General features: G+C 42.6%; 3 protein-coding genes across 7 annotated transcripts; 2 read left to right on the forward strand and 1 right to left on the reverse strand.

Annotated features, from left to right (window-relative positions):
• Window positions 1–4227: 4227 nt before the first annotated feature.
• metap1d (methionyl aminopeptidase type 1D (mitochondrial)) lies at window positions 4228–38848 on the forward strand. 5 transcript variants are annotated; one of them, XM_049026210.1, is made up of 12 exons: window positions 4238–4284; window positions 11685–11859; window positions 15070–15182; window positions 22465–22646; window positions 26227–26376; window positions 26949–27097; window positions 27920–27962; window positions 29849–30012; window positions 35034–35131; window positions 36261–36308; window positions 37157–37235; window positions 38669–38848. In XM_049026210.1, the coding sequence occupies exons 3-12, from the start codon at window positions 15149–15151 to the stop codon at window positions 38745–38747; spliced, it is 1026 nt and encodes a 341-aa protein (XP_048882167.1). In that variant the 5' UTR covers window positions 4238–4284; window positions 11685–11859; window positions 15070–15148; the 3' UTR covers window positions 38748–38848. The 5 variants fall into 5 exon arrangements, 4 of the variants coding, with proteins under 4 accessions (XP_048882159.1, XP_048882183.1, XP_048882167.1 ...); XM_049026218.1 differs by having other exon boundaries at window positions 4267–4284; window positions 11713–11859; XM_049026226.1 differs by lacking the exon at window positions 11685–11859 and having other exon boundaries at window positions 4231–4284.
• A 2369-nt stretch (window positions 38849–41217) lies between these two features.
• On the forward strand, window positions 41218–44169 carry dlx1a (distal-less homeobox 1a). Its single transcript, XM_049026269.1, has 3 exons — window positions 41218–42230; window positions 42504–42703; window positions 43215–44169. The coding sequence occupies exons 1-3, from the start codon at window positions 41918–41920 to the stop codon at window positions 43458–43460; spliced, it is 759 nt and encodes a 252-aa protein (XP_048882226.1). The 5' UTR covers window positions 41218–41917; the 3' UTR covers window positions 43461–44169.
• A 5762-nt stretch (window positions 44170–49931) lies between these two features.
• On the reverse strand, window positions 49932–52242 carry LOC125749209 (homeobox protein Dlx2a-like). The gene is made up of 3 exons (XM_049026242.1): window positions 51711–52242; window positions 51385–51569; window positions 49932–50950 (listed from the first exon to the last, which is right to left on the reverse strand). Exons 1-3 carry the CDS (start codon window positions 52027–52029, stop codon window positions 50630–50632), a joined length of 825 nt encoding a protein of 274 aa, XP_048882199.1. The 5' UTR covers window positions 52030–52242; the 3' UTR covers window positions 49932–50629.
• Between the last annotated feature and the right edge of the window lie 6554 nt (window positions 52243–58796).

Below are 58796 nucleotides of genomic sequence, written 5' to 3' on the forward strand. Positions count from 1 at the left end.
GATATTTTATGGGTTCCACTGAAATAAAGGTAGCTGAGTGTGAGAAAGACCTTAGTGTGTATGTTGATGCTTCCAAGTCCCACTCTCACATATTTGGAGAAGCAATTAAAAAGGCCAATAGGATGTTGGGTTACATCTCAAGGTGTGTGGAGTTTAAGTCAAGGAAGGTGATGATAAGATTACATAATTCCTTGGTAAGACCCCACCTAGAATATTGTGTGCAGGTTTGGTCACCTTACCTTAAGAAGGACATTGCTGCCTTGGAAAAGGTGCAACGTAGGGCCACGAGAATGATTCCTGGTCTTAGAGAAATGTCATGAGGAGAGGTTAGCTGAGCTGAATCTGTTTAGCCTCGAGCAAAGGAGACTAAGGGGGGACATGATCCAGGTATATAAGATTCTAACTGGTCTGGATGCTGTTCTAGCAAATAGTTACTCCAATATTAGTTCAAGTACTAGAAATCGTGGCCATAGGTGGAAATTAGCAGAACATTTTAAAAAGGATTTGAGAAAACACTTCTTTACACGGTATGTAGTTACAGTATGGAATAGTCTTCCTGCAAGCTAAAACCTTGGGTTCCTTTAAATCAGTGGCCTGTACTATGAAGTGGGTTTACTGGGTTATTTAGGTAACTTGTCCGATTTAAGGTACCACAGTTTAAATGGACTTCATATTCGTTCACATACATTTTGCCCAAACTACCTTAAATCCGACAACTCTGAGCTATTAGCTAAGTTCTCCCCAAACGAGCTTGATGGGACGAATGGCCTCCTCTCGTTTGTAACTTGTAATGTTCTTATGCAAAAGCAGTCCCCATAATCAATGAAACCGCATTACTTGCTAAGTTTTATTTAATAGTTGTGATGTGCCACATGCCCATACAACACAACCAGCTGCTCAAGTCAGTGTCACCTGTACAGTTTCCATTATAAGTCTGTCTGCCCTAGAGCTGGGCGGTATAACCAAAAATTTATATCATGGTATTTTTTCAAAGTTATATCGGTTTCGCGTTATACGACAGTATTTTTTAAAAGTATGACTGGGAGTTTACCGCATTTTACAGGACACATTTTTGTTTTACGTTTTTGTATTGTTCCCGCATTAACTATATTATTTTATTAGCCATTGCGCCTATCCGCAACCTTAATGATAACATACGGCTAACGTGTTTGTTGGCTAACTGCTTATAGATAAACTGCTAATGTTAAGGTGTGCGCCGAACAAGTTAACATTTTTGATCTGTTTAATAATTTAGTGTTGCTGGAACGAGGGCTTTACTGACCTCGCGAAATTTCTCATAAAGACCAAGATGTCGCTGTTGTAGATGCTTCGCCAAATTTGGCGTGCTACTGTACTTGACTTCGCCGCCACAACTTTGTATCACTTTTTTGCATAGAGGCTTATCGACATCCTTAGTCTTTCCATGCTCGTCTGCAAAATACTTACAAACGGCACTTTTGCGCTGTTTTTTTATTATTATTATTATTATTACTAAAGCAGCTTGCGAAGTGCCTTCAACTGCAGCACAAGTTCGGTCAACTCGGTGTGTGTGTTATTCTTAAGCAGCGCGAACGCGTTCAGCGGCTATGGAGGGGAGGGGCTGCGCGAGTGTGTGAGTGCGCGCGTGCCTGCGCTTTAGCGGTGCCGCATGAAGTATGGCGAATGAGGCGAAAACCGCACTGTTGGTATCAATAATGATGAAAATGAGTGTCTAATCAGATACTAATTTTTAATATCTATTAGTATCTGAGAATCGATTTTTGACAACCCCAGCGTCTCATTATTTTAAAGTCCAGCGTCAGCTGTATCTTCCGTTTCTGATCTTTCGCGGTACATTCATAGCTGTGCTGCAGTGAAAAAGATCCCCCCTTAAACAGTTTCCAGCTGCGCCACTTTCCGAACGTTGTGTAGGCTATTTAAACCGGTATTGCGGTATAAGAAAATTTCATTTCATAACAATAAAAAAATGGTTTTTGGCATGAACCGGTATACCGCCCAGCACTAGTCTGCCCTCACACTCAATGTGCGGTTTTGTTGATTCGATGTCACTACTGAGCGCACTTTCTTGTGTCTTCCATCCAGTTTAATCCTGACCTGCCCTTCCAAGTTCCAGCCCTGCCTCTTTCCCATCTCCATCGGTCCATCCCTGTGCTACTAACGCCTGTCTCCTGTGTTTGGGTAGGACAGATACCCCCAGCTACCGACTGTTTTGAATCCGTTGCCCCGTCTCCAAGATCAGCCTTCTGCTATAATCTCTGTTTGCCTGTCACCCAAATAAAACCCCAGTTATCCACATTTGGGTCTCAGATTGTCTCACTACAAAAAGTAAAAAATGTGCTTTAGCTTAACTTACCGGTGGTCTCAATCCACCTTACTATCGCAAAACTTGTGATATATAAGATATTAATCACAACAAATTAAAATTAATTAAAAGCACAAATTAATATTTTTTTTCCAAATTAAAAACATACACCTGATAATCGCAGCTTTGTTCTTCATTTACAAAAAACACTGTCGTAATTAATAATTTTGGGAAATACAGAATAGAAATACGTGTTACAAATTAAATACCAATTATGCCAATTAAGTCAGGGAAAGTGGCAGGAATTAAAACCAAACCAGGAAGTTTTGAGACAACAGTGCAGTAAAATGTTGGAGAGAAGCGGCTGAGAAAATTAAGTGCCTTCACCTCTGAAGAGGAGATGGGTCACATAGAGCTGCACAAGAGCTCTCCTCAAAAACAAGTACTACCCTAGCAGCACAGAGGATCCCCTGTGTGATGTCATAAGGGAACTTCAAAGCTAATACAAGTGTCATTCTAGTGGGGAGAACCTTGTTTTCCAGTTAAATCTTCCATATGCCTCCTGAAAAAAGTGTGGGGTTCCTTTGTTGGATGCTGTCCTTCTTAACAACTTCATTCCTTTGCATAACTTTTTGTCATGTTGTAAGTTTGTCAGAGGTGGAAAGTTCAGGTCCAGAAAATACAAATCCAGACCAAGGTTTTGTTTCAACTAACCAGTTGAGTACTCTGTGACTGTGTCTCTTTTCTAAACAGGTTGGTTGAAACAAAACCTTGATCTGGATTTATACTTTCTGGACCTGAACTTTCCGCCTCTGAAGTTTGTACACCTTGTCTACCTTGGCCAGGTCTGTCTTGTAAAAAAGATTAAATCTAAAAAAGATTTAATCTTTCTGGTAAAATAAAGGTAAATATGCTTCTCAGTTTGGGTTGGGAGTGGAAAACCTTCATCACTGGTATTTAAAGTCATTAAATTGTCAGTTTGTAGACATTTTGGATATATTCACCCTTGTCTGGCTATACAATGTGCATCCTGCAAAAGCTGCCGTGACAATGATTAAACATTTTATTTGTGTTTATTGTAAAGGCTCATTACCAGCGCTTCCAGTTTTAAACCAGGTAAAATCTTAAGGCTACATTTCTCCTAATTATGTAAGGGTCTTCTCTACCGAGACAAATATAAGTAAAATAAATTAACATCTATGTTTCCTTAGATTTTCTCCGGATCAGGAAAGTGGATGGTCATACAGCATTAATTTACAGAGCACAGCAAATCAATTTTCTTCCTCAAAATTCATTTCTGTATCCCAGAAACACACCGTCAGAATTTCATTATCTCAAAATTCTACTGTAGCATACATATTGAAGGTTAGTAGAATATAAACCGATATAATTCATATTTACCTCGTCACTGAGGTGGCAAAGAATCTTCTTGAAACGCAGTGTTAAAAAGGATTAATTGTTAAAAAGTGCTTTGATCTTTTCAAGAAGCAGAATAATTTTTATACTAATGTAAAAGGTGCCCACTTCCTAGAATGTTTATTGCATAAAGCTAACGTTCCTTTATTATTCCAAAACAATACAAGTTCAATATGACAATCACGCAAATACACCCATCTTTAAACGAATCCCCACCAACTCCGTTTCCAAAGAAATATAGGCGGATTTATATCAACCTTTCTTTAAAATACCAGGCATGGAAGTAATTAAATTTATTTGTGCAGGTACAAGCAGACATGATAATTCTGACAAATGTATTCAAATGGTGTTTAATAACACCAATAAAAGAGAATAACATCTGAATTATTTTACTTCTGAATCTGCTGCTGTGTTATCGTTCTTATTATAAATTACGTAATTTTTACATATTGACCCCCCCCCCCCCCCTTTAAAAAAAAACAAGCGCAGCTCAGGGCGGGCCATGTGATTCTCCGGTATAAACAATATGGCGGCGCCCTGTGCTGTGAAACGTGCCACAAGAGCAGGTAGCGGGCTTCTCATTCCTGATCGTTTTATAACTAACTTAATACTCATAAAAGATTAGTTTTCTAAGTGACATCTCTTCAATGTACATAGTTCCCTTTCAGTTTATTTAAGATGAATCGTCAAACATTCCGACCTTGATACTAAACAACTTGTTAGCTAGCCGCTCAATTCAAATACTAGACATACTCGTCTTTGCAAGATGGCTTTTACCAGACTAATAAAGCAGTTTTCGCGACAGGACCGTTATATACAAGCGTGCTTTCAAAATGAACTACATATTTCTGTTTAAAACAACGCTTTTAAGACGCAATGCCCTTGAAAGCAAATAGCCGTAAAATTGTATCCTGCGAATTAAACAAATACAAGCAAAGTAAACATTAAAAACTGATTTATTTGGCACACCTTTCTGTTTCGGAGCTGCCGGTTAATTCGTATGTTTCTTACCTAGCTGAAGACGTTAGCTTAAATACTTCGTAATCGTATATAATTATAAAATAGTATACGGATTAATCTGACGTAATGTTATGAATTCAATATTACTAGGTGTTGGTTCGGAGAGCTTACAAACAGGCACCTCTGTTTTTATATTAAACAACTTAAGGTTGCCCCATAGAGATATAATATGATGTTTGCCAAATGTAGTATGTATTATTGTAAATACGGTAATACTTTTTAACAAATACAATGACCTGTAAATGCAACCATCCATTGTAAATTAGTGTAACGATTAAAGTATTTTGTGGTTTTTAAGGAAAACACTCTGTTATGATCTGGGAAACTTTTACTGTTAGTAGCATGTATTTACAGCTTTTGCATCATGTTAAATTTCCTTTTTCCTCGGAGAATTGACCCCAAAGCCTGGGTTTAAATGAGGTAACAGGATATATAAAGCATATGGGTAAATGCTTATTTTGCTGTTATCTGGAATATGCCAAGAAGTGAAATATAATCTGTAATGGATTGCATGTTAATTTACTTAGTGAACAAGTCCAGTAATTTAAGTCTGATGGCATTAAGAGAGTCCCTGTTGAACTGTAAGGGAGAGTTCTGTGAGTATGAGTAATGCATAATGTCTAAATAGCCATTTCAACCGCATCCTATCGGGGGTCTTTTTTAAGGTACTTTTGGCAGTGCATGCCATACAGGGGGTACCTTGCCATACCAGAGGGTATCCATGGATGGGCTTCAGGTTGCCGTGACTCAGATTACAGGAGCGTGTCCCGGCCTGTGGCAGCTGTCTGTGGTGGACCTCGCATGGCCAGAGTGGTGGTCTCTTGCTCTAGAGGCAGACTGATACCCTGCCCCTCCCAAGAGAGTCAGATGTCTGAATGGTTGCGTTCCAGACGCCGGCGTCGTGCCCGAGTGGAATCGATGTGTGACGGACACCCTTGTGGGCTCCCCCTTGTGGCTGATGCTGCACTCCTGAATGCCACGGGTGCTGAGTGGAGGCTAATGAGCAGCGTTTTGCCTTCCAATTTAAAAGCTCTCCATCGTGCCGAAGTCCCATCAGAGCACGCATTTTCATAGTCATCTTTGTCCTGGTGCGTGACAGTTGCTGCGTGTATCAATTTACAAAGGGTCCTGGGGTTAATTTTAATACTTCCTCCCCTGCCAAATGTACAGTAAAGAGTTAGCTGGCTCTGTTTTGCATTAATCAGGCTCATTCCTGTGGTTTTCATTACAGAACGGTTTGGGGTCACATCCTGCGGTTCTGGATTGTGAGAAATGTTCTCTGTGGCAAATGCAAATGAAGGATGTATCTCGGTACCTTTTGCTATTATTTGAATTATGCTTTGACCTGATGAAGACCTTGCATGATGCGATCTTTACTGTTGACCACAAGGGGGGAGGGCAGGTGGAGGGGTGAGTGTTAGTGTATATGAAGTGCTTAGTGACCTTGTGGAGGGCTGCTGATTGGTCACATGGGTTACCTGACCTGCTGGATGCTCTCGGCCTATTTCCCACCATGGAGCACCACCCTCCTGGCAATATCTGTGATGCTGCAAGGTGTGCATGTCTACGTGTGCCTGTCAGTGGAAAGTGAGCGGGCTTGGGGCGGGAGGGGTTCTGTGGCCCCCCTCGATGTAGAATATTGCTGTGCTGCAGTATTTAGCCTAAGTCCTTTAGAGTCAATATCAATGAACGAACAGAGAATCTATGCTATGCAGCAGGAAGTGGTTCTTCATGCCATTTGTTGCCATTTTTGCATGAAACGTAAAGACCAGCAATTGTCAGCATCTGCCTGTGATTTCCACTGCATCAGTATCACTGAATTTTGAAGTTTTAATTGAAATTGATTATAGAGCCCCTCAGTATAATGTGCACAGTGCTGGTTGCCCCCCACTTCCCCCCACAACAGCCAGCCTGGTCACTCATCTGTGGCGATCCCAGCCCACTGCTGGGGATGACAGACTTTGACTCCAGCTACCGAGGGAGGTCTGCTGGGGGCATTTTTTGCTTTCGTGGAGATGGACATGTCCTGGCTTTTCTGCCAGCTCAGGGACCGTCACATTCATGGGGGGGCTGGCTGAATGGTAGGCATTCTTCTCCTCTAGTTTTGGGTGGCGGGGCTTTTGGGGGATCTGTCATTTTTGTGTGTGTGTTCAGTTGTTATGACTCTATTATTTTCCTCCTAATTGAATCTGATGACAAATGCATGGCTACGTTACACTCTTTATGTGGCTTCATATGTATTTACAGATATATATCACAAATAAAAATAGCAGAACGCAGCATGGGAAGTAGGGAGATGATTTTATAGCAGTCCTTATACTGAAATAGAAGGTTTTTGATGTCAGCAAGCAGGAACGACGGCCCAGGTTTTGTCTCGCCTTTCTGGCATGGACTCCTTGCCAGTCTGCTGCCTGGTGGCGCCAGTCCATCCCGCTGCACGGACGGCCGCGGAAAACAGAGTAAGCGGTGATACGGGGGCTACCCAGGAAGTGAAAGGGGCTCATTTTGGGGACACCAGTAGACCGCCCCCCCAAATCACATCGCCTTACTGTGTTACCATGGTGCTTTTTGTGTTACCATAATTGTCTTATACCCCCCAACTCCAGCCCCATTCTCCCCCATAAAGCCCTTTTCAAAAAATGTTTGATGCCACAGTAGATAAGGGTGAAGATGAAGAAACTTGATATTGGTTGATGACCAGTGAGCTGCTGTTTGTCATCAGCGTGTTTTGTGTCACCTGACCTTAAAGAGGCAGCTGGTTGGGTTTCTGTACATTTATCAGCCTTTTGGTCTCCTTCTTCCAACAGCTTATGGTGCCAGCTCACTTTGACTGCTGAATCAGAATCAGATTTATTGGCCATGTATGTTAAGTCACACAAAGAGTTTGGTTCTGGCTGATGGTGTCTCTGATGTCTGAAGACTGACTATATTCAGACAATGAACATACAATTTGCAGACAATGCACAAGCCACATACAGATTAATACACCATAAGTGATGTACATAAAGTGCCAGCAGCAATAATGATCATTACGTGTGGGAATGTTTTTGTAGATGTGAGGCAGGGTGTAAAGATGAGTAGCTGCTGCTCAGCAGATGATACTGGTCACCTGTTTATGAGTGTGATGGCATGAGGAAAGAAACCGCTCATGTGTTGAGTGGTTTTGCTGTACAGGGTTCTGTAGCTTCTGCTGGAGAGGAGGTGCTGGAGAAGGGTGTGTCCAGGGTGTGAGGTAATGATTTTCCCTGCCCGTTTCCTGGTTCTTGAAGTGTAGAAGTCCTGGAGGGTAGGCAGAGGAACGCCAGTGATTTTTTTCTCTGCTATCCTTGCTGTTCATTACAGTCTGTTCCTGTCCTGTTCAATGGCTGCTCTAAACCAGACCATGGTGGACGTGCACAGGACACATTTGATGACCGTGGTGTAGAACTGTTTGGTGTAGAGCGGTAGAACAGAGCTGTACCTCCTCAGTTGCTGCAGAAAGTACATCCTCTGTTAGGCCTTTTTGAGGGTGGAGCTGATATTGGTCTCCCACTTCAGGTCAGGAAATGATGGTTCCCAGAAACCTGAAGGTCTCCATGGTTGACCCAGGGCTGCTGGACATTGTGAGGGGAGGCAGTGCTGATGGGTATCTCCTGAAGCCCACTGTCATTTCCACAATCTGGAGCGTGTTCAGCTCTAAATTGTTCTGACTGCACCAATGCACCAGCCTTTCAACCTCCTGCCGATATGTAGATTTATTGCCATCTTACATGATGTATGACCATAGTGTCGCCTGCAAACTTCAAGATTTTAACAGCAGAGTCTTTGATGTAGAGGGAGAAGAGCAGTGGGAGGAGAACACATCATTGAGAGCACCAGTACTTCTGTCCTCGCCCACTGTTTCCTGCCTGTCAGGAGGCTGGTGATCCCCTGGCAGATGGCAGGGGATACAGTGAGCGAGCTGGGAAAGTTTGGTGGAGAGGATGTCTAGAATGATGGTTTTGAACGCCGAACTGAAGTCAACAGACTGGATCCTTGCATATGTCCCTGGCAAGTCTAGGTGTTGTAGGACGTAATACAGTCCCATGTTTATTGCATCATACACTGGCCTGTGTGCTTGGTAGGCAAACTGCCAGGGTCCAGCAGGTGCCCTGTGATGATCTTCAGGTGGGGTAACACCAGTAATTTCAAAGGATTTTGTGAGCACAGACATCAGAGTCATTCAGTCCTGCGTTTGAGGGTTTCTTGGGGACCAGGATGAAGGTGGAAGGTTTGAATCAGGAAGGGACTTTGCAGAGCTCCAGATATCTTTTGAAGATCTGCGTGAAGATTGGAGCCAATTGGTCTGCACAGGCTTTGACAGGAGGGTGAGGCACCTGTCTGGACCTGGTGCTGACCTGGTCTTCTGTCTCTGGGAGAGCCATCTCGCATATTGGGGGTGCAGCCTGGTATCGGGGGGTGGAATAATGCCTCCATTTCTTCTGTGACCGTGCATGTCTATTGCAGCGATTAGCTCACCACTGTGTTAGTCATAAAGTATGATACTGTACTGTACTGTGCTGTAAAACAAACAAACAAACAAACAAGCAGTTCTAAAAACGACATGGACCAATTTTGGCAGGAATCCCCTTAATGTCAAAATCAGGCTGGGATGGGTGTTTCTTACACTTCTGTTGTCAGTCAGGCACCTAGTTAACTGGTCACTTGTTGTAACATTTGTGAGACTCCTCCAACCAGATCTTGGGCCTTCTCATGCTCCACCAGTGAGTTTGTGGTACAAAAACAAGGCAGGGATATGAGACTATGATGCTGAAATACTAAGGAAACCAAACGATATTGTTGGAAGCTTCTGGGCAGAATTACAGTCTTGTATAAATGAACCCTGATCCCATAGAATTGCCGAGTCTTGTAAAGATATTATGCATTATCGTAATTATCACAAACAACAATATGAAATGTATAGCAAATGGAAGTACTCTTTGTCTAAAAAGTTCAGCGAGGCAGTTGGGGTAGTTAGGACAGCATGATGAAGTCTCGTGATTTGTTTGCCCAAACCCCCCCCCCCCCCCCCCCCCCCCACATATTATATTTGCCACCTGGCATTAATTGGTAGCGTCTCGCTCTATCTGCTGGTGCTTCAAACAAGCCTCTTCCTTTATTTCACAGTCACCTTAGTGCATGATTGTATCAAATGAACTGAAAAACAGGATTCTTTTAATGTTGGCTGTTGTTAAATAGGGATTAAACTTTAATTTAATGCTTAATACTTGTCTCTGGAAAACCTAAATATGCCAACAGGCACTCATTAAATCTGCAGGCTTTGAAAAGAACCTTATCTTGGCAAAAAGTGAAATATTTCCAGTTTGTTTACATTTTAATATCTTTTTTAATCCCTTGTTTACAGTGTTTGAAGTGACTTTAAGGAATGCAACCGAAATCTATGCTTCCCAACCGAATGCCTGTGGTCTGTAATGACAGTGACGGGAACTCCTTGGGGTTTGTGGTTAAGGTTGACCCCGCATGAGGTGCTTGTCCCCATGTCACATGACAGACACAATTGGGAAGGAAAAAGTCACATTTGTTAGGCTTCAGACAGACACTGCCTGAATGTAGAGGAACTGTGTCGTTTCTCCTGAAACAGCAGTAGCAGGATCAGTTTGGTTAAACGCCGTCTGGGTTCCTGTGGCAGCCCCTGGCTAGGGAGGGTACAGTGTCAGGTTTAGAGAGCGTCTGGTGCACTGGCTGGAGCATTCTGTGGTCTTGTCAGGGAGACGATCACTGCTCTCGGGTAGCTACCTGGCTTATACTGCTGAAGTGCTGTTGACTTATAAAGCCAAATCAGAATTGCAGAGCACCTGCAGTATTTATCTATGTGTACAGTGCTTTTTTCCAGTCTGGTCCTCAGGGACCCACCGAGGGAGCAAATATGTGGACTGTCTGTAGGTTCCCGATGGCTGGGTCGGGATACACTGGTTTACAGTTGTCTTCTCCAACATTAATTTCTTTAATGGTTTAATGAACATGACAACTGTTTAAAAAAAAAGTGAGTTTCGACATTTTTAGTTGCTGGTAAAAAATGCTCAATAAAATCCAGTTTTTCAGGAATTGCTTTGCAGATGACATTTCCTGTAAATCCGTTTCTAAAACAAAAACCCGAATGTCATGCTGGAATTTGTGACCCCTTAAGTGACGTTCATGGTGAAATGGTTTTAACAGATAAAATAGTTATACTGAATTAACAGTTAGAGGGAAACGCACCAAAATTCAGCGCCCTGGGATGCGATGGGAACTGAGACAGAGCCAAACTGCAGTGGTTTTCTCCAACCTCATAAATGACCATGGGAAAGAGCGAGGGGTGTGATCGCATTTGACATGTCGTTTGCAGTGCTTTTGGACAGGAATTTTTCTTCCCTCCGTCTGACTCCTCTGAGTGGCATTTTTATGGCCCTTCTTCTTTATCCGAGCTTTGTAAGTAAACAGGAATGCCACAAGTGCAGAGAGAGGACGTGCTGAAGTTTGCCAGATATCACACACTGGTCGGGGGCCCAGAATTCCCAGGGTGTCGAATATGAGTCAGGCCCAAACTGTCACACTAGTCTTGGATGGGCCCTCTATTCTATAACCCAAAATATTACCGTGGGGCGTGCTAAGAAATGTGTTTCCATGGGAATCGAGCCGGGAGCAGAATGCCTCGTCAGCCTTCTAGGACTGATCTGTTTGCTGAGTGAAGGAAGCTCATTTAGGAACATCTCACCGGTGTTCCCTGGAAGTAGGTTCATGAGATTTGGATTGGACAGAGAAACTCATCAACTGCTCAGCTCCAGCAAACTGTAAAATGTGGTTCTAGTGTTCAGTCAGTAAACATTATGCCGGTTTAAAGAAGAAGCGTCGTGTTCTGTTTCTAAGGTTTATGTGAACCTTGTAAAAATGCAGCTCGGATCAGCCTGAACACAACATTTTATTGTAGGCCTGAGGGTAAATGGTCTCCCTTGAAGGAACTCGCCACCGCCCCCCCTGAAGGACGCCCATCCATGGCTCCACCACTGGCCTGTGTGTCTGATGTATGGGGCTCACGCAGTGCCAGTTAGAAGGAAGAGGAACACAGTAGCACCCCCCTAAAAGACCAGCTGGGCGTCGTGAAGGTAAAGCACGTTACCACGTGACACCTGCAGAAACGGGTGTTTGAGGTTATGCTGGGAATAAGTGGAGGATGGAAACAGCAGCGGTGAAGGGACAGTAGCAATAGTTTAAGCTCCCTGGTCCATGATTGCTGTGGTGCAAGTTTAACCATGAGCCCAGGAGGGGATGCATTCCCAAGAAAGCCGCATGGCAACAGAGAAGACAGCCGTAAATGACTGGACTCCTCGTGAAAAGCGACGTTCTGTGATGCAATTCCTTATTGCTGTTCCATTTTGGAATTATTTACAACCCAAGGATAGAAAATACAGAGAATTCACAGAAGCTACAGATCAGCCATTAAGCAGAGCTAAGGTGTAGTTATCTCTCAGGGAACGTGTATAAGAGTTGTGGAAGAATCAAGCATGGTGACATGTTTAGGTACAGACCTAAGGTACTTTTCCACCGCACTGGGTACCGTACTTTTGGTACTTCGACGTGTTGGTTTTCCACTGGCGTAAAAACTGGTATCAAGCCTGACTGACATCACAAAGCGAGGAAAAATGGCTGTAGTATACTATAGGGCTGGGCATTGTGAGATATGAATACCAACATTGCATATAATTCTTACATTGCTAGTCAGCTGCATTAAGATCAGAATTTTTCAGAACTTCAGTTCTATACAGACATTATAGCTCAGGGGGGTTTAAGTTTCGCTAAAACATTTTTACTCTGTCATAGGGGAAAAAAATGAATGATTGTTCCTTTTCAACATTATCTAATATATGTTTAAAAATCAAAGTAAAGTTTACCTCTGCTTCTTTTGTGTGAGTGGTGCATGCAAAATATATAATTTTCTTATATTTTATGCCAAGGCATTTCACTCAGTGTTTAATGACCTGAATATGTCTGACATGCAAACATAATCATTTACATCCTCACTGTTTAAATCACTCCTAGATGGGTTTTCCGAGATGTTTATACTGAACTCTTTTTTTGCTTTATACATACCCCAGTATTTATTACAACAAAATCCCATTGCAATATCTGAAAATTTCCAATACCGTGCTGTCCTAGTATATTATACAAAATACTCAAACCATTCAGATTTTGTTGTGTGGTCTGCCGACCAGATCACAATTACAAAGCTTGACTTCTTCATTTGTCTATGCATCCATTATTCATACTTATTACTTAGTTTATTGTTATTTACTGAGTTTATTACTTTTTTCAGGTCAGCAGTTGTGGTTGTGTTTAGAGCCGGGCTGTTTGACAAAGAAAGCGTTTGCAGGTCACACCACCACAGGTCACCAAAAAAGTGGTGGTTTGGCACTTTAGGTGGTGGAACTTTTGGTACTGGCACTTGATCAGAAGTCAATGGAAAAGGTAAAGTACGGAAAATACCCTACCAAACGTTTGGTACTTGGCGCAGAAGAAAAACACCCGTAGCCGTGGGGTGATACCAAGCAGGGCAGGAAGTGAAAGGAGAACTCAGCTCCCCGCCCCCCCAACACAGGGCCTGTGGCTTTTTTGGCTGACTGACTGGCTCCAGTCCTATTTCTAGCTCTGAGACAGGGTTAGGTCATGCCCCGCCCTGACCTGGGCTCTGCGTGCTCAGTGTTGTTATTATTAGCATGTTGCCCCCCCCCATCCCCTGGCGGAAGAGCCCGGCAGGTTCTGGAGTGGCTCTGGAGCTGGTGAACAGCTGTGTGATGTGTGAGAAGCCCCCCCCCCCCCCAGCCTGCTCCTCATGCCGGGCAGAGCAGCACACAGCCCCGCATTCGTACTCATGCCCTGTCTTGGCTGGCAACCCCAGGGGCGGCCAGAACACCACTGCAGCTTGGGTCCTTTCCTAGACGATAGATGGATTTTCCAGTCTTTAGCTTCCTGATACTGTTAGTTGTCTGTGTGGGAATAAACTTGCTGCACATCTGCATTGTTGTAAGCTGAGATTGTCAAAGGGGCCCCAGGTGAATGGTTTTCCCTGTTCTTTAGGCTTCACTAACACTAATGCTTCGCAGTAACATTAATGCTAACACCGTTATAGTATCATCAAATGTAAAATTAACACTGTAACTAAGGTCATCTTAGTTACTGTCATTATCACAATCTGTAACATTCTAACACTAACAGTATTGTTTACACTAACACTATCACCAATTTTAGAAGTCAATAAGCAGCCATTTCTAATATTAACAGGAACCCTAACATTGTTGCACTAGGCACCTTCACATTGAAGTTCAAGGAACCTGGTCCCTGTTCACAAGACGTTTGTAGCTCCTGGCCACTTTCGTGTTGTGCTTTCACACCACACAACAGAACCTTTATGCTAAAAAAGCATGGGAGATGCTAAAAGCTTGTAAATTAAACTTTAAACATAATTGGAAACTACAGTGCCACTCCAAAACAATGGAGAATGAACAAGGTGTCTTGTTAGTTATTTGTTGGTTAATGGGGGAAGTCTTTTATTTAAATTTTACTTATATGACCTGCGACATATTCTTATTAAATCTGGCCAGCAGATCAATCTTTTGGTTTCACAGAATAAAAAACAGTGTAATGTATTCCGCTAATAAGTGCTGGCAAATTTCGTCACTGGCATCGGCTATATTAGATAAAATTATATTGGTTAGCGAACAGATTTTCTGGTGACAGAATATGGAGACGCAAGTAAAAAATGTACTCATTGATGTATTCAATGTAACTGAGTTACAAAGACTGTTCCATCTGCTCAATTTTTACTCCAGTAATTGTTTCTTTTTCCCTGCATGTCCTTGTAACTTCCAAGTTAGCACCTATGCTTGTGATCAAGCAAGCTATCACTGTAAGTGCCTCCCCAGTAGTTTGTGTTCGAATGAAGAGTACTTAGTCTGGAGTTGGGACTACAAAAGTTTCATAACTGCCTCCAAGGACCTACAACAGGGCCAAATTCCTGCAGTGAATGCAACAAAAATCCCAGGTTCTGGACAAAAGTTTTCAGGAACCAGAAAGCTCCTGCAGTGTGCAAACGCCCACTATCAACAATTCTAATATTAACATTAATGCTAACACTACAACACCATCTTCAGTCATAAAAGCAACATTAATAACATAGCTGCCATTTCCACTACCTACAGCAATGCTCACACTGCAACACTGTTGCCAATTCACTGGCCCCTTCCCCCTTTTTAGGAACTACAAATCACAAAAGACTGCCTGAAAATCATCCATCCATCTATTTTCTGCCACTTATCCAGGATCGGGTCACGGGGGCAGCAGTCTAAGCAGGGATGCCCAGACCTCCCTCTCACCAGCCACCTCCTCCAGCTCCTCCGAATGGATACCAAGGAATTCCTAGGCCAGCCGAGAGGTATAATCTCTTCAGCTTATCCTGGTCTACCCCGGACTCTCCTCCTGGTTGGACATGCCCAAAACACTTCCCCAGGGAAGCATCCAGGAGGCATCTTACATAGATGCCCGAACCACCTCAACTAGCTCCTTTCGATGCAGAGGAGAAGTGACTGTAGTTTGAGCCGCTCCTGAAAGTCCGAGCTCCTCACCCTATCTCTGAGGCTGAGCCCCACCACCCTATGGAGGAAACTCATTTCAGCCGATTGTATCCACAATCTCATTCTTTTGGTCACTATGCAGAGCTCATGACCATCAATGAATAAGAAAAATCCTTTTCTTTACGCATGTCAAGCAGTCACGCTCGGCATGCAAACATTTGACCTATCAGATCTAGCTGTCATGCGAAATGTCTTCCACTGTACAAATTCTTTCCTCGAGTGACGTGTTAATCTGAATTCGAACATGAATTTGAACGTGACATGTATATATAAATAAAATGTGTGATACATTATTAACGTTTTGTCACACTTCTACTTCACGCTGTTCAGAATTACCATCCATCCATCCATTTTCCAAACCGCTTATCCTACTGGGTCGCGGGGGGTGCGGAGCCTATCCCGGAGGCAATGGGCATGAGGCAGGGAACAACCCAGGATGGGGGGCCAGCCCATCGCAGGGCACACTCACACACCATTCACTCACACACGCACTCCTACGGGCAATTTAGCAAGTCCAATTAGCCTCAGCATGTTTTTGGACTGTGGGGGGGAAACCGGAGTACCCAGAGGAAACCCCACGACGACATGGGGAGAACATGCAAACTCCACACACATGTGACCCAGGCGGAGACTCAGACCCGGGTCCCAGAGGTGTGAGGGAACAGTGCTAACCACTGCACCACCATGCCGCGTTCAGAATTACCCTTCTTGTTTTTTTTTTTTTACATTTACGTCCATTACGTCAGTCAGATTGCAAGCAGAAATGCTTGATTTGTATATTATATGAGCATGCAGTTCATTTGCATTGACCGTTTATGGTTATTTGTAGGCGGCAGATAGGCAAGATCTCAGGCTGGTGCATGCACATTTGCAAGATGGTTCCGATTTATCGAGGGGAAATTGCGTATGTATGTGCATACATTAGGTTTGATAAATCTCAATTTTTCTCTTTGTGCGTATGCATGTTGTAGCATATTTTCACTATGGAAATTTAAGCAGCGTTTGATAAAGAAGGGCCCAGATCCCTGAACTTAGATGGGAAAGCATCTTATAATGCTATCTAATCATTTGTATCAGCAAGATTAACACAAACATAATTGTATGTTCTAATGCTAACAGCAACACTAACATTTTTACTAGTTCTAACTATAAACTAAAACCAATACCAACTTTAACATTATCGCCAACACTATTACACTAAATTTAGCAGCAACATTATTGCTAATGCACTGAATTATTGCAGCACTGGATTTAAGTGAATGTTTGTAAATGTTTTCCACTTTCATCCTTTTAGTAACTTGCATGTCAGTGTAAATAATAAATATCAGTTAAGTACCATTATTCTTGTGTAGCTCTGCAATCCATGCGAGATACAGAAATAGTACCGTATTACACGGAAGTAAACCAACACTATAAAATTATGTCATTAATCTGTGGCTCAATGACATTAATGCTAAAATGCTCCTAGCTGTAAAAACACTGCCCTCTTTACACTAAGATGGTCGATACAGAGGGGGTGTCAGAAACCAGCATAAATTAAAATCCTCCTCAAATCTGATGCCCTATTTTGTAATCCTTGTCCAAAAAAATAACCTGCAGAAATCTGCAAGGGTCTGCATGTGCAGTGGCATTGCCTGCCCCCTTCCCCCCACCCAGCCCCGATCTACGTTCTTGGAGGTTCTCGTGGGGGTCAGTGAGGACCTTCTCAGCTATGCAAATGGCTCTGGAAATTGCCTGTGCCCTTTGCCGGTCCATGTAATTGCAGGGATATTGCGGCGTTTCGCTTGGCAGCTGGAGTGGTTAACCCCTGATTGCTGGAGGCCCTGGATGCACTGTTCAGCCAGCCAATACCTCCTTAGATCTGCTTTTTTTATTTAGGATTGTTCTCTTTTTAATGCAGGGCACTTCATAAAGCAATTAATATGAGTGAATGTATAAGAGGGGATATCGTTAAATTATGAGAGGTATCTCAAGGCAGGTGAAAAGCAAAGCTTGGATGGAAAGCCCAACTTGGGTTTTGAGAAGGTACACCTTTGGCCAGAGGAAATAAAACCTGGCTGGGTGGCGTTTTTTTTAACGAAATAGGTCATTTGAATAGTCAGCAGTTCTGTACAACTCTTGGATCATTACGTTGTATAGATGTTTCCCAAATTGGAAGTGCCATAGTGCTGTCCTTGTCACGCACAGGCACACGCTGGTCCAGGAAACATTCCACTGCCTGAGAGCTGTGCAGTGGGATGAATCAATTCTGCATTGTAACCCATCAGAAGGAGAAAAATGCATAATTGTGCGCTTATTCTATATTCTGTAGGTTCTGTGAGATTTTTTGCATTATACTTGGTGCTTAGATTTATAGTTGGCTCTGTATAGAAATGACTCTCCTCACTAGTTAGATACATTTACCCAGGATAACATGCACCGTTTGCTTTTTACAGGACTTCTCACAAAAAGTGGTTCATGTTGGGCATCGGATATATTTGACTGTAAACTAACATTCAGTACTTGGAGCCGGCAAATTGAATGCAGAAGAAATGGACAGGTTTAAAGATCTGAATGACTTTGGCAAGAGCTAAATCATTATGGTCAATTGACTGGCTCAGAGCATCTCCAAAGCGACAAGGCTCATGGTCAGCCATGGTGAGAACCTGCTGAGAATGGTCTGGGGAGGGAACAACCATGAAACAGCGACAGGGTGCTGGGTAGCCAGGACTCATCAATAAGAGATGTGAACGAAGGCTGTTCCCCCAACGGAAGGGCTACTGTGGCACAACTGGGAGGTAGTTTTGAAGATAATCATGGTAGTCATATGTCACAACACAGAGTGCATGGAGCCCAGACTGTCAGCTCAGTGAAACGACCTGTGGTACGGGGGGGCGTCTGTCCTAGACCTGCCATGGCATCTTTAGAAACATTACAGTTAAGTGGCGGCATGTTATGCTTCAAGTTCCCCCATGTATTTCAAGAAAACTGTTAAAATCTATATAGTACTCAGACTTAATAAAGAAGTAATTCCTAATTTCAGTCAGATGCTCCAGTCAAAGAGATTATTCCGGTTTGAGTTTGAGGGGGTTTCCCTCCTTAAAAAATATATACTAGCATTTATCATAAGTACTCTTTATGGCACCATTTTGTGGAAGTGAATCACTTCCTGATCATAAGAGATTTCACAGAAGTCACAAAGAGCTGTTGATGCTGGTCAGGCTGGAACAGGCTCGGAAATCCATCTCTAAAGACTTTGGCAATCGGGACTCGCTCGCTCTAGCAGACTTCGTGCAAACAGCCAAAAATCAACGCCATTATTACTCTTCCTCAGACATTAAATGAAAGTCACCCCAAATGCAGGCACCCAATACAGCAGGGTTCTGTGGTATTGATTAAGGCAGTTCTGTAAATGAGAATGGGCTGAAGGATCTGTAAACTGAAGCATGGGATTGATCTGTGGGCATAGGAAATGTTTCACTGAAGTCATTACTGATGAGGGGGGCTGTAACTTTGGGTGCTTTATTCAGTCAGTGATGGACCACTGTTGTTGTCACTGCCACTGAAAACACACACATCCGGTTTGAGTGAAATGCTAGAATTTATGTCTGCTGCTGTTTTATTGGTGTTTCTTTGGTTGTACATAGTACTTGTGTGATCGTGGATTAATAAATTGGATTAATTTCCACTTTGGAATTTTTGTCTCTATCTTGGACTATAACACCGGTCTGACGTGAGCCTCTTGCCACGTCTCTATGCCACCCTGACTGCTCTCCATGTAAGTTTTCCACTTTCTTATTCCTCTGGTCATTTGATTAATGTGTTGTTGTTGAGTGAAGAAGTTTTTTGCTATTTTCTTTGCACACCACTAATTTCTGGGTGTGTTTGTCAGTCGGTTTCTAACATGGTTTGTCGACCTGCCTGAGTACAGTCTCTTTATGGGCATTAAAAAAGTGTAGTCTGCTTTGCAGTCTTTTGGATTTTTGTTTGTCTGCACTATTTACATTATAGTTCACAGAATAGACCGATTGTAGACTTGCTCATCGACAACTGCATTCCTGTAGCCTCAGTGTCCACTCGCTGTCTCTCTTGAAGATCATGCGACTGCATTGGTGGGGCAACCAGGGACGAATTACGGACTGGGCCAGCGGGGCCGCTGGCCAGGGGCCCTTGGGGTGCAGGGGGCCCGTGGGGCCCCTAGCCCAAAACAATGTGCAACGCTTATCAGCAATGTATTTTCGTTTGTCTATTTTAGAGGGCCTACATTCTTTGATCCTCTGCCTACAAGGGCCCCTGACCCTATAGGGAGGGCGTTTGGCTGCCAAGGGCCCTTGAATTGTGGTGGTGGTGGTGGTGGTGGTGGGGGGGGGCCCTTGCGAACGTTTTGCCCAGGGACCCACACAACCCATAATCCGTCCCTGGGGGCAACCCATAACCACCTTTATCCAACCTTTTTTGTATTTTCTTTGTCTTATCCGTGACTGTCTCAGTGGTATCACCCTGTTAACCTTAATTGGAGAAGGCTATTTAAAGCGGTGTTTCGTTTTTTGCGTAACGAGAGACAGGGTGGAAACAAACTATGCAGCTTGATGTGAGGTTGTGACTGCCAACTCTTCTGTGACTCCTTTTGGACTTGGGACCTGTGTCCATTCATTCCACCACTGTATCAGTCAGGCAAGAGGTGTACCAAAGTGGTTCTTCACATAGACTAATCTAAAAACTTTCTTTTCTGTCAAAGATCTTGGAGAAAATTGTTTTCCTAGCTCTCCAGTTATCTTCAGCGTTATAGCATTATTGATAAATTTCAACCTGATTCCAGGTCATAGCACTGTACCAAAACAGCTTTATTCAAGGTGACAAATGAGCTTGCTGCTGTCTGTTCTCAGTGGATCATCTACAGTTTTAATTCAACTTGAGCTGAGGGCAGCTTTCCATTCTGTTGACCACAACATCCCTCTTGATATCTTCATATACACCACTTAGTTGTGTTGCAGATCTCCAGAGAACAGCGTTAAAATTGCTTAGCTCCTGAAAAGAAGGTATTACTGTCAGCCAGTATAGGTAAATACATTTCACTAGCAGCTCCTCTTGGGTATGGGGTACCACAAGGATCTGTTTTAGGCCCTCTCCTCTTCACTCTATGCTTTTGTGAATGTTACATGTACAATATCATCACTGTGCCACTGACACACGACTCTGTCTGCCTTTAAAACTTTGTGCTTGCTGCTCTCTGATTGGCCCTTTCTGTCTTGACAATATTAAGAAGTGGATTACAATGAATTTTCTCCAGCTTAGTTTTGTTTTGGTCATTCAAGCTCTATTAACGATGTCAGGGAACAGTTAGGACTTCTTTCAGACAATTTCCAGTCACGTTGCTAAAATCTTGGTGTCATTTTTCATTCATTATTGAAGTTTGAGAAACAAATAAATACTGTTGTGTAGGGGAGCTTCTTTTGGTTAAAGTCAATAGCCAGGCTTAAACCATGCCATTCACCCAAAGACTTGGAGACAGTAACTTTTATCTCTTCCCAAATAGATTATTGCAATTTTCTGTATCTATGCTTACCACAAACGTTTTTTATCCTGGCTGCAGCTTGTTCAATTTCCTTTATGCTGCATTACATTGACTGCCTGTTAAATTCAGAACGGAGTTTAAAGTTTTATTATTTGTTTTTAAGGCAAGTATATATTACAGTTACACTCTGGGTCTTAGGTCAGCCAGTAAGAAATTACTGTTCATTCTTGAAGCACGTTTGAAATCTAACGGTGACCCTGCCTTTGCTCCTCCTAGGTTGTATGATGCCCTTTCATTGTATGTGAGATAGTCCCCAACCATCCATAGTTTTAAACCGTGTTTAAAAGCCTACTTTTATTCCCTTTGTTTCGGTTTCATTTAAATTTTATCTTGGCACAACATTAGTTGCTTTTAACTGTGCTATATAAATATAAACTGTTGCATAATAAGGTGTGGTTGTCTATCACTTATTTATCATTTCTTACTGGAACTTGGATGAAGCCTCAGGTTACGCTTTGAGTCAAACTGAAGCAGAAATGGACACCTCCAGCTTTCCCTCATTATTGTGAGTTGCATTCAATGTCTCCTTACAGGATTGACTGACTGAATGAAAGCACAGTCAGGTCAGAGACAGGTGCAGACTGTCCTGCAGAGAAAACATGGACCTAGCCCTGAATTATGTGTAAAATTTATCGTACTCCTCACACTCATGCTAGGTAGTTTTGGTTTCTCTCACTATGAGAGATGATGGTGGCTTCCTGTATGTTGCTTTCATTGATGGGGGTGTGCCATAACTTCCTCCTTCCGTCCACCTCACCTAACATGATAGAGCTCTGAGCGCCCCTGAATGCTGACATCTGGCAGCCGGCTGTGGGTGACCATGTGGCAGGGCTAGTGAAGACTTTATGTTTGCATTCCTCAAAATAGCTGATGCTCTCTAGCTCACGGTGTTTCTCACTAATATTCCGCCAGAATGATGAGGCAATGAAACGCAGATCCTGCAATGCGATTGGGCTGCTTTACCAAGAAGCTGGCGTTTGGGGGTGGGGGTGCGATAGAGTGGAAACCTGTGGTGAAAGAGTTAATTCACGGGGCCGGAAGGGGGGTCTGCACAGTGTCTGGATGTCCCTGCTCCATTTGGTCTCTAGGGGCCTTAGCTGCCCCTGTGAGATCACAGGTCCCCACCCCCAATCCCTGAGGTCACTCTCCCCATATCCCCACCGTTGATTACTCGCCCCCCCCTACACCCCACCCCAGCACCAGCAACCCGCAGCTGCACTTAATTTTAAACATGAGGGGAGATGGTCCCTCAGCAGGGAGAGCCCTGTTCTTACCTCACCTCCCTCTCCTGCTTGATATGGTGCCCCCAACTGATGTGGGCACCTTCTGTAAGGCAAGGCAGGAACGTTAGACCCACAAACATCTTGCAAACTAAGTGCTAACTTTTTTTTTTGTCTCATTCCTGTTGCCATTGCATTAAGTTATTATGCAGCAAGATAAAAATTCTGTGTAAGACTAAAGATATTAGCAGATGAGGCTTGTAAAATAAAAAATTAAATGGGTGTGTTTGCTCGCTCTTCCCATTCTAGGATGTGTGGCACTGGCTCAGAGAAGTCCCTGGTCCAATGTGCGAGGTCAATGGCTTGCCCGTTGCCCCCCGTGTTGGGGGGTGCAGTACCAGTCGCGGCGCCCCTTCTTTTGGAGGAAGAAGCCGAGCTCCCACAGCGTGGTACAGTCAGCAGAGGTGAAACCCCCCTACGCTGTCCCCAAGGTGAGGACAAGCAGCACACTCTCACACTCCCTGCCTACTTTTTCAAACTTTGCAGACGAATTTGCAGAGAGGGAAAATCACCCTAAAATTGAAGCAGCACTACATAGTGATAGTAAAAAAGGGCACTTTTGCCACTTGATCCTACTAGCATAACTCAAAAAGTATTTCAAGGATCTTTAAAATATTGTACATAACACTTGAACTTCTGAATGTGATAAGTCAAAAGTATTTGATGGATCTTATTGCTGTTTCACAGAAACATTATATATATATATCAAAGAGAAGGGCAGCGTCACACTTGATTTTGTTACCGCAGTAACTCAAAAAAGTAAACGTTTCTCAACTTTTGTATGCACATTGTATGGGACCGGACCTTTTCCCATTTTGAGATAAATCATATCAAAATTAAAGCAACACCGCTTAGTGGCAGTATAGGGAAGGAAGGGTGACCTCAGAAGTCATTTGACCGTGGAAACACAATAACTCAAAAAGTATTTTATGTTCATATTGTGAATTTGATCTTATTACCACTTCACAAAAAACACATGTATGAACATTTAAACCTGATTTCATCTCTGAGACTAATCCCCCCCAAAATTGAGGCAGCAATGCTAGGTGACAGCAAAGGAAGGAAAGGGTGGCTGCAGAATACTCTTGATCTTGTGAACGTAGTACAAGTATTCCTTGGATCTTTTTCAGATGTCTTTGGAACATTGTACAGGTCAGTGTTTCTCAAACTGTGCAGTGCCAAATAATTGGGAGGCTTATCGCAGGATTATTTGCCAAGTATCCTAAAAAAACAATTATATATTTTTTTCTATTGCAGTCAGTCAACATGTATCGGTAGCAGTATGTTATGCGGTGAAATTTATCACAGAGGAATTTAATAATATCACTTTTACACCTAGTAGCTCATTTAAGAACAGCCACAGCTGCAGATTTGGTGAACCTGTCTACCTTGAGACAAATCACACAAAGTTGGGTTTTCAATAAAGATTTTTGGAAAGGTAGGGAGAATGTGTAGGGTAGGCTTGTGTGGTATTACAATTTCTCCTGGCAAATTTTGTCGTTGGGGACCCCCTGTTTAATTTCAAAATATTGGAATAGAATTACTTTGAAAATATCATCAAAGGATAGTGTGGTGGGGGGTGGTGCCGGGATCATCTAGGGATACGTTGTTGAGGTTCCAGCAGCATCTAATTTATTTAGCAGATACTTTTGTCCAAATCAGCTTACCAGTGAGGCAGACAGTACATCACAGCAAACAGGTGACAAGGATCCAACTTAAGTACAATTTCAGATACCAATGACCATAAATACATTCATGATAGTTCTCTATATATAGTGTTCTTATACAGACACCAATGTTACTTTTCTCAGAATTCTTACAAAACAGTATGACGCAAATTACAGTAGAGTTCATCCTTTTTTTAAGGATCAGATTTACAAATGATGAAAAGACAGATTGAGGTGCCACTTTGTTTTTCATTGACTTGTCATTTCTGTGTTATGCTGTTTTTGTTGCACAAGTGCAACAAGAAAGCACAGGTGAAGTGTCATTGCATCACAGAGGAGTCAGAGTGTGGCGCTTTACCAAAGGGTTGTCGTTTGCTGCCAGGCCAGGCTCCAAGTCATACCCAGTGGGGCTAAGGACGCCGCAGCGAGTGGCGGCAACAGATCCCGAAATTGTCAAATTTGTCGATGCTCTGCCAGAAATCTCTGGAGTGGATCAGGCAGCTTTAAATCATGTCCCCTATCTGGGAAGAAGAAACACCAATGATCGGGATGCCATGAAAAACAGGCTCTTTCCCACCACACAGCTTTTGCAGAAGATGATGCAAACCTGCTATTGCTCTTGCAAACATAACATATCAGCCGTCAGTTTTTTACGTCTCCCAAATTACAGTGGCAGCTCAGCTGTAGACAGTACCTTCTGCAAGTACCCAGAACCTTCTTATGATCTAACTTTTTTGAAGTTTGTAACAATTATAATTTAAAGTCCTGAAATGTGAATCACAGGAAATGGAAATTGTGAATGAGGAGTATATGGAGAGGGGCGTTTATTGCATAAGTATCTTGACTTGTCAGCTCCTCTTTGATGTTCAGAGCACCTTTGGCATCGGTTGCAGAAGCAGGTCTCGGCTTGGTTCTTCTTTTGGCTGTTGCTCGTTGGAAATTTGCTTGGAACTTTTTCCCCCAATTTATTTATGGGCACCGATTCAAGTCTTGCTAAATAAGAATCAAGTTTGAATTTTGGATTTGGGTTTCAGGTTAGTTTTGACCTGAGGCCATCAAGGACAAACAGGTTTACATTCTTCAGGGTAACCATGGCGCCATGCTTTGGTCCAGATGAACGTTCAAAGCTCTGTATTAAGTCTGGTTTTTGGTTTTGCTTGTCCATGCTGAGGAGATGGTTTCCGGGATTTTCAAGGCTGTGCAGGAGTCTCATTTCATTCTTTTTTGTAAAATCTAGAACTGGAATGCTGGATTATAGTTGTTTTATTATTCGCTTTTTTTACTTCGGAATTAAATAAAATGATTCCATACGTCCATCTTCCATAACTCTTTATCCAGCACAGGCTTAGGGTGAGTCTGCAGCCTATCAATGGAAGCACTGGGTGCCCAGCAGGGGCCCCCTCTGTGAAATGCTAGTACTAGAAGTATTATTTTAGCATTTTCTGCAAAATTTCTGTACTGTGTAATTATTCACATTCAAATACTTGTGCAGTTCCAGATTTAGTTCAACCCTGACCTATCAGGCAGGTTCTTCATCTTGTTGGGTCTAAACTCATCATAATGGGTGAAACTCTCTGCAAAGGTTCTGGATTAGACCTGTCTCACCTCAGCAGCTTAGGCCATTCTTCTGCAGGATCACTCCTTGTTGTGGACACCGTGAGGTATTTTGAGTAATAGCTTGTACCTTTGGTATATGCATGCATACTCCCACCTCCCTAAGGAAACATAACCCATAGCTCTTTTCCTTCACATGTTGAACAGTTTCTTGGTTTGCAGGCATGTCATGATACCACCACCAGGGGAAAACACCCCACCCTTTTTTGCCTAATGGCATTAATGACTGAGTTTTTTGGATTTCATCCTGGTGACTTTGCTTCATTTAAAATTCACTCCCTGTCCAGGGACACTTACACTGGGCTGGGATTTATTCAAAGAAATAAGTATCTTGTCACAGTGTCACAAGTATAAGTGTCACAGTGGCAGAAATATATAATATATGCATTGTGGTGCACATATTGACTGTGTTACATCTATTGTTTTGTATTTGCGTTAATATGTCATTATATTTGAAGAGTTTATGAGAAAAAGCAGTTTTTGTAGCCTGACATGGCAGTTTCCCATAGTGTTGGGGCTGGATGGCATTACAGCGGGGCGAATCTTCTCAGCATTACAGGCACTTGGTGGGGTGGAAGGGGTGTCTGAGGTAGACTCGAGTATGGCTCAGGGTCCGCTCTGACTCCCCCCTACCCCACAGGCCCTCACCTATACTGTAAATGTCCCCATTGTCAGGCCGGACGAGCCTTCCTGTTCATGTACTCGCGTCCCCTTTCTCTCCCCCCACCAGCACATCGTGAGGCCAGACTACGTGACGACAGGCTCCGTACCAGACTGGGGAGACTACATTGAAATTAAAGATGATGATCAAATCGAGGGGCTGCGGAGGGCCTGTCAACTGGCACGACACGTCCTGCTGCTGGCTGGGGGCAGCTTACGGGTGCGTGGCTGCCATCTCCAAGTGGGTGTGTGTGTGTGTGTGTGTGTGTGTTTGAGTACATGCTTGCCTGTGCATGCACTCACGTCCATGCTTGCAGCTTTTGTTATTGGTTGGGCTGCCTGCACATGTGTGCCTTCCTGCCTGGTATCAGTTAACCTGCCTACAGTTGCGGACTGGCGTCGTGTACGGGTCTGTCTGTCTGACGCTGAGGATAAAGTGGCCCATCGCAATGGGCGCGTGCTGTGCTGCACTGGCCCTCTGTGGCCTGCCGCCATACTTCACCGTGATTTATTGAGTACAGATTTAGTGAGTGCAGAGTGTGCGCAGAAAACACCAAAGTTGGCCCCGGATCCAGAGATTCCTGCCTGCCATAGGAGCAACAAAGTTATTTTCAGCATCAAATGCGTCATTGTGTGAGAGTTCACCTGAACAGACCATGCCACGGACCTGCCTATACTGTGCCAGGTCTGCCTGGGGCCCTTGGTGACATTATTCACCACATCTTAATGGTCTCTCTCTCTCTCTCTCTCTCTCTCTCTCTCTCTCTCTCTCTATTTCTCTCTCTCTTGCAGGTCGGCATGACAACTGATGAAATTGACTTCATTGTTCATACAGAAGTGATCAGAAACAATGCCTATCCGTCTCCCTTGCATTATAGAGGATTTCCAAAATCAGTCTGCACCTCTGTGAACAATGTGGTATGTCACGGTATACCTGACAGGTATTCATAACGTTATTTATTTATTTATTCATTCATTCATTCATTCATTCACCCCCCTCCCCATTCTGCAACCTGGAACTCCCAGGCTGGGGGGTTTCCTTCTGCAAATACGATGGCACAGTTATGAGTGGAATATGTTTACTACGGTGTCTGGTGGTGAGATTGTGGGAGGAATGTTCCATTCAGACAGGGCAGACCCGCAGTTAATTTAAAATTCTGCTGTTAACACACTTAGATGGGCACAGAAAGTTAGTGCCCCCGACCTCACTAGTGAGAAAAATGAATATCGCAGAGTAATCAGCACAGTTTTGTGATGTGCCTTTGCATTCGACACAGATGTGTGGTTGTGTTCACATCATGCATGAACGTGGTTGAAGGAGAGTCTGCAAAGCTAGGCATCCCATGGAGTCTGCATGGTCAGAGTACGAGTTCAGTTTATCAGAAACTCTTGGGTATCTTGCTGCTGCTTAATGTTATTTTGATAAAAGGAATCTAATCTGTTTGCATCTGAATTGTATGAAAGAGCTGCATTTATTATGAAGTGATTCAGGATTTTCTGTGTGATTAGAGAATCAGAAATACCTCTGTTTGTTTCCTGCTCTCAGAGCAGGCCACCATTTTGGCCGCCCTTTATATTTTATTTGATTTCAGTGAATATACAAATCTGACGATAATCTCCTCGGTCTCAGAGGATGGTTAAAAAGGAATTTGTTCAGATTGCTGCTAATTCGAAGCTGCCTGCTGCATTCTGTGTTTGTATTCCGCACGGCTTCTCACGAGAACCTCCCTCTTTCTGTGTTTTACATGACCCCGGCGTTTCAGCCGGCCCCTTCAAGATGGAGATATCATCAACATCGACGTTACAGTGAGTATTTTCTCGTTCAGCGCGCACACAAACATACATGCACAGTTCATGTATTCCTGTCATTGTGGGGACTTTCCATTCATTTCTGTGGGCATAACCCACAGACTTTTGGCTATTTTTGTTTTGTTTTTTACAGTCACAATTTTTTAAGGAAATTGAGGTTTATATTGTGGGGACCTGAAAAAGTTCCCCATAATCTAAAAAGTAACAAGTTCTGCCATTTGGTCCCCACAGTATGGTGAATACATGCATGCGCGCGCACACACATACACACACACACACACACACACACTCTCGGGTATACCTATCCTTATGGGGACCGCTCATTCACTTCTATGGGAAAAATGCTAATGCTAACTATGACAACCTTAACCCCCACTCTGCCCTAACCATAACCATAAGTAACAAAGCAAAATACAAGAGCTTTTGCATTTTTAGTTTTTTCATAGCAGTCACTGATTTTTAATACAGTTTTATAAAAATCGGATATTTATCACGTTATGGGGACATTGTGTCCCCATAAGGATAGGTATACCTGCTCGCGCACACAGACACACACACACACACACACACACACACACAATGGCCCGTGTGGTATACCTGCACTATTCACACACGTGTCCATTGTGGGGGGGTTAGCTACCCAACCCCCATTCCTCCTTCCTCACTCCTTCCAAATCTGCTGCCATTGTGGCTGGGAACCCCCCCCCTCCCCTCCTTGGTGGCGCTGTGTCGCGGCAAAGGCCCAGGTAATGGCCTTCGACCGGCCCCTCGTTCCCTCCTTCCTTCCCTCACTTCAGATTGATCTTCCTCCTCCTGCCCATTATCTCCCCCATTACGGCCTCAATTATGGCCGTCGCGATTCCACACCGCGCTTCTCGGGATCTTTAAAGTCCTTGATGGCCGTGGCCCCCCTCTACGCCCTTCGCGCGTGACTCCCTGTGTCTGTGAAACTCTGCGAGGTGCTTTGTTGGAGTAAGCGTCAGGTTGTATGCCACAGAGGGACACGATGGACAACCAGTCCCTTTGGGACTCTCGCGTGGGCTGATTAATGCTAAATAAAGCACCCGTCCACGCAGCTCTCCCAGCGGGATGCTAATGTGCAGAGGGCACGTGCGGATCCTTACGTTCTTTTAGTCTTTGTAGTGCAGCACACCATCCTGAGTGCTCCGTTATCCTCCTTCACAGACAGAAGCTCACCCTGCAGGTTTGAGAATTTGCCGTGTATATACTGTTATAGTCAAGATTCAGCTGCAGCAATTTAATCCTTTAACTGCTTCCTGTCCCTGACGTAGCCCGACTCATGCTCTTGCTTCCTAGGAGGGGCTCATGATTCGCCGTGGATACGCTGTCATTGAAATGGTTTCCTTGGAGAAGGTTTCAGTATCCAACACTGTGCCCACGGTGCACGCAAGCTTTGACTTGCTATGTTCAGCTGAAAACAAGTTGCTTTGTTATAACATGTATGTAGTGCATGGATGTATCGCTCTATCATGCATTTTTCATTAATTCTGCTCATGATGTAAAACCCTTCAGTGCTGCTGTTTATGGAGAAGCTGTCATTGAACCCAGTCATTAATTTCATGTGTTTGGTTAAGATTGTCAGCCATTGTCTGTACTGCATTTAGAGCTGTATTAAAAGGTTTTTTATATCATTTTTTTTACTGATATTGCTTCCAGTGAATTGTTTTCTGGAGAAGCACCATGTCAGAAGTTTAGGAAAAAAAACTATCAAGTCGAAAAACAAACATCTGTGTTACTTTATTGGAGTTTCCATTCAAATTGACGTAACATTTATTTTAGTCGTTACTATTTATCTGCTCAGGGTAGCCTCATTGTGGTGAGATCGCCTTAGTCTTTTTGCATGTTCCCACTGCCTTTGCTAGGTGTACCTGGATGGTTACCATGGAGACACCTCGGAGACGTTCCTGGTGGGTGCGGTGGACGAGGGGGGGAGGCAGCTGGTCGAGGCAGCCCGGTGGTGCCGGGATGAGGCCATCGCCACCTGCAGGCCGGGTGCCCCTCTCTGCGTTATAGGCAACACCATCAGGTGGGGGTGACAGCCAGTTGACATTTAAACCTGATATACACGTTCGGCGCTTCCCAGCAGTGATGTCACTCACCTCACCTGGAGGAAATGTCTCCTTGATTACAGTTCAGGTGTCGGCAGTCTGAAAAATAAATTCCAGCCTTTGCTTTCACGATCTGGCCACGTCTCTCAAAGTGATCAGTGATTCCACGAGACTCTAATCAACCCTTAAAGGAAGTAGCATAACTGTTGGCTGGGTTTGTAAGATATTGGGTGTGAAAACAGGTATTAGTTTATTTTTTTACAGAGTGGAGAAAAGCACTGCACTGGAAATAATAGCCAGTGAAGGAGCCCCACACACTATAATTTCTCCCTTTTCGCCGCACTGTGTGTCAGGGTTACATTCAAGGATCACTGCATCTCTGCAAGTGACTTTGATAAGATTTTTTTCCTTCTCTCCCCTTTAACAAAGGACAACATAAAAATGTGGGAATCAATTTTTACCTCAGAAGCCGAGACGGCAAGCATCGAACCCACCCACCCGCTTGGCATGAAAGCGGAAAATGCGGATTGCGAGCGGACCGAACTTTAATGTACCTTTGTGTACGTGCATGCGAGGCAATTACCGCTGAAGCGCATTGATTTCTTTTCTGCAGCGATTGAAATTATAGGCTAGCTGCTCTGTGCGCGGGGGAATCTTGTCTGTCTCGGCTACGGGAAGGAAGTGTTGGATCCAACCCCTACTGGGAAACAAAAAGCAGTAATGAATCTCTCACTGTCTCCCTTGTCCGCCGGCATAATGGAGCTGAAATTTCAGTGCTGGCTGCGCTTTGCAAATGGAGAAGCTTGATAGACAGGAGTGCCTCATATTTGTGAACACCCGCAGTTTAATACACTCCACACTATCGCTGCTCTTGTTCTGTCTAACAATTTGCCCTGCAGTGTAAAGAAAATGGAAGGTACTGGATTACTTTATCATTCTTATTTTATTTTGTTTCCCTCAGACGTTCTTTTGGGCTCTATTAATGGTCATTCTCTCTTTTTTTTGATTCTCAGAAAGCTTGGCTTTTTCGCATTCAGTATGACGCCTGATTATTGTCGATCTCTCTGCTGCTGTCACTTTCCAATCGACTCAGACTTCCTTTACACTTATTTGTCTCCCTCCGCTCCCTATTTTTTATACTTTTTGGGTGACAACTTTTTTGTGTCCGTCACATGACCGTGTGACACTCTATGTATTTAGTTCCTGTTATTTTTTTATGATTTTAACGTGGCTATAAATGTCCTTTTTTTGTTCTTCATTGTTCTGCGGCCCCTACTTTGCCCTCCCCTTTTTGCGTCCGTTCCCCGCACCCTCCTCAGAAAGACCTATGAATGGAGGGAAAATTATCACAATTACTGCTATAATTGAGTCGTCTTTGTTGCGGGTGCAGCCTCGCTAGCCTTTTTCCATCAGGAAAAATGGCTTCATTATGTGTTTTTTTTTTAACCCCCACATTCCCTGTCACGGGGCTCCAGCGAGGGCCTTTGCTCGGCTTACTGTGGATCGTTAAGGTCACAGCAGGAACAATTATCCCAGCTATGGAAAGAGCATCCAGGCATTCTGTCTGCCCCATCGCCAAGCCTGACTGCACTGTCCAGCCTGGCTCCAGCTCACAAAGAACTCAAAAAAAACCTTCAATATCCCACAAACAGATGAGAGAGGGAGGAGGAGAGTGAGAGGAGAGAGGGAGCGGGAGTTGTACCAACATGACAATTTTCCATCATTAAAACTAATGACAGGCACGTAGCTGGGGGGGGGGATGGAGGGGATCCAGGGGGGCATGTAATAGAGGGAGAGAGCAGCAAGGTGTCAGCTGAGTGCTGACCCCCTCCTCATTTTATGGTCCCTTACCAAATAGACTAGCATCCCATTCAGGGTGTCCCAATCCCTGTGTCCCCTGATGGACTGGCATCCCATTCAGGGTGTCCCCTCTCTGTGTCCCTTGGTGGACTGACATCCCCGTTCAGGGCGTCCCCTTCCAGTGTCCCCTGATGGACTGGCATCCCTGTTCAGGGTGTCCTCTTCCCTGTCTCCCCTGATGGATTGGCATCCCCATTCAGGATGTCCCCTCCCTGTGTCTCGTGATGAACTGGCATCCCCGTTCAGGGCGTCTCCTCCCAGTGTCCCCTGGTGGACTGGCATCCCAGTTCAGGGAGTCCCCACTCTGTGTCCCCTGGTGGACTGGCATCCTGTTCAGGATGTCCCCTCCCTATGTCCCCTGATAAACTGGCATCCCCATTCAGGGCGTCCCCTCCCAGTGTCCCCTGATGGACTTGGCATCCCAGTTCAGGGTGTCCCCACTCTGTGTCCCCTGATGAACTGGCATCCCCGTTCAGGGTATCCCCTCCCTGTGTCCCCTGGTGGACTGGCATCCCAGTTCAGGGTATCCCCTCCCTGTGTCCCCTGATGGACTTGGCATCCCAGTTCAGGGTATCCCCTCCCTGTGTCCCCTGATGGACTTGGCATCCCAGTTCAGGGTATCCCCTCCCTGTGTCCCCTGATGGACTTGGCATCCCCGTTCAGGGTATCCCCTCCCTGTGTCTCCTGATGAACTGGCATCCCAGTTCAGGGTGTCCCCTGAGGGACTGGCATCCCATTCAGGGTGTCCCCTCCCTGTGTCTCCTGATGAACTGGCATCCCAGTTCAGGGTGTCCCCTGAGGGACTGGCATCCCATTCAGGGTGTCCCCTCCCTGTGTCCCCTGATGAACTGGCATCCCCGATCAGGGTATCCCCTCCCTGTGTCACGTGATGAACTGGCATCCCCGTTCAGGGTATCCCCTCCCTGTGTCACGTGATGGACTGGCATCGCCGTTCAGGGTGTCCTCTTCCCTGTCTCCCCTGATGGATTGGCATCCCCATTCAGGGTGTCCCCTCCCTGTGTCCCCTGATGGACTGGCATCCCAGTTCAGGGTGTCCCCTGAGGGACTGGCATCCCATTCAGGGTGTCCCCTCCCTGTGTCTCCTGATGAACTGGCATCCCCGATCAGGGCGTCCGCTCCCATTGTCCCCTGATGGACTGGCATCCCAGTTCAGGGTGTCCCCTGAGGGACTGGCATCCCATTCAGGGTGTCCCAATCCCTGTGTCCCCTGATGGACTGGCATCCCATTCAGGGTATCCCCTCTCTGTGTCCCTTGGTGGACTGACATCCCCGTTCAGGGCGTCCCCTCCCAGTGTCCCCTGATGGACTGGCATCCCTGTTCAGGGTGTCCCCTCCCTGTGTCTCCTGATGAACTGGCATCCCCGATCAGGGCGTCCGCTCCCAGTGTCCCCTGATGGACTGGCATCCCAGTTCAGGGTGTCCCCTGAGGGACTGGCATCCCATTCAGGGTGTCCCAATCCCTGTGTCCCCTGATGGACTGGCATCCCATTCAGGGTATCCCCTCTCTGTGTCCCTTGGTGGACTGACATCCCCATTCAGGGTGTCCCCTCCCTGTGTCTCCTGATGAACTGGCATCCCCGATCAGGGCGTCCCCTCCCAGTGTCCCCTGATGGACTGGCATCCCAGTTCAGGGTGTCCCCTGAGGGACTGGCATCCCGTTCAGGGTGTCCCCTCTCTGTGTCCCCTGATGGACTGGCATCCCAGTTCAGGGTGTCCCCTCTCTGTGTCCCCTGATGAAATGGCATCCCCGTTCAGGGTGTCCCCTCTCTGTGTCCCCTGATGGACTGGCATCCCAGTTCAGGGTGTCCCCACACTGTGTCCCCTGATGGACTGGCATCCCTGTTCAGGGTATCCCCTCCCTGTGTCACGTGATGAACTGGCATCCCCGTTCAGGGTATCCCCTCCCTGTGTCCCCTGATGAACTGGCATCCCTGTTCAGGGTGTCCTCTTCCCTGTCTCCCCTGATGGATTGGCATCCCCATTCATGGTGTCCCCTCCCTGTGTCACCTGAAGGACTGGCATCCCCGTTCCGGGTGACCCCACCCTGTGCCTTGTGCCTCCTGGGATAGGCTTCTGGCTCACCGTGACCAAGATGGACTGATGAAAGCAGAACATATTAAATCTGTCTACATTAATTTAATATTCAGTTTTGAAATAAAGTCAAGCATACATTATAATGCTTTGAAGGCCTTGCTCAGTTCCCTTGGTGCTGATAGTACACATTTACTGCCAGACTGGCACAGACAGAAAGTAGGGGGGGTGGAGACCCTCAATCTGCACCTAGTTCCCCCATTAGCCATGGAGACGTTAAGTGACGGGAGTTTATTGTGACACCTTTTTGGCGACACTACTCTCCCAGGTAATCGGGTCGTTTTGGGACCAATTTCTGGCAGGTGGTCTGCTTTCAGCTGCGTCCCCCACCCCCCACCCCCCCGCTGCTGCCTGCGGGAGGCGTGCTTGATTGTAACAGCTGCGCCTTACCCTGTTTACTCCAGCCAGGCCCTTTCCATGCTCGTGGGACGGCCTTTTCTGACAGGAGCTCAAAGCTCAGATTTGTAAGCCATGTTTCTGAATTTTTCTCTTTTTTCCCCCCCATCAATAAAACGGCACCCCCTCGTCTTTTGACAAGTTGCTGTATTTTTACTTATGTTCATGTTCTTGGGGGTCGATGTCAAATGTGGGCTTTGGGAATCGTACCAACAAGACGCTTAATACAGCATGATCTATAGATCATTTAATCTTTAAGTTATACCCGGTCATCCCATGCCAGGGGGTAATGATGGGAATTCCCATGATGCTCTCAGAGTGGTCTGCCCCATCATCCTCAAACACTGGGGTGCGGGAGCTAGCCTGCACGTGCTCATTACGGTTACCCCTGGAAGCAGCTGTATGACATTTCCTAATGACCCTGACCTGGGATATACAACTGTATAATAAAATCTATTCTGTTTTTCTGTTGGAAGAAAAACGCGTTGGAGAAATCTTATTTATTGAAATATTGCTTGTGATATTTTCAAGCGAGACGACAAATTGACAGAGTAGCTGTGATATGGAAGAGCGCTTTGCATCATTTCTTCCATTGCATATGGACTGACCATGGCGTCTCTTTATATTGCAGCCGGATAGCAGAATCCCACGGCTTCCGGGTTTGTCCGCACTTCATCGGCCACGGAATCGGATCCTACTTCCACGGTCACCCAGAAATTTGGCACCACGGTAAGGTGCTAACAGGATGACACGTGTTTTTATATTAATGTAGCAGATTACATTTTTGTTGATTTATGCAGTCGGTACTGCCTTCGTTGCTGTTATGCTGCTAGTTTGTTGTGTCCGCTCAAAGAGGCTTTCTGCCGGTCCTGCGGGTGTAGGCCGGCTTTCCCTCCTGGTAAACATCGCAGTATTTACAGTGTGCGCTCCCACCTGGAACTGAAAAGGCCAGCTTTCAGTTCAGGGCTTTCCTGTGTGATTGGCATAGGATTCAGGGCCCACGACAGGAAGCCCTTTGTGATTGGTGAGGGACTCAGGGGCCCTGAATGGAAGTGAGACAGGTTGCCTGCTGAAGAAGACCACCACCTGACCTGTGGATCCGGGGCTCCTCTCGCTTAGGTGGAGCTGGCCTATCTTGGCTACAAAATTCCTTTTATCTCCCTTTTTTTTTCCTGCGCAGATGGTTTCCCATTCAGCTGGGGAAAAAAATCAGAATTTCCGTAAGGAAGGAATTTCCAGCCATCAGATTAGACACTAAGAGTTAATATTAAGGTTTCCCTCCACTTTGAATTGGAAATGCTCCATTTAGACAGAGTTGATCAGCTGAGGACGGTGTTGTTTATGCTGAAAATTTCCCCATTGGCTATCCTGCGGAAAAAAATACCCCAGGAAGTATCCAGATCAGCCTGTAATTGTGCAGGAATGTTCTCAACATGAGAACTTCTAATGTATGTCCTGAATGCAGAATGTCTTTTGTTCAGGTTTATTTTTTTAACTTTTCCATCCATCCATTTTCCAACATGTTATACTGGTTAGTGTTCGTGGAGGGGCCTGGAGCCTACCCCAGGCAGCACAGGGTCACCAGGCAGGATTCTAGACCCTCACAGGGTACACACACTTGCTTCAGGCAATTTTGAGATGCAGGTTAGCCGAACGTTTGGTTTTGGATACCTGGGAGGAAACTTGAGTGCCTGGAGCAAAGCACCCACATCACAGGGAGAACATGCAAACGCCACACACACGGGGTTCAAATCCCAACCTGAAGGTGTGAGGCAACAGTGATACCCCCTGTGCTTCCCGTAAATGCTTTCGTAAAAAAAAATCTCCTAAATATTAAGTTCTTTTCTTTTCTCAACAGCGAACGACAACAACATGATTATGGAGGAGGGGATGGCTTTCACAGTAGGTTAGTAACAGGCCTTCAGGCTCTGATTTATCCGATTGCATAGTGAGCAGATCCTAAAAAAATGAACGGCATCTCTGCCATCTTCTGTAGTTTAATTCAGTGTGACATAGTCGTGTCAATGATGGAAAATGGCTGCCACTGTGGTGAGAGTACTCTTCTGATTGTGTGTTAGTTCGCTGCATCTGCCTGTAATTGCACATCAGATTTTATTTAGAATTCTGCTTGGCTCCTCAGTGTTAGAGTTGTAGCATTTGGACGAGCATCCCAGAAGCGATTGGAAATGACACCATAATGAAAGCGGAAAACAAAAATCGCAGCACATATGATGAAACATCGAAGTGTCAGATTTAGACTCTGCTGTAGGCTTTATAAGATCATCCTGAGTGCGGCCTTAAGGAATTCTAATAGTTTTTCTGTTTTTTCTTTGCTGTTTTAGTTTAGCACAGTGGTTAGGGCATTTTCCTGATTTGTAGAAAGGGCATTTACAAACAACAGGGGTGTTTGGTAGTAAAGTGTGATTACCTGTTTAAGATCATTATAAAACATTTGCCGGGTTCAAAAAAGTTAGATTGCAGTAAAAAGCCAGTTAGGGCTGTTGGTGCTGGAGCTGAGTTAATGTGTTTTTAAATGGCCACACTTAGGGGTGATTTGTTCAATCCAAATACTTCTGTAAGACCAATCAATTTGTGGCAGTTCTCAGTATTTATTTAGAGTGATTCTCGACCATGCAGCATTATCTGCTGTTTTCTGTTGTGTCCCTGGGTCTTCACTGTGCAATCAGCTCTTACGTGTGATGCTTTGTGTTTCTCTGTTTTGGATTGTTCCGGGGGGTGGGGGGGACAACCCAGAGCCCATCTTGATGGAAGGACTTCCCGAGTTTAAAATCCTAAAGGATAAATGGACTGCAATTTCTGTCGATGACAAAAGGTAGGCAGTTTTTTTTTTCTCCAGTGTCAGCAAATCTTCAAATGTCCTGACTCAGCCTGAACTGTGACGCTTTTCTCTTTCTGCCGTCCCTACCGTCCGAGCCGTTATTGCACCTCAGCCGACACCGATTGCCTGACATTTCACGCCCATTTACGTGGTACGAGGTCAGCTGCACCAAACTGCATTATTACTCAGGAAACCATAAACTTCTGTGAGGTCAAAACATCTTATTTAATCATGAGAACTGGTGGTTTTGTCTTAATGAACAAAGCTGGGACAGTGAACACTGCCCAGCTTGAAAGTAAACAAACTGACTAAAAAAAACAGCAAGAGAAGCCAATTCCTTGTGGCCGCTGTGGAAAACCTTTGTCCTAAGATGTGTTTTGGAGCATCTTCAACCATAAAACAGCTAAAATCCATCCACCTCCCTGAGCAACAGTTGATTGTTCCAGCCCCTGTCGATTTTTGATTATGCGGTGAAGAATGAAGTCTTCCTTTGGCCACGGAGCTGGCAGACAGTCCTCCATTTTTTTTTAGATATCTAATTAAAGGTTTCATTTCATTCCGGCTGAAGATTCTGTTTTTGCAGACGCTGGTTTAAGTAGCTGCCATGTTCAAAGCTGTTTTGGAGTCCCGCTGTGTAAACTACGGCGTGTCTCAGTGAATAGCAGACATCAGCGGTGCTGTGTCCACCAGCAGGGTCAAAATAAGGAGGCCAGTACATGGTGAGGTGCTCGCTGTTTAGCCAGAAGGAATGCATGCTGTTAGAAACATAAATGGCTATCAGTTAGATTTAGCTTTGTTAGTGGTGGAGTCTTTAAAAAGTTAGCACAAAGCTTCTCAGGAGTCTTGAGAGATTATTATTATTGCTATTATTATTATTATTATTTATTGGAGATATCTGGGATAAATAATTTCCCAAGTTCTAGGTGTGGACTTGCTTGCTAAGCCATTTGTGCTGTAATATTTGAAAACCTTCTTTGAGATCAAATAGTTCTGACTAGCTTGTGTCACCAGTTACATCACTCAGTCACTGACATTTCCTGACATTTCATTCTGGAACCTTCTGCAAGTGTGTGGCAGTACAGAATACTGCTGTAGTGTAGCTTCTGGGAAGGTCAGTTCTTGATACATATTTTTTCCCCCAAGGTCTCTGCAAAGCAATTCTTGGTTTCCAGTGAATCGCAGTTTGGCTTAGCAGCTACAGAGCATTTTACATTAGTGGTGTGACACCTAAGTGGCCTGTCCCTGCAGTACCGTCCTTTCCCTCTCTTCCTCCTCTGCCTCCATTGCACAGGGAAAGTCATTGCAGGTGTTAAAACGGAGGTACAATGTAACCCCCCCTCCCACCACTGCCTTCTAACTATCAGTGTTATCCTGAGACCTCTCAGCACTGACTTGATGCCCAGTTTGCTGTGGTTTTGATTTTTCAGGTCGGCCCAGTTCGAGCACACGGTTGTGATCACGGCAAACGGCGTGGAAGTTCTGACGATGCTGCCGCATGAGCGCTGAGTGAAAGCGGGCAGGAGCGGCATCGGTGAACTTGGTGCGGCGTGTTTGCATTAAAAAAATGCCGTTATATAAATAAAAAACTAGCGTTGATTTTAAAACCATTTTTCTGCAGTTTTCTCGTTTTGTTCGTTGAAATTTAATTGAAAAACTACTCAGTGGTGTCCTGAGCCTGGAGGCACTGGAGTTTAAACCCCGAATGAATCCGAACAAGCCCCGAATGATTTATCTGTGTTTTAACAGCCATGCTCTCAGTTTGGGAACCGGGGCTAAGCCGGACGCCGTTACGAGGCTGGCAGCGATCCTAATACTACTTTATTCATGTTGAATTTAAAAATCAGACGTTAAGACGTAAGGACACCATACTCGTATCGCAGTGAAGCTGTAAATATTTAAAATGTTCATCGACTGGCTTATTAAACCAAATACGTCACTGAACAATAAATTGTACTTTACAAGAACAACGAAACATTTTTATGTGTAAAAGCATTTTTTCGGAGGAGGACTTAGATATATTAGTAAAAATATTTTTGCATAAACTGAAATATGTAGTTCTCATTTCCAGATGACAAATCACCGTTGTCACAGTGATATTTCAAAGAATAATACAGGCCTACTGTTTGTCTATTATATCGAAGGTAACAAAATTTGTTTTTATTATTTTTGTCAACAGCTTAATATAGGACTATAAAATTTGTTTAAAATCTCTTGAAATTTGATCATTTAAAAGAGGTAAGTAGCCTAATATTTATTTTTTCTTTTGATCTGTGAAATACCGAATGCACCGAAATCCGCTTTTACGGGTTTACAGTACGAAAGAAAAATGGGTATTACACATCATGTTAACGTTAGAATTTTCTAACCACGTCCAAAAGTTGTTCTGCGTCTTTGAGTTCAATTATGCAATTAGAGTGGTAATCACAATGACGGAATTTAAATGCCTTTAATTTGTTATTCATGTGGAGAGTTTGAACAACCGGTGGAAAGGACAAGTGGTTCAGTATTTATTTCATCCAGGCGAAATGCGAAAGCGATGCGAGGAATCAACTGAGAATTCCTGGACCTGCATGGCGGTACCATCATTTGGACAAGGGACTAAGACAAGATTTAGTGGTTTGTTCATTGTTGATTTTTTCAATAGCAGCAATAATATTTGTCATTAATATTTATTAACGAATTGGTTATTTAATTATTTGTGCTTTTTCCAAACGAAATGCAATTACATTTTCAACATAGTACGCACCTCAATTGCTTATAATTGATTATTATCTATTGCAGATTGTATTTTATGCTTTTTATGTTATGACGTTATGACCGATTTATTATATTAAAATGTTTCACCCACTGCTGCGTTAAGGGGACTATCCACGTTGAAATTGATGTAGTTATATTACTAACTTATGTGAAGGTTCTTGTAGTATCGTCTCCTTCAACAAGCTGCGTTTATTTTGTTGTTTACACATATTTTGGATAACCTGTTGTTGTTCTTGACCAGATTGTAGAATTTCTCTCCAGTATTATCGAAAGGATGCGATTCTGTAGGCTCTGTTTTATGGCATGATTTATTTACTGAAATTATGAAAACACTACTAGATTGGCGATCCATAGGTCTGTCCCATTCACCATAAAAATATTTCTCTTTAAATCATAGAATTATAATTGTTATTTACTAATGGCAAATTACGTGATGTTAATTAAATAATCTGCTTAATAACAACAAATACTGTTACACATATGAGATATATTGATATACATCTTATCTCTATTACATATAACAAAATAGTTATTTTCAGAAGGCGTCTTTCACGTAGACCTTTTTTTCATTTGTCGAGTGAGACGGCACAATCGTTGGCTAATGCAATATATAACATGCTTGTATGTACGTCAAACAAAGACCTTTCCAGTTTCTAGAACGCAGAAAACCAGCTACGCTGTTATCTCCAATGGCTGAGACTTCGAAAGACATAAAGCACGTGACACCACGTTTTTAATTTAAACTGCGCTTTAAATGATTAAATCAGCGCTCTATTTTTTTATTTTTTTTTTGCTACTATTGACTGTGCCTGAACTGAAAGTTTAAACCCTGGTACGCACCCACTGGCTGCTGAAAGGTAAACGATGACCACATGTTGCTGGGAGTGTTAAATACGTGGCTAATTATGCGTATGAAAATTAAACATCAGTGTTATGCTAATATCACTGGCTTCAGCTGTGAATCAGCGCACTTGAGACTACATTTAATCATATGAATTGGTAAGTAATATCTGCATCTGCACGTATTAACTCTCTCAAATCAAGAAACGGTTAGCATTTGTTGTTATCTAATCTGCGGGCATTTTAAAACTGCACATTAATGGAGGTTATAATTTTTCTCCATTTGCAAGTATTATTGTTTTGTTGATCTACGCCTGTGTGTGTGTGTGCGTATATATATATATATATATATATATATATATATATATATATATATATATAATCTGACTACATTGTATCCCGTGTATCTGTGTTTGTTTAGTTGTTTGTTATTGTCCAGTAGTAATAATAACCCCATCACATTAAATACAGAAGACTTCTAGCACCGGATTTGTCAATGCTTTCAAAAACTGTAATATGTCTGGTGATTAAATTGTTAATTATAATTCCGATTATCAAATTGTCTGTGTCAGAAGTCTGTGGAGTCAATTTCACTACATCTCAACCGCAACAAGTTCTGTATGTCCGAGAGAGTATGACGGCTGTATGCAGATGCATAACGTTTTCCCACAGGTATGCCTTAGGATTTAAGATAATTCCTACTGGCCTGCTGCCATCTCTTTGTAACACATATCCAGTGCATTTCATTATTGAAATATCAGACTTGGCTCTCACCTACGACGCGTTTCTTGAGTTTCTCAGGTTCTCCGGACCCAACCCAGTATCGCCAATCGGAGCCACTCTTGGAGTGAGTGGGCCAATCAGCGCAAGCTTTTGATGAATATTCATAAGTACCCAGTTCAAACCTTTGAGGCGAGTTTCTGTAGATTCACAGCATCATGCTTAGACTTTTCTCGGAGACAAACTGAATTTTCTTATGAATGGATAGTGAAAAAATCAGATCACCTTATATTTGGACCCATCCTTTACTGAGATCATAGAGGAAAATAAAAAGGAAAGGAGGGGATCAACTTGAAGAGATGACAATGACCACAGTGCCAGAAGGTCTTAATAGCCCTGTCTCAGGAAAGACCGTTTTTATGGAATTTGGGCCGTCAAGTCAGCAAATGTCGCCGTCCTCTTTATCTCATGGACACTACTCCATGCACTGTTTACATTCTGCCGGACATTCTCAACACGAAAACTCGTACAGCACAGCCTCACCTTTCCCTAGATCTCTGGGTTATCCTTATGTTAATTCAGTTGGGAGTCATTCTTCAAGCCCTTATATCAGTACCGTACAGTCCTATCAACACAACACGGCATTAACGCAGACACGTTTAGACGACACAGGTAAGAACAGAATTATTTTAGTATTTTTGACGGAACTCAGGTGATGGAAATATATAGTTTTGTTCGACCCACCCAACACGCGTTGTATTGTCCAGACGCTCGCGTATTACTGCTGGTAATTATTTATTGCGTAATGCTACAGACAATGTATGCAATTAGGGGTAATTATACCTAAAATACAGCGTGCAGAACTTACACACTAATGTTCTTCGGTTTGAAGCAACATCTACTGAGATGTTTCCTGAAATGCTTCTGCTTTCCTTTTAACACCAGGACCAGATGCAGAAAAAAACACAGTGGTGGAAGGAGGTGAGGTACGGTTCAATGGAAAAGGGAAAAAGATCCGCAAACCCAGAACTATATATTCCAGTTTACAGCTACAAGCTCTGAACAGACGATTTCAACAGACACAATACTTAGCATTGCCAGAGAGAGCGGAACTCGCAGCTTCGTTGGGACTGACGCAAACGCAGGTAAGTGAAATTTCGATTAATATTCATAATTCAAAATAAAATATTAATTTGCGGGCCATATCCATTTTATTATCTATTTGCGTCAAATTTGTTTTTGTCAAGGAGCAGTCGGTTTCGTTAAAAAAGTTTCACAAATGGGTCCGAATTTTTTTGCTTTTTATAATATTTGTATGTTCGGATATTGAAGCCTTTGCATTTTTTAAATTCTATTAAAACATTTAAATTAAATTCTCATTCTTTTATTTGAATATCAATTTCTGCATAAGTAATATGTGGCATGCAATTTTTTGAACATCAACAGTGCATGTCTTTATCGCCGTTATAAATAAATAAGATTAAACTGAAAACTGTTTGCTGTTAACAAATGTCTGTTGAGTAAATAAATATTTGAATTTGCAACGCATTTTAATTTTTTTCTGAAACTTTGGTGTTAATTACAAATCATATATGTTATGTTGCATTCGCAAGTCTTTGCTCCTGTTTGCATACTGACACCGGTTTATTTTTGCAGGTAAAAATTTGGTTTCAAAACAAACGATCGAAGTTCAAGAAGTTAATGAAACAAGGCGGGGGTACCATTGACACAAACTCCCTAGCCAATGGCCGAGGACTCTCCACCGGTTCTCCATCCATGACACCAGTATGGAATGCTTCGTCTACTATGAAAACGACGGCGGCCACCCCGACTTCTTACATTCCTGGTTACACATGGTATCCTACTGCTCAAGACACTATGCAGCAGCCGCAGCTGATGTGATCACGAACCGTGAACACCACCCCGCCCCCCGCGGAGCCGTGGATTGTCCAAATCAGGGGAGCTCGGGCCGACAGCGGCCCTGCACCCTGGGCCGTCGGAAGCCAAACACAGATGTAATGCGGAGCTTGTTTCCAGTGGTGACTGATTATTGTTTAAGCTTAATAACGCAGACAGTAAAGTCAGAGAACGGACTGAAGAAATCTTGCCAATGGAACTGTCCATGAAAAACATTAATAAGTTGTAGTGAAACACTTACATTAAAGCTGCTGTTTTCTGACCTTAGATAAACATTACATTTCAGGCCTACCTAAACAGTGAAGGCGCAGTTTAACCAGGGAAAATAATCGTTTTGGTACATGGTTTTCAACGAAAACTTAAAGTAAAACAATAGGCCTAGATTAATTAAAGGTGTTGATCAGCTGGTCTGTGTCATTAGTAAACCTGGAAATATCTGGAATAATACAAAGCCAACGCTTCGGTATTACTCACAATTCCGGATTCTGTTAAATTCGATGACTTACGAATTTCTCAGCCTTCTTGAACGCAAAGGCGAACATTAACAGGAATATACATCCATTGGTTGTTGGTAAAATCTGTCTCTGTTTTTGTCTGTAGATATTTTAAATTATTTTAAATGAAATGCCTTGAGTCTTTGTATGTTTGTATTATTTATAATAAAGCGTGAATGTGTTGCTGAGTTGAAACAGTCGCTGGCGCCTCCACCCATCTCTTTTTAATACGGCACTGATGCACGTACCAGTCAAGCTGTCGTCCGCTGACCATAACGTTTTACAGTCATCTTTTTTTAGTTTTAAATAACGATCGTATTGTTCGCCTTGCAGGGTTTTTTTCCCACATAAACATCAGTAAGGCGGACATGGAATACTATTGCGACCTGTGGCATATTTTGAGCTAGTTGTGTATATAGCATACATTACCGACTTTTATTACTTTTTAAAAATGCCCGTGGCTGTATATTTCTTGCTTAGTAAAATGGAGTTTGACCTTTGGGTCTACAACAAGCGTTTTGCGCCGGATACCGCAAAGTTTAGTTTTATAATGATTAGATTAATTTATTGTTTTCTAATATTGATTACTTTATGCATAGTGTGTAATGTTTGAAAACAGTGAGATTATTTTGTAAGTGCGCTACCAAAACTTAATAAGAAGTCTACATCGTAAATTGATTTGAACATCTATTTCGTCAGTATTACTGTTATTACTATTATATGGGATTATTATTATTACATTAAATATTTGAACAATAAAATATAGACCTTAAATACAACTAATGTAATTTATACGTTGTTTAATTAAGGATAATTAACAGCAGAATAAATCCCAGTATTCTGGAATTTTGTTTACAAAGCTAATGGTGATTCTGCACCCCCTATTTAGTTTTACACAATGAAACATATCAATATTTTAAAACATAGTGTAAATGATAATTTATTATTTGTATCTCTGTTTCGTAATATGGTTCTTATCCGCTGTCCTGGTATGAGCAACCTCTAAATCCATTCAGTCAGCTTTGCCTTTACTTAAGCTTACATCGAATTGTATAACACCGTAATTCCTACAACAGTCAAATTGCAGGTTTCTTTTCAATTTCATTTAGCCGCTATAAACTCGTTTCTCTTGTGGTTTCGACAAGCTCTGTCGCTGAATGCTGGAGAGCACTAGTGTGTATTAAGCGAATAATTGGACGATAAGCAGGTGCTGCAAAGAAAGACAGCGGTTTGTCTAGTGGGAGTAAAAATGCAGATCCGTATAAGTGAAAAGTTCAAAGGCGCTCTTGTTAACTGTGCTCCTCTCCAAACATACTGTGGGACCGAATCAGATGAGACACGCGTTAACTCAATTAGTGCTTAATAAAAGCAATTAGTTGAGACGATTCCATGTCTCATAAACGCTTAAATGCGCGTGTGTTTACATGTGAGGGTATGGTAATACTAAAGAATAGGCCTATATTTATTCATTTTCATCTTAGGAAAATTAGTAGTATGTAAAGTTCAGTTATATACAGAGAGAATTTGGCCTGTGATTTTCAAAAAGAACAAAGGCAAATTATATAGATGCCCTAGCACTTATGGTTGGCGGCTTACAATTTCTTAAAAAAAAGCATCATTCAGTGTGGTCGGTTGTATCTGTTTAAAAGACAAAATAATCCATATATTTTACCTGGCTTCAAAACGAATTCGTGGTGGCTACGCGATTAAAACTGTCCATTAAAACTCAAGCATCTCTCGTCTGTATGTTTCTCGAATATCTTTTGCTGTTAATGCATACACGTCTGGCGATTTGTAGTTCTGACCCGTTTTGACACATCCTGTGTGGTCAGCGAACATTTTCATTCATCAGAACCGGAAACGCAACATCATGTTCTCCAAAAAACAGTTTTCAATCACTGTGGCCGCAAATTACCCTCAGGCACCATGTTTGGACAACATATTTTTATTTTCTACTTCTTTAAAATAATCTTTTATCCTATTAAAACAAAACAAAAATGTGTCGTATGCATCGACTAACTTTGTTAGCAAAATAATTCTATGAATGTATTTTATGAAAGAACAGATCGAAAACCAACTGTATATTATGTCTATCGTTTAATGTAATTAGAACATACAATAATAATGCCGACAAAATGTTAAATAAATACAATTTAATTGATCGCTTATTTTGTGGCTATGTTGTGTATTTTCTTAGTGCTAACAGTAGTCCTGTAATATGAGTTAAACAAATTTAAATATTTTGTTACAAAGGATTAAGTCCCAGGATTTTTTTTTTTTTTTTTTGGTGTAAAACTATTATATCTCGGTTTGGTTTTTAACTATACGGCCTAGGCTATTTAATCTTATTTTTAGAATATACGTTTATCCGTTTAGTAGCTTTTAAAGTCGTATAGACTTAGGGTCTGCATTTTGTTATTTCCTCACTATTTCTGAGGAATTCATAATATTAATTAAGGCTGTATATTTAATTCGGCTTGATATTTAATCAGCTCATTTTAACTTGCAGTTACGTACATTTAGTTCTGGGTAGTTTTATCTGAAAGAGAAAACAAAAGGTTTAAAGGCACTCATTAACGGTCTTAAAATTGGGCCTAATTTTTGGATTTACCTGTAAATAAAAAATCTATTTCCCCCTCTCTTAAAAAAAATACCACACTGGTCTTAATAAAAGAAAAAAACACAAATTACTCGGCTCTCTCGCTCACGCTCCGAAGTGCGCGTGCAGCTGCACACCCGAGAGGGTCACCGTTATTTCACTGTATTCTCCTCTTGATTACAAGCCGAGCCCATCAAACGCAACATAATTACAGTAATTTTGGCTTTATTTATTCTAATGCAGTTACCCATCTCTGGGATAATTATGAGCAATTTTTTCTTCTCACAGGGAATCTTTTTGCATTAACAAAAGAGATAGCGCACTGAAAGGCAAATTTTGCTGTGCATTGAAAAAAAGAAGTGAAATAGGTGATCTGCCATCTCTTTGCTGTTCTCTTATATTTAAGTCCCGGCAAATTGCTTGCAGGTGTATACCGTGGAATTGTCAATAGGAAGAGGGTTCAGAATTAGCAAAGCACAATGTTGGAGTGATGAAGGCAGCGCAGAGAAAATTGCGGAACAAGAGAAGCCTTATTTTCTACCCCTTTCCATTTCCATTCTGCAAAAAAACCTTTCAGTGCTTTTAATCTAAAATCAAAGACAACCCTTACATATCCTCCCGGATAATTGGTTAGTAGTGACATAAAATTATATTTTTTGATCAGAACGTCCGAATTTGCTTAAAATGAAATTGTCAGTATATGAGTATAAGAACATTTGTTTTAGCATACTTGTGGTCACATACCCTATGGAGTATTAATGTACTTAAGATAAATTTCACACAATATAACAAAATATAATCACGCACAGAAACTCAGTCAATGTATGTTAGGCCTATGTATATATTAGTATTAAAAATCAGTGAGGACAACTATAGCTGAATATCAAACAGGTCACTTAAGATCTTCAGCAATTAAAAAACGGGAACAGCATCCTTACCTCAGTCTCCGTTACAGACCACGAATCAACCACGAAGGACGGTTCTTAGCTTGCAGAAATACACTGCGTATAGTGCGCAAATTAAAGAAACGGATAATACTAAAACATAGTTTGAAAACAGGACTAGATTCCCATAAACTATCTCCCTTGCACTGCTATGTGTCAGAACGACACTCTGCGGAATATGACTGAACATTTCGGGTATATTGCCTCTCTTTATAGCTGATGGAAAAAATTGCAGATTATTAGCATAAATGTTTACTCTTCATTACGTTGATGACATTGTGCACTCGAGATCTTCGTAATCTTTGGGAAAATTATGAGTAATTTTTAAAAAATTTAAAGCAGCAGTTACTATGCAATTCAGGGTAATTCTGCGTAGGCTCCAAACGGATATAATTATCGAGGAGTCAAGATGTTATGCTAAAAAGTATGCATTGATATTCCCATTTATTATGTACATACAACTTTGACAATGTTGATGCTTGAAATAGCTGGAAATTGTCTTACGTAGAAATTACAGTCCATATTAGGACATCTAAAATTGCGAAAAATTATATAGTAATTGCAGGTTTTCAGATCTGAAAGCCAAAATGCTCAAACTAGAGCAAATGTGGATGAAATTACAGATCAGACCATAAATTAGGGAAAGGCGCCTGGCATTTTGCGGAAGTGCAAAGACACATCGAGGCTAACCTGTTCGGGGGAATGCAGAGAGAATGAGCAGTTAGACTAAGAATAATAAAATCATAATATTAAACATCAGCATTTCAAAGTTTTTAAAATTCTAGTTTTAATCCGAATTAAATGATGAATCATTTATTAATTTAACTTCAAATGGTATATGTGGAAAATGCAGGAATGTATTAACGAAATAAGAAGCAGCTGCAGGCCTAGCTGCGTTATTCTGATTCATAAAATTATGTCTTAGAGTCAGTGAATATATAAGTAAGTGAATATATAACCAGCGAGGGCGTCTAGTTCGGGAGGGCGGGGGGTTCGGAAACACTATGAACGGTACTTGTTTCAGACACCCTAAGTTCTTTTGCCCAGTGACCGATGCTCAAGCGTAAGCGAAGCACGAGAAGAAGCAGAATCCATTTAATTGAAACTGACTTGTAGTGTATATCAAAATACTATATTGATCAAAAGCTCTGTATTGCAATTCTGTCACGATAACGGGTTGCTAGATTGTGAACACATTGTTTTTCATTATCTGTGAATGTTACGTGTTTTGTTTTTCCGAGGCTAAATTCGCAAATTCCGGACTCCGGAGTACAGGTTCCATTGACATGAAGGGGAAAGTTGAGGTCTCCCATGCACAGCTGTCCTGTTCTTATGTCGGCAATGACCATCCAAGGACAGAAAAGCTAGGATACCACCAAGATGAACAAATAATCTTAAAATTAATTGGTATTAATTGTCTGCAATGTACTTATAGACATACATTTTACTTAGGCCTAATGTAAAGTGGTTTCCTGAGCATTCAAATTTTTTTAAATGTAGGCCTTATGTTTTGCTTTCTTTTGTTATTTTTATGCTGCATTAAAAAACGAAGCTTTACCTGTGTTCTGAGACGTAAATCAGGCCGGTCTTATTGTGTGCGAGTCAGCTGGGAGTTGTGAGAAATGTTTCCATCTTGGTGTGCTTGGGGCGGTTTTAGGCATAGTGTTTGGCTGCGGATAGTTAATAAAAATTCTGAGGAAAGGCGTAGTGACTCCAGAGAGTCTGAAGGGCTGAGCCCTGCCAAACGCCCTCATCTCCTTGCTCACATGCCAAGGCGTGTTGCGTTCTTTCAACCACATGCACACTGCGCTCGACGTACTCAGGCTCGGGTCTGTTGATCATCTTTTCTGTACGGTATTCTACGAATTTCGTCTATGGACACAAGCACGCACACCTTAGAAAACACCATACAAATCTAAAAATGTGAGTCCTCCCGCCTGATTCGCATAAAGACCCGTGACGAGAATTTCAAAGCAAACAGAATATTTGAAGTTTTTTTTCGTGTTCTAGTTTTAAAGGAATATTGTAATAGATATGTAACCCATATTGTAAACACATAAGGACCGAAAAAATGTACGAGAAACTCGGCTGGCGCCACTGCACAACGGCATTCAGCCAGAATCCTTCGTTTTCCTTGGTACGTTTATAACGCAAGAAATGGTTGGCTGTAGTCTGACCTCATTCTAGTGCACTATAAATGATTAACAGTCAAGTAAACCAGCCACTAATGTAAGTGTAGGATCAGTTTTTACCGAGTGAACAATAAACTGACTTTCATTATATGTATAACTGTAAGATTGAGCATGTTTTCATACCCGGATAGTTGCGCAACGTGTTTATAAATATATATTACCCTATGTATACACACAGGAGCGCACACTCAAATGTACACAGGCAGAAATATATGCAACAATTACGCTTTATGAACGGAATCGCTCCTTTAATTAAACACAAAATGAAAACTTCCACGCATATAAACGCGACATTCTAGAAAAACCAGCAATTCCGGATATAAAAAAATCAAGTGAAAAAACTCCAAATTTCTTCACATTCCATACAAACATTTTCCAATATTCTCCACTTACCTTATATACAAATATATAACGTATAGATAAGGAAAACAGCTCCGTTATCCAACATCGGCATACAAAACATTTATGTTCGACAAATATTTGAGGTCATTTTCAAAAGGCACCTATACACTTCGACGTCTGCTACATTAGATTTGTTGTTTGTGGTGCAAAACTATTTTACTTGAGTTATGAATGAAATATTTCCACCCGTGAAATGCATGTCATAAGTACTTTGGCTATTAGTGATCCATACATGTGCGTCTGTTTTACTATTATCGTTCCCGAAAGAAATACAATAAATAAACTCACAAAAATATAATTTAATTCCCCCCTTTCCTCCAAAATACGTTACATGCTCTTTTCAGCAATATTTTTAGAAACTGGCACATACACCAAAACATCGCTTGGCTTTTCATTCATTCTTTCTTTCTTTTTCACTTCTGTCCTTAAACATTCGTTTACGGATTTGATATCCAAATGCAGAAGTAGTTAGCGACATCGACAAGTTTTATTTCTCTGGCGATGATACAGTCACTGACCCGTTTTAAAATATCGGCCCCGCGCTCACTGGGGAGCTATGATGGTGCTGTAGCACAGAGTTCGCCTGCAGTTGCGTGGAGTTCGTGGATGAGTACCAGGAATAATTAGCTAAAAACGAAGGGGGTGTCGTGCTGGGGTTGCTCGTAGCCATACTCGAGCTAACGCTGTTCATTCTTTGATCCTGAGCATAGTCCCAGGTGACCGATGACGGCGGGGAGCTGCTGGGGGGAGACTCGCTGGAAGCCACATGTTGATCCGGAGGAATTTCTCCATTTTTCCATAACTTCTTGAATTTCGATCGGCGGTTCTGAAACCAAATTTTTACCTACGAGAAGGCAAAAAAAGCATTGTTATATGCAAACAAACTCAAGTGAGCGCAGGAAGTTGGAAACCAGTGAATGAGTCAAAGAATGCTAACATGGGAAAAATTTTAATGATTTATTCATATGAATACCAAGCGCGTCTCGAAACAGCTAATTGCGCTTAAACATGCCTATACTGAAGGAAAATACAATGATTATCCGACAGATCATTTTTTAATTCGCGACATATTGCCAATAAATCGGCGTGCCCGTAGTATATAACAAAGTTACGGTATACGTTATTGGTGCCCGGCGATTACATAAATGCTTGTTTAATTATGACAATTCTGCAGAGCTTCCCACCTAAATCATGTCTTGGGGTGAGTTTCCCAAAGCCTTGACGCTACGTCGTCCGCAAGTTCTAATAAAAGAAGGCGGATGGTTCTGGCGTCGCTACCTGAGTCTGTGTGAGACCAAGCGAAGCTGCGAGCTCGGCCCTTTCAGGTAAAGCCAAGTACTGCGTCTTCTGGAACCTACGTTGAAGAGCAGCAAGTTGGAAGCTAGAATAGATGGTTCTGGGCTTCCTCACTTTCTTTGGCTTCCCGTTGACCATCCGGATTTCGGGCTCGCGTTCTTCTTTAACTGATTAACAAAAAATATATATATATATATTTCAACATCAAATATGGAGCCTAGTCTAAAATCCAAAACGAACTGCAACAATCGCAAATGAATTTGCAAACCCAAATTGCACATAATGATTGACACTGAAATATGATTTACCTGAATCTGTCGGTGGAGGCGAAGAATTGGAACCAAAGGAACTGTAGGTACCGTAATGTGTGCTATAACCGGCGTCGTACGATTTGGTGTCGTATATAACATTGTTGATATCGCTGTTGTGATACTGATAAGAACCAAGTTGTCCATAAGGCGCTGCTCCGCAGTGTCCGGATTGTTGGTTGTTGTAGTAGCTGCTGTCCGTCGCTGTAGACACTGGTAAAGTTGGTGATTCCTGCGATTTATGCAAGCTGTGGTAGCTGTTTGAGGTAATGTGGTTCGAATGCATATCTGTACCTAGACTATCAAAAACTCCAGTCATCGTAGGCTTCTTAAAAAAAAAACAAATAATGTGTAACACGCGTCAACTTATGCTTAAGTGTCCCGGAAAACATCTACATCAACAAATTGCTTATCGATAAGAGGCGTTAAATCGCTTGAATAGCATCCTCATGCCCATTAACGAGATAGACGAGACAATGTCTTCGAACAAGACCCGTGATTGTCTGCTGCCAAAGATGCTGGCAGGCGGGCATTTATCCAAGGTCACGTGAGAGGCTGAGCCTAGCCGTCGAGCAGCAGCCAATGAAGAATGTTACGTATATTTTAATATGTCTGTGTTCCTTATATTCGTACTCTCTACTGTCATCATCCCTATTTATAACACCACCCGGCAACATTTTGATGATACGTGCAACAAGGAATTTCAGTGTGCGGGTAAAAAAGATTACCAATAATCATTAGTTCGTTGTAGTACGCGTTCTTCTGTCAAGCCCTAGTTTTTGTATCAGAGGCACCAACATTTAACTGATTTTTGAATTATAAACCTATATTTTTTTGCTTAGCTAGTCCAGTAATCAAGCCGTTCTTTTTAGTCGCCATTCATTAATTGCACGATTTACAAAAAAAAATAAAAAATAAAATAAAATACAGTAAGGCTTACAAAATAAACCTTTCAAATAATTTTGGAATAGAATAATGGAAGCAGAAGTAGTTGCACGTGTGCGCCATCTGTCGTCGTCAACATGCGTTTGTCTCATAACCAGGCAGACATAGACTAATCACCGAAGGCGCCAGGCCTTCCAGGCCCATAGGTGAGCAAAACAGTAATTAAAACCCACAAAAATGCCAGCGCCTGAATACCTACCTCAACTTATCCGATGTTTGTCACACAACATCTGACAAACAAAACAAAAAATATACTCCATATATGCATAATACATAATTTGAATTCCGTTTTTGCAAAGTAGTTCATTAGAAAGAGAATGAGATTAAAAATGAAGTATAAAAGGAGGGGAATTAATTTGACTCGGTCTCAAAGTGCTTTAAAAATATGGCGATGCTGTCTGAAAACTCTGAATAAGTCTAAGAGGCGTTAGTCTAGACAAGAAGTAGGCCAATTCAGTGTTTTTTTTTTTTACATAGCATATATTCATAAGAATATGCATTTTTTATTTTTAGACGCATGACTGGTTTATGTGCTTGTTCTATAGTAGCACTATATGTTCAACTGCCACCTGCCTGCAGAAATAATACAGATTTGGGTTATTTTAAAATGAGCTACGGCACATAGCGCCCTCCAGTGGCTTGTATTGAGTGTGCAAAAACTGAACAAAAATTACGAGCATCACGCCAACCGTTATTACAGCAACACAACAACTTGCTGATACGCTCATTTGAAAAATATAATAAATACATCGGACAAGACTTTGACTGAATTAGTTATTGCAGTTTCAATCAAGAGTGACTTGCGCGAAAGCTTCGCAACACTGAGTAGTTTGTTATCTCGTACTTAAGATCGTTCGCTAATAAGCGGGTGTTCTCCAAAACCATTAGTACCTAACGTACTTCGCAATCTCGTTCTCGAGTGATTCGACCCACTCGTTATTTTCCACATCGTTCTTTATTTCAACGTTTGTCAATCAGTTGTCATATTACAACAAATATTCATTGTGGTAATAAATCACAAAAAACACATCATAAATAGTAATAGTAGTAACAACAATAAATAGTAATAACAACAATAATAATTATTATTTTAGGTCAATGTTGTAATATAAAATAATAATGGGATGTGCAACATTCAGAACTGAATTCAGAAAGGCCCCAAAATTCAAATTAGATACATATATCCATCCATCCATCTATTAGCTTCTGCTTGTCCTGGGTTCAGGTCGCGGGGGTAGCAGCTTCAGGAGAGATACCCAGACCTTCCTCTCCCCAACTACCTCTACCAGCTCTTCGGGGGGGGGGGGGGAATGCCGAGGCATTCCCAAGCCAACCGAGAGATATAACACCCTGTGGAGAAACCTCACTCCGGCTCAGTTCTTTGTTAGCCATGACGAACCGATTAAGCGCCCGCAAAACTGCAGACACTGCTCCGATCCATCTGTACAGCTCTCGATCTCACCTACCCTCACTCATGAACGAGACCCCTAGATACTTGAACTCCTCCACTTGAGGCAGTACCTCCTCCCTGACCTGGAGAGGGCAATCCACCCATTTCCGGCTGAGAACCATGGTCTCAGACTTGGAGGTGCAAATCCTCATCCCTGCCGCTTCACACCGCTGCGAACTGCCCCAGAGCACACTGGAGGTCCCCAGCAGATGAAGCCAACAGGACAACATCGTCCACAAAAAGCTGCGACACAATCCTGAGGCCACCAAACTGGACACCCTCAACACCCTGGCTGTGCCTAGAAATCCTGTCCATAAATATTATAAGCAGAACCGATGACAAAGGGCAGCCCTGGTGGAGCCCAACACGCACTGGGAACACATCCTACTTATTACCGGCAATGCGGACCAAGCTTCTGCTCCGAATCGCCCTCTATAGTGCACCCCGAACCCCATACTCCCGAAGCACCCCCCACAGACCACCTCGGGGAACCCAGTCATAAGCCTTTTCCAAGCCCACAAAACACAGGTAGATTGGATAAGCAAACTCCCAGGCTCCCTCCAGTACCCTCAGAAGGGTGTAAAGCTGGTCCAGTGTTCCATAGCTAGGACAAAATCCACTTTGCTCCTCCTGAATCCAAGATTCGACTATCGATCTCACCCTCCTCTCCAGTAACCCGGAATAGACTTTCCCAGGAAGGCTGAGAAGTGTGATCCCCCTATAGTTGGAATACACCCTCTGGTCTCCTTTCTTAAATAAGGGGACCACCACCCCGGTCTGCCAATCCAGCGGTACTGTCCCTGACCTCCACGCGCTGTTGAGAAGGTGCGTCAGCCATGACAGCCCCACAACATCGAAAGCCTTTAGCTACTCTGGGTGGATCTCGTCCACCCCCAGGGCCCAGCCACCACGTAGCTCTTTAACCACTCTGGCCACCTCAACCCCAGTGATGAGCAAATCCACTCCAGCCCCCCCATGCTCTGTGCACTGTGTCAGATGTTTCAAATGAAGTGCACGTAGATCTATCTGAGGCAGGGTTGAGGAGGTCCTCAAAGTATTCCTTCCACCTTTGGGTGATGTCCCCAGGTGAGGTCAATAGTAGGACTATCATTAGTAGGAACCAGGAGCTGCTTCCCCCCTCATGATATTCCCGATGGTTTGCCAGAACTATTAACAGAACAGAAATATTAGCCTGGCGTAGCTGTGTTTATTGTACAGGTGGGCCAAGGTGATGTGAAGTGTGTGAGAAATAACAACTTCGGTGGATCTGTTGAGGCGGTAGGCAAACTGTAGAGGATCCAAACTGCCTAGGATGACGTCCTCTCAAGACACTTCATTACAAAAGTGCGTTAGTGCCACTGGGTGATAAGTCCTTAAGGCAATTCACTTTGTTTGTCTTTGGGACAGGAATAATGGAGGTGTTTTTTGAAGCGGGGGGGGGGGGGGGGGGGTAGTTCAGTTTTTTAGTGAGATATCAGATAGGTCTATGAAGACATCAGCTAATTGTTCACTGCATGTTTTGAAACGCATCCTGAAAATCCATCCAGACGGGCAGCTTTGCAGATATTGACTCGCTTAGAAATCCACGTCTTCCACAGCGAAACCTAGAGGGCCTCACACTGGCGGATCTCTGTTTGCAAAATGCATTCAGGTTGTAAGTGAGAGACACATGGGCACCTGCAAATGCACATGACTGCAGTTTATAGTATAGTTATAGTTTATAGGTTTGAATACCATGGCACATTCCACATGCATCACGCTTGCATTTAAACTGTGATTCCACTTTGTTGTTAAATTCATATTTTGCTAAGATGATGGCTTCAATTTTTTGTACACGTCTCTGGATTGAAAGGCATGAGTGCAGGCTCAGATCTTACAACAGATTTCTGAAGGACTGGACTATTTTTGTGGGTATGCAGTAACTAATGCAGCTCCTGATCTTAATCTAAGTCTGTGACCGCTGTGGTGCACTGATCTAGATCATGGATGAATTTCAGTCCTCTGAGCCATTTTCCCTCCACCTCTTGTGTCCAGAAATGCACCGTTTACATTACTGGCTCCAGGAAGCATTAGCACAGAGGCTGAGGTGCAGATGCAGTAGTGAGTGGTATTGGTTGTATGCAGTGTAACTGAGGATGTTTGCACCCCTAGAGGGGCAGGAGATGTGCTACTGCTCTTTAGGGTAAATATTTCTGAAGCTGGCTTGTTAAAGTCCCCTAAAATAATGACTAGTGCATTGGGGTGTGCATTCTCACATCTAGAGATTATGCAGTACAATTCGGTCAGATCACTGTCTTTGTTTCCTTGCAGTGGAATGCAAACTGTGGCCATGAGCACAGCGCAGAACTCCCTGGACAGATAAAACGGTTGGCAATTGATTGATAGATATTTGAGGTTCTGTATAATCCTTTTAATCTTTTCACAGAGTCTTTTAATCTCATAACAAACCATGAATTCACTGACTTTTTTAACTCGTAGCAAACCTTTAGTGTGTTATCGCTTTCTCTTGTCACACAAGCTTTTGCCTTCTGTTCTCTGTATTGCATCCTTCCATCTATAAACCACCTCTCTTAATGAGGGTCTTTTGCAACTTATTTTTCCTTAATGTTTTCCATTAATCTTCTTTTGTCATATTCTTTTGTCTTAGCTTCTCTGCTGTATGATTCTTGATTATGGTCATATTAAGTTCAGCTTCTTGTTTCCTGTTAAATTGGTTATGATGCTAATGTAAGCCTTTGTATATAGTAATACATACTAAGTAGTCTGCACATCCAAGTGAATTAAAGTCAACTTTTTTTTCTAAGCTGTATTGATATACATGGTTGTAGAAATGTAGGCGTAAGGAGTACTCTTTCCTTCCCATAGGGGGCAGTATCTCTGTCTTCTTTGCACACAGCATATGGAAAGACACAACTGAAAGGTATTGTCACTGGCCAACCAGAAGCTTGCCCTGTGTTTTGAGGGAGACTCCTGTAGGTCATTGCAGTGTGTATTAAATGGCCAGTGCTTTGCATGCATGTGCACGGTGCACACCTACCTTGCAACTGAGTACACTGTGTGTTAGTGTTAAAATGTTAGGAAACCTGTAAGCAATCTCAGCTCTATTTTGCTGAGCCCTGTGTTAGGATGCAGGACTGCACAACTTGTTTAGACCTGATCAGAACTCAAAGTAAAGTATTTAAGCAAACAAAACTCACATATATAATAATCACATATATAATTCACTATAATTCACAATCGAATGAAATGTGCATGCTGAGAAATGTGCATGGTGTGAACTTGCGTGACAGTGTGTTATAATTAACACACCAATGTGAAATGATCAGCTAGATAGTAAAAGCATAATGACAGAACAGGAAGACAATACTAGGCTCTAGCTGTTTCAACATCAAGGAGACACCTCTAAAAATAAATTTGAAGCAAGGTTTCATTTTTGCAACATTAACCAGCAAGATTTATTGCAGATGCATTGTACACTTTGTACACACTCCACCACTATAAGTAAATTAAAATGTGTGGTGGTGTGGTCTTTTTCTTAATTTTGCCCGCTAGATCTCTGGTCACCTTATTTTTGTTTGCATAGTTGTTAGCTCATAAAATAGCACATAATTCAAATTCAGTTTCTTCAATTCTTAACCTTCAATACTCCCACATAATCTTTACCCTTTATTTATGAACCTGACTTTTGACAACTGATAGCTTTGTTTATCTTCATTTTAAGTAACAGCTGTGAAAATAACAAACCTGGCAGAAGGTACACCAAGTTATTTTTTAAATTATTATTTTACGCGTCCTGGATGGATGGATGGATGAATGGATGGATGGATGGATGGATATCATAAATGCATGTTCAGTTTCTGTGTCGAAAAGGGGTCCTGCTTTAGTAACTGTCAGTATCTGCTAGCTTATTTCTGAAGCTGACCTCTGTTAGATTGATTAACTGCTTAGAGTTTAGCTCCTGAAATTAGATTACTCGTTAGGTGTGGTGCAAAGTGATGAAGCCTTCTCATGGTATGTTAGTGTCTTGCATTTTCCTTTGTCCAGTTGACTTGGCGAGCTTGCCAGTTCCCTAACTCTAGGCTGTGGTACTACTCTGCAAACCGAAGGTCTGAAGTGCTGTTCCTGCTGTGGCCCAGCCATTTTTTGTTATTTGTTAGACATGACTAACCAGTACATCTGTCTCCCTTTTGTGGGAATCTCATAGTCAAGCCAAGCATAACCAGGCCAAGTGGAAGCCTCAGTTAATAAATATTAATCCAGATCAGTTGTTCTTGTCACTAAGGGTGTCATATTGCATGTGGCTTAAAATTACACACTATTTATCTTAGTATATGCAGTGTTATATGTTGGAATTTAACTTGTTGGAATAAAACTAAATGCAAAATATTATTGATTGGAGTTATTGGATGGAAGATGGGAGTAATATGTTTGAAACATTATGAGCATAATCAGCACTGTTTCATTGTACTTCGTGTTTGCATACAGAATGGGCAGACTACACAACCTAAGTATTCCTAATCTGCATTTAATGTGTATTATTTGCATTCAGTATATAAATTAAAGGCGTCAGTAATAGTTATAGTGATTGAACTTCAACAATGTAATATTATTTCCATAATACCATTATAATAAACTCAGCTAAATGCAAGACATAACAGAGGTGGGTGCTTGCAGGATTTCTGAACAATCTG

Source organism: Brienomyrus brachyistius, chromosome 1 (genome assembly GCF_023856365.1).
Source record: "Brienomyrus brachyistius isolate T26 chromosome 1, BBRACH_0.4, whole genome shotgun sequence".
In the NCBI taxonomy this organism is placed as follows: Eukaryota; Metazoa; Chordata; class Actinopteri; order Osteoglossiformes; family Mormyridae; genus Brienomyrus; species Brienomyrus brachyistius.

What these genes read in the sequence shown, in the direction of transcription:
- LOC125749209 (XM_049026242.1), bottom strand. Translation starts at nt 52,029, where the DNA reads ATGACTGGAGTTTTTGATAGTCTAGGTACAGATATGCATTCGAACCAC. An exon ending in GCCTCCACCGACAGATTCAG is followed by an intron (nt 51,570 to 51,710) that starts GTAAATCATATT and finishes TTTGTTAATCAG; the next exon opens with TTAAAGAAGAACGCGAGCCC. An exon ending in TTGGTCTCACACAGACTCAG is followed by an intron (nt 50,951 to 51,384) that starts GTAGCGACGCCA and finishes GCCTTCTCGTAG; the next exon opens with GTAAAAATTTGGTTTCAGAA.
- metap1d (XM_049026202.1), top strand. Translation starts at nt 4,245, where the DNA reads ATGGCGGCGCCCTGTGCTGTGAAACGTGCCACAAGAGCAG. An exon ending in CCCCCTACGCTGTCCCCAAG is followed by an intron (nt 22,647 to 26,226) that starts GTGAGGACAAGC and finishes TCCCCCCACCAG; the next exon opens with CACATCGTGAGGCCAGACTA. An exon ending in GGGGATGGCTTTCACAGTAG is followed by an intron (nt 36,309 to 37,156) that starts GTTAGTAACAGG and finishes GGGACAACCCAG; the next exon opens with AGCCCATCTTGATGGAAGGA.
- dlx1a (XM_049026269.1), top strand. Translation starts at nt 41,918, where the DNA reads ATGACAATGACCACAGTGCCAGAAGGTCTTAATAGCCCTGTCTCAGGA. An exon ending in GACACGTTTAGACGACACAG is followed by an intron (nt 42,231 to 42,503) that starts GTAAGAACAGAA and finishes TTTTAACACCAG; the next exon opens with GACCAGATGCAGAAAAAAAC. An exon ending in TGGGACTGACGCAAACGCAG is followed by an intron (nt 42,704 to 43,214) that starts GTAAGTGAAATT and finishes TTATTTTTGCAG; the next exon opens with GTAAAAATTTGGTTTCAAAA.